This window comes from Mixophyes fleayi, chromosome 4, assembly GCF_038048845.1.
Source record: "Mixophyes fleayi isolate aMixFle1 chromosome 4, aMixFle1.hap1, whole genome shotgun sequence".
Lineage (NCBI taxonomy): Eukaryota > Metazoa > Chordata > Amphibia > Anura > Limnodynastidae > Mixophyes > Mixophyes fleayi.
In genome coordinates, this window is record NC_134405.1 from 11491512 (window position 1) to 11563600 (window position 72089).

The 72089-nt window shown below is 38.3% G+C and overlaps 4 protein-coding genes across 4 annotated transcripts; all 4 read right to left on the reverse strand.

Annotated features, from left to right (window-relative positions):
• Positions 1–8498: 8498 nt before the first annotated feature.
• LOC142150392 (olfactory receptor 5B12-like) lies at positions 8499–9437 on the reverse strand. Its single transcript, XM_075205587.1, has one exon. It carries the CDS (start codon positions 9435–9437, stop codon positions 8499–8501), a length of 939 nt encoding a protein of 312 aa, XP_075061688.1.
• Positions 9438–20221: 10784 nt separating this feature from the next.
• LOC142150393 (olfactory receptor 5AP2-like) lies at positions 20222–21193 on the reverse strand. Its single transcript, XM_075205588.1, has one exon. It carries the CDS (start codon positions 21191–21193, stop codon positions 20222–20224), a length of 972 nt encoding a protein of 323 aa, XP_075061689.1.
• Positions 21194–39718: 18525 nt separating this feature from the next.
• On the reverse strand, positions 39719–51347 carry LOC142150394 (olfactory receptor 5AP2-like). The gene is made up of 2 exons (XM_075205589.1): positions 51311–51347; positions 39719–40662 (listed from the first exon to the last, which is right to left on the reverse strand). Exons 1-2 carry the CDS (start codon positions 51345–51347, stop codon positions 39719–39721), a joined length of 981 nt encoding a protein of 326 aa, XP_075061690.1.
• Positions 51348–56592: 5245 nt separating this feature from the next.
• Positions 56593–57549, reverse strand: LOC142150395 (olfactory receptor 5AP2-like). The gene has a single exon (XM_075205590.1). It carries the CDS (start codon positions 57547–57549, stop codon positions 56593–56595), a length of 957 nt encoding a protein of 318 aa, XP_075061691.1.
• Between the last annotated feature and the right edge of the window lie 14540 nt (positions 57550–72089).

A 72089-nucleotide genomic window follows, 5' to 3' on the forward strand; every position in this document is an offset into this window, starting at 1 on the left:
CTAAGTATGTTGAATTAAAAAGGATTTTTACTCTGATAATGAAATGAGTGGGGTGGTAAAAAATCAAAAGTTTCCAATTCACTTAATAAACGTTGAATGACCCAAGAGGCAAATACATAAAATATGTCTTGTTAGCAATTGGACAATATGAAGTTAAACTGATAATTGTAATTCAGACAGAGGGAAAAAAAGATCATATATAATAGAGGGGCGTACTAAGTAGATCAAATAAATCCAAATGGGAAAATTATTTAGGGAGGGCCCTGCTTTTGAGGGAGCCTAATATGTTGTATGCAGCTGAGTCGTGAAAGTGTGGCTCAAAGTGTAGGTTGGGAGCAAGAGTGTACCAGTGTATGTACTATAGGTTGGATTAGGGTGGTCTCTAAAAAAAAAGAATTACTATCTGGGGTAGAGTGTAACCAGACACAGTGGGGAATTCAATAGGTGGACATTGGAGGTAGGAATGAGAGGTGGATATCATAGTGGAGGTGAGGTACAGGTCAAAGGAATATTTAAAAGTACATTAAGGGCAGTCTTTTGAGATGAGGTTAGAGATGTATAAAGAGGTGGTGTTTTCGAGGTATTTGTAAGTGAGGGAGATTAATTTGAATTCAATTCTGAAGGACATGGAAGCATGTGTACATATCTGTTGAGTGATGTGATGGATGTGGAGCAGAGAGAGAGGAAAATCTGTCTTGTCACCATGTTTTGGTCTGACTAATTTGGAGACAGATAAGTGAAGCAAATGCCAAATTGGAAGAGAATGCAATGCGTGAGATGGGAAATTATGAGATTTTGTTTTTTTGCAGCTTGGCTAAGAAAATGTCATATTTTAGCAATAGTTTGAAGGTAGTGATGATAGGACTTCAAGACAGTCTAGATATGAGGAGTAAATCAGAGGGTGGAGTAAGGGTTACCCCAAGGCATCAGGCTTGAGAGACTAAGGAATTGGAGGTGTTTTTGAAAGTGGGGAAATGTGAGGAGAGGAGGTGACATTAGGAAGTGGGAAGACGATAAGCTTGGCTTTAGACCTGTTGAGTTTTAGTTTGTGTAGTATTTCTATGTTAAAATAGAGCAGAGATTTATTAACAGACAATTTAAACTAAATTGAAGAAATACATTTTTAAAGTGGAACTAAATGTTAAAATATTAACATATATACATTTTAAGTTGTTGTTAGGCTCATACCTAGAACTACTGGCCTTCCAAAGTTAATGTTATGATGTAGGCTTCAAGGGGAAATTCATCTTGACACAAAAATGTCATTGTTCTGTCATTAGAAATAATGTTTTATCATCTTATTAGTGTGATGCTCCATATAGTGAAGCTGCTAACAGGGCAGTACATATGTTCAGACCATGTCAGTGCCAGTCATTTAAAAGATAGAAAACATTGTGATCCCAAAACCTTAGTATGAAGCCATTCCTTTGAGTGTTCCATCCTATTTTAACCAGAAAAAATATTACCCTCTTAGAACATTACATGATGCGGAAATGCACTTATTTATCTGTCTGTGATAGCCATTTATAAGTAAGAAAATATTGTAAACCCCAAACCTTAATACCAAAAAATCCTTATAGAATGCCATCATATTATAACCAGAACAATGATGGTCTCTTAGAACATTTAATGATGCGTGAGTGCACCTATTTATCAACATTACAGATACATAGTTGCACACAAAAATTTAAATTAACCAAAATTCACAATATTTTAGTCTGAACCTTCATCTTTATTACCTGTGTATATAGACCCTTATAATCATATGTCTGTATTGAGTACCTTTATATTGAGTCTTCAGGAGCCACAGCAAATACACCTCCTAAGTCCTAAAATTCTCCTTTTTACTCTCAAGCCCAACCAGTTCTAAGCATAGTGCACTATAACTAAGACAATGTTGTCCCCCCGACCATGACCCTAATGCAGTGGTGTGTTTAAAGCTAGATTTTGCCTCTCATGCAGCCGCCATGTTTTCCAAAGTGCCGCACATTCTTTTTTTTTATTTTCTGCTGAAAGAAGTATTGGGCACATTTGAGACATATTTGAGATTGAATGTAACTAAAAATACTTTTACTGTGAGTGACCAGGACTAAGGAACTACAATAGGGTTCAATGGGATTCTTGTGACAAAGAGGAAGCATCAACAAAGTATCAGCTATTGGTACTCTGTTTAATGAAATGTCAAACAGTCTGTACAGGTGCAGTGATACTACAGTGACTGTACATGACGACTAACAGTCCCATTGCTCATTGGCGATTCTAGGTTACCAGGATATCTAAAGCACGAGCCTGCTATAGGATTAAACCCCCCATGCAGTTGTAAAAAACATAAATCAATAATACTGTAACACTATATATGTTGGTGCAAATAATGATTTTACTGTAATAAGGGAATTAAACTGTTTTACAAATGTTACATCCACAATTTTATTTTATTTTGTTTGAATCACATTTACTCTGGGACAATGCACTCATTAATAATTCCAAAATAACTCACTCTGATATCCTCTCGGTAACAATGTGTCAAACATTTTGGCATATGATAATCTCTCCTCATTTTGTACACCAAATACCATTGTGCTCTAAGAAACTGGGTGAATGGAATGTTCCTATTAACATATCGGGGCTGGTAGCCATGAAAACTGGGTTGAGTTTTACAATCCATAAATCTTTGGCATAATGTGGCTTCTACCTTGTCATTTTCTGATTGAAAGACCGACTGTTCTGGTGTGTGTATGTATACATGCCCCCGCAATGATGTCATCATGGCAGTGTGGTCACAAGACTCTGACTACATGGGAATATACTGGCTCTGATGTCATCATGCATCTGGACGTCACATGCACAGTCCAAAATCTGACTGCCACTTATACAGTGTAGGCACAATACACAATGAATGTAACACATACACTGAATGTAACACATGCACAATGAATGTAATACATACACAATGAATGTAACACATACACAATGAAGCTACTTGGCCAGTTGTGATGACATTATTACACCTGTTGGTGTCCATGTGTGTGTGATGACATCTGTACATACACATGGGCTCAAATAGCTCTGGGGGAGCGATTTTGGCTCTATAAGTCTATAACTGTATGGTATTTAAGTGGTACAAAGAACTGGAGTCTTCATGGTTTTAATAGTACAAGGATAACTGTGTAAAGGGTTCTGAATTAACGAGGCTATCTAGGAACTGTGTGTAGAAGTAGCAAGTGTATAAGAACATCATAAATGTACTACAGTTATTCTATTTTGCTCAACATAAAACAGTATGTCAAAAATGCACTCATTTCACATAAACTGTCTACGTTAAATTTATTTCTCACCTCAACAGAAAAATGTGATGACAGAATGTAAACAGTCGGGATCCCCAAAGGTGTATAGGAGTGTTCAGACTGTGTTCAATCTCATTAAATAAAGGGGGATAATTTCAGTTTTATATACTGACTGATATACATCTAATTTGACATCAGCAGCACAATACTGTAAAATTTCCCCATCTGTCATGTGCAAAAATTGGAAACCAATGTCTATAATATCAGGTGCGCCAAGGAAACCAATCGTTTAATTAATGAAAAGTGAAAGGGAGATGGATGGCTTAGACTAAAATACAATATAAATTTATTAATAATCAATATTTTTATTTTATGAAATATGCAGATCATATATAATACATAAAGATAACTGTATATATCAATCAGTAATAGATATTAAATAGCATCCCAATCAGCATGGATAATACTATGCATGTCTAGTATCAAACGACCAACACTAGAATACAGATCATTGAATTCTGCGGTAAAATGTAAAAGTTAATATAAAACATATATAAACAGAATATGTGGCCAGTACACTCTGTGGAAATATCTTCTTTGAAGAAGTCACAACAAATACCAGCAAACCGCGTCAGTGTATGGATTATTCTGCTGCATGCCGGTAACAACTGACCATACCTAAGTCAGAAGACCGGATTGTGTAAACATAGAGACATAATTAGGATCCTATTCATATGTGTCCACCAGAACACTATCATCTGTAACATCAGAGTGCACCAGACGGAGACTGATTATCCTTCTCCCAGGTTGGGTACGGTTTTCAATTGCAAAAAATCCGATACCCATGAGACCTACAACTAAAAAACGAATGTATTAAAAACCGATATAAATATTAATAGACTTACCTGAAAACCGACTTTGCAGACCACCGATGGAGCAGCATGATGACCGCAAGTGATTCCGAATGAAGAGCTGTCCGGCACTACCGTTTAGTGTCATCGCAACTTCTATTAATGTTAATTTAAAGCGGCAATGTCGGGACCCCACAGGTTAAGTGTTTAAACACCATAACCGACATTGCCGCTTTAAATTAGCATTAATAGAAGTCGCGATGACACTAAACTGTAGTGCCGGACAGCTCTTCATCCGAAATCACTTGCTGTCATCATGCTGCTCCATCGGTGGTCTGCACAGTCAGTTTTCAGGTAAATCTATTAACATTTATATTGATTTTTAATAAATTTGTTTTTTAGTTGTAGGTCTTGTAAGTGTCGTAATTGTGGTAATCATGTTAACGATTACCCCCGCTTCTCCCAGCTGTTTGAACTATATTACAAGCAGGGTGAGTTACTCTATGATTACTCCTTTATCCGTCTATTATTTTCAATACTCTTGTCGTTGGTAGTCTTGGTACATCGCAAGACAGTTCAGGACTCCAAGATATCTCCATCTATTACTGATTACTGATTTGAGATATACAGTTATCTTTTTATATTATAGGTCTGCATATTTTATAAAAAAAAATTATAATGATTATTAATAAATTTATATTGTATTTTAGACGAAGCTATCCATCTCCCTTTCACTTTTTATTAATTAAACGATTGGTTTCCTTGGCGCACCTGATCTTATAGATATTGGTTTAGTTTTAACAAGGGGTGGCATCCTTGGTTGGGATTGCGACAAGGGAAGATTCTTTCTGGGTTTAGAGCGCTCGGGATATGAATTCAATTTTTCACAAAAATTGGAAAACCTATAAAGGCAAATAGGGCAGCACAACAAGCACAAGGTCTTTTTATGGATAGTCGGGTTGGTTTTTATTCAGATAAAGACATGTTGAAACTTACCTATGTGTTAAGGCAGATACTGTTATAGGGCCTGATTGATTAAGAAAAGTTAAGTAAAAAAAATGGAGTAAGTAGTGTCCTGAACAAAACCATGTTACAATGCAAGGGGTGCAAATTAATTTACTATTTTGCACATAAGTTAAATACTGGCTGTTTTTTCATGTAGCACACAGATACTTGATAGCTTATTTGTACACTGAAATTTAAAGTTGATATTTGTGTGCTACATGAAGAAACAGCCAGTATTTAACTTATGTGCAAAATAGAAAACTCATTTGCACCCCTTGCATTGTAACATGGTTTTGTCCAGGAGACTACTTACTCAATTTTTTTTACTTAACTTTCCTTAATGAATCAGGCGTATAGTCAGTAAAATTTTCCAAAAGTATCTATTCCTCTTCTGACTATCAAATCTTAGGGTCCCGACTTTAAATTTTGCATTCCACAGAATATCATTCTGCCCTACATTTGTCATTTCTGCAATACACATTTTGCAGACGTCATAGAACTGTCAAAATCGCGATGTATCACAATAGCCACAGGAAATTTGCCTGCGTGACCTGCGGAGAGTGTACCCAAAGTTATCCTGCAAATTAGCTCTTATGTCACTCATTTTCAGAACTGTGGACATGGGAACACATTTTCACACCCAACAACATATCTAAATAAAGAATTCTTATGTTTATTTAGCACAAATCACTAACAGAGCTATAGCAATTGTCTTTTATGAAAGGGTCAAATCATATTTGTAACATAACACATGCGGACTACAAAACAATACACAAAATTATACAGCAATCATTATAGCAAACCATGATATATGCACCCCAAGCTCAAACTTTTGATAGATAGACTCCACTTCTATTGTTGCTAGCACGGCAGTGGTCCTGCTTCAGTCTCACCCCACTTTCATCAAGCACACAGAACATAAAGACCCACAGTGAACAAGGAAGAACAAGGAAGATTGCTGATCTTTTGTTGCAACCACTGATTCTTGGTCATCCAGATTACACTCTTACTACTCTTTTTACTGAATCAGAGTGTCCCTTCTGGTTTCTGGTCACAGCCTCTGCATTCTATATCTTATGTTCATCTATCTCATACCTCTCTAATGACATGTCTTATGCTATATTATTTTGCTGTTTTTGCTGTAATTGCTAGTCCGTGACCATCCATGTTTGTGTTATTATGCTTATTGTATTCATGCATATTCAGATATTTCATCTCTGTTCCATGATTGTCCAGTACTACGGAATCTATAATTCCCCATAAATGAAAAATGATGATGAAGACAGATGTTTACGCAGAAGCCATGAGTTCCCACACTCATGGCTTCTGGGTACAGAGAGGGAGCTAACACAGCAGGCAAACCTTTGTTTGGCAACCTTTTTATTTAAACAAGAGAGGTCACAACCCAGAGACATTACATTTAAATACATAATTAAACAAAGACCTGTTTCTGTGGGATCTTTCCACTATCTTCACACACACAGGCACACAGCTAATCAAAGCCACCCCAATGATATGATGTACATTCATACAGAAATTTGGTGAACAATATAACACAATCCTTTTGCCTAGGGTGAGTCAATGGACTAATCTGCATGTGTACCCAAGTTAGAAAAGCCATGCACTTTCATGTTACAGCTTAAAATGACAGTATATACAATTTTAAGCATAATCTAATAAATATATAGTCTAAAAACATGACTGGGACATCAGGGAATTCAAAGGGCTAGAAAAGTACATGGTTCTATAGTCCACACTTTGTAACAAATGAGGTGCAGGCTGGTTGAGGGGAAATTCAAATTTCCTGAAATGTACAGTACAATGACATAGACTTTGAGATAATCATAAATGATGCTTGTCAGGAAATTTTACAATTGTAGAACTTGTAAAGTCAGGTAGCAGGTGTATATATGAGTTTGGTATCAAATGTATCACTTTTAAAAGAATATCCCCAATTACTAAGAAGAAATGCAAAGCATTGCTATTATTTTTCTTCAGATTTGTGGTTGAAATAAAGCACTTACTAAGGCTGTTAATATAGAAATGATATAATATTGCAGGCAAGCACTTCAAAACTGACATATTTTTAAACATGCTCCAGCAAAAGAAAACAATTTCTTATTCATTCACAGTTAACAATTGTTTGAAGTAATAATATATCTTGTTTACTCCACTGCATAGCTGGAAAATTCTGACTTGGAGGACTCTGCAGAAGATTATACTTACTGGAGAAAAAGAGAGAGATAAGCACGTTTCTCTACTGCAATAAGCACCGTCCAAACCCAACTTATTTTATTATGTTACAGGTACACAGCCACTTTTTGTGATGGTCTTTTAACCATGAAGAGGGGGCTCAAAGTGCAATTTTGCAATTTAACATGTGTCTTTTTGTGATGCTTGTGTAGATTTTTGTAGTTTTCAGCCCGTGCTATATATATATATATACATATAGAAATAATATATATAAATATATATATATATATGTCAACACTTCTCCACTATACATCCCTGACCTTGTTTCGAGGTACATACCCACCTGGCTCCTCTGCTCTGCCTCTGACCTCCTCCATATTACCCCCTCCCATGCGCGCCTCCAAGACTTCTGCTGTGCTACCCCCAATCTTCAGAACTCCCTACCCCACCTCACACATCTCTCCCTGACCTAAAATCCTTCAAATGCTCACTTAAAACTCATCTTTTCAAGCTCAACTATCCTACCACCTCCTGACCATCATATTCATCACCTCCTCTTCCTCGCCTGCCATCTCCATTTCATCCATGTTGGTCCTACTGTCTCTCACCTCCCCTCTAGAATATAAGCTCTGACGGACAGGGTCCTCTATACCTACTTTCTCATGTCTCTCTCCTGTCTGACTCCCTCGTATGTCTTGTCTTGTATTTTGCTGTACTATGTGTGAGTCCCCATAGCATTACTCACACTCATCTGTGCTACATATGTGTATTGCCCCATCAATGTGTGATTTGCTTACTGTATCTGGTGTTAGCCACGAAAATATGTTTAAATACAAATCCTACAATATGTACATCTTTAAATGTTGCATCCAGATGCTTTCGGAGCACAATAGTGACAGTCATCATCATCAACAAATAAACTTACACCAGGCATATGGGACTTAAAGTTACATCTCCTAAAAAAACATATCTTAAGGATATGTTAGTTAAAATTGGACACATGGCAAAGGGTTAAATCAGAAGCAAACTGTTTTTGCATGAAGTTGAGCATTCAAGGCAAAATATGTCTTTTTGTTAAGCAATTAAATGTTAATTCCATATCAAGTAATTAAGAGAACCCCAAATCTCACCAACTCTCACCCTAACTCTAACAATTGATAGAACTCTATGTGCATCTGGGGGGTTTGTACACTGCATCCATGACGGCCCTTTTCACTTCTTGGTTTCTCAGGCTGTAAATAAGAGGATTCAGCATTGGTGTTATTACTGTGTAGAAGACAGAGACGACCTTATCTCGTTTCTCAAACACACTGGTAGGAGGTCGTAGATAAATGAAGAAAACAGTCCCATATAATATGGAGACTGAGATGAGATGTGAAGAACATGTACTGAACACTTTCTGCCTGCCCTTAGCTGATTTCATTTGTAAAATGGAAGAAACAATGAGTGTGTATGAAATCAAGATTGTTACCAATGAACCTATACCACAAGAACATATGATGAAAACAGTTACTGAGTCACAGGTGAAGGTATCAGAACAGGACAATCTGAGCAGTGGAGGCAAGTCACAACAGAAGTGGTCTATAAGGTTTGACCTGCAAAATTGGAGACTGAATGCACAACTGGTCTGTGCTAATGACTGCATGAAGCCAACAGAGAATGAGAGGACAACCAGACACACACATTTCTTCTTAGTCATTATGGACACATAGTGGAGAGGATGGCAGATAGCAACATACCGGTCATATGACATGTTCGAGAGAAGAAGAGCCTCAGTAGCTGCCATGGCAGCTATGAAGAAGAACTGAAGGGCACAGCCATTAAATGTGATGATCTTCCTCATGGTAATAAGGTCAGATAACATTTTAGGAGTTACAGCTGAGGAATAGAGAAGGTCCACCAGAGAGAGGTAACTCAGGAAGAAGTACATCGGAGTGTGGAGGTTGGAGCTGTTATGGACAACAGCCATCATGCCGATGTTTCCCACTATGGTCACTATATAAACATGTAAGAAGAATATAAAGAGGAACGGGGCAATTTTTCCATTGTCAGTAAGTCCAGAAAACTTAAACACTGTCAATTGTGTCATGTTTATGCTGTCCATTGAGTTCTCTTTACAGTGGTGAAATAAATATTGATCACAAATATCACAACAGAAGTGGTCTAAATGAGTTAAACCACAGAACTGGAGACTGAATACACACCTGGTCTGCACAGATGACTACAAGCAGCCAATAGAGAAAGTAAGAACAACCAGATGTGAATCAGCTTATATAGCATATCGGCCGTATAACAACCTCAGGATTAGTCATTAATACCTTTAATGTATCCTTTCCTTTAACTTGCAATGGATACAATTTTATCGAGAGACCAGTTCAATATAACATCCAAGGTCAATGAAAGTTTTTGTCTGTAAAAATCATAAGGAAGCCAAACAGATGAAGAAACATTTTTTTTTGCAGGAAGGTATCTATAATCAAATTCATAAAAGTTGTTAGACAATTGAAAACCCTTTTAAATTAGTGGGAAAATAATAATAATAATATTATTAATAATAATAATAATAATAATAATAATAATAATAATAATAATAATAATAATTCTTGGAGAAAAAAACAAGCCCATATATTGGATAATTAAATTTACAGTTTAGAAAATAAAAACAAAAATCTAATTGATATGGAGTCAGTGTTGGCATTCATACCTATGGGTCAATTTTAAGAAATGTTTCTAAATGTGTTCTGTACTAAGAGATATACATCAGATTCTTACCTATCTGACATGTAATTGTCTGACATCCTAAATCCATATAAGTTCTCATCAATGTAAATTAAGCACCTTTTTTATATTAAACCCAGTGACCCAGGAGTATAAGTCTCTTCGGTCCCAGAGCACTTATCTTTATTCAGTGTAGATTACAAGAAATCCAATTAGTTCACTTAATTGGTGGATTGATACTACTCTGCAATTAGAGTTAGACTCTTCATAATAATTTAATTAATGCTGTTTTTTAAACAGTACCTGTGTTGTGGATAATGTAAAAAATGAATGGTCTGAATGACCTAAAATCATCTGTGTAAGGGAGAGTGATAGGCTTGAGGGTTGAGGGATTAGAATATTCATTTCTAATACCTTCATTTTTAGTATTTAAGGAAATCAGAATTGAGGGTTTTTCTTTTTAATTGAAAATATCCAATTACATATTCCAAGGCTCATGTAACACTAGATGCGAACATCATTTTTGCAGAAAATATTTTGTTGCTTCACATGCACACAAAATATACATAAGTGCAAATCCCTATGTAATCTCAGGTGCATCTTACACTACACACCCTGGCCAGAGTCATTAAGGAAAGTAAAGCAAAAATTGAGTAACTTTGAACCTTGGCAAAACTATGTTGCAATGCAAGGGGTGCAAATGAGTTTATTATTTTGCACATAAGGAAAATCCTGGCTGCTTTTTCATCTAGCACACAAATACTTGATAGCTTTATATTAACACTGACATATAAAGTTGATCTAGGACATGCCCCACCCCAATTATAAATCTGTTCCCATATTTTAAATTTATCTCCCCCTCCAATGCAACATGGTTTTGCCAAGGTGAAAAGTTACTCATTTTTTTTGCTTTACTTTCCTTAATGAATCAGGTGCTCTATGTTTAGAGAGGGAGACGGTGAGAGAAGGGACATGCGAGCACAGGCCTAATACAACTAAAGGACATCTTTATAAAATTACAATTGAGTCTGACCTGGACAGAGACGAATATGCGTTTGTCTGCAAAATATGCATTAATGAAGATGACGATGACATCACGCGTAAGCGTTCAATATAGACATGGATGTATCTTCTTATATACGTCCGGCTCGGAATTATATGCAAAATGCACATTTATTTGTTCTGGAAATACACTGTAATCTTCTCAAATTTCTCTATATTTACGAAGGCAAGAATATTCATGATTTGAAAGAACCCACTGTTAAAAGTCAACTTCATGATTAATCAGTTATTGTAGAGGAGCAATATAATTAAAAATACCAAACCAAATTTCCATGAAAACCCCTGTTCTAGTGTGTTCAAAGGAGAGCCCCATCCTGGTAGCCATAAGACACCCAATTCTGGTGAATAATATACACACCTATACCGCTTGCTGTGTAGTATACAATGATGAATCCAATTCTGTTTACTAGTATGCACAAGATAGCAATGTTTACTGATTTTTATATCCAACTGTTGCAAATGTGGTTACTAATATACACAATATAGGCCATTCTGCTGACTAACATACAGTATACATTGGAGCCCCTTTACACAGGTGTTGACCGGTTTACACAGCAAAGCTCATTCTGGTGACTACTACACTACTGTAGACGACATTTTGGTAACCAGTGTACACTGCATCAGTCCACCCTGTTGTCTGGGGAACTTAGCAAAGTCTCATTGTGGTGACAAGTATACACAGCAGTGCCTTATTGTGGTGACTAGTTCACACAGTAGAGCTCATTCCTCTGACTTATATGAGCAAATCACAATCTTCCAAGCATTAGATGGATTTAATCACACAATGACATAAATACTCTGAATTTGTAGGACACATCAATATGTGGAACAATAAAAGACTCCTTTCCTTCAAATGAAACCAGTGTTTCTGATGGAATGTGCCTAGTGACTTTATACTTACCTGCTGACGTACCCCACTTTCATTCTAGTTTTAAGTGTTTATCATAAACTATGTGAATGATGTATATTTGATGAGCTGATGACTTACTGCAGCAGAACTTTATGGACTTCTCTAAAACACTGAAAACCAGAGGACAGAGGAGTGTACAGTTAGAAACTACAGACAGGGAATCCTTTTGTAGACTGTGGGCCTGATTAATTAAGGAACGTGAGTTCTATTGTGTGCCGTATTTTGTGTGAAATTGCTCATAATGCTCATATACATGCTCATAAATGGACTTTATGCCACTGAATGCAAGTCAAGCAATTTAAGTTGAAACGCCTATGACACTAGCAACTTTTGTGGATTTGAAGACCAGAACAGGGGAAGGAAGGGGTGTATGCATGTAGGCAACGTACAGTAAGGGTGTGCCGAAGTCAAGCACATGCACATTTGTCCAATTCAAGATACAAATTTGTATTTTTTTAAATGTATTTTTTATTAATGATTATAGTATTAAAATGTGCTAAGGTATTTATTATGTTTTTTTCCATTCAGTCTGACTGGACTTTATATTGCACATATGCATTGTGTGTATCCTGCAGTATGTTTTGTCTTTCTGCATACGGCAAGTGCCATATAGTCAGATCATGCTGCTATAAGATCAGGTTAGCGGTACCATCTCCTCGGGTAGACGGCTGCACATTACACGCAATCAGCCTAATAGGTCACATCAGTCCAGTCAAAGTAGCCTCAGCTAGTTTTTTTCACTTGCTTAAAAATAAACAAAACCTAAACAAGATCCTTGCCTGTCTGGCTTCTAACTAATACACAGGCACTCCCTCTCTAAAGTGCGGGACCTAGTGTCCCACACATATGCAAACCACAAAACTTACTGATTAAAAATTGTGGTATCTCTCAAGAGCCATCTGACCTCATCCCTAGGTATTGAGAGATTGATTGATCTGCCTTGCAACCTTTTACCAGCACCAGACACGTGTAATTCCTGATTAATTGTAATATGGAAGACAAGGAATGGGTGTTATGAATGAAACCCACCCTTCTCTCTCTATTCATACCCCAGGGACCCTTGTAGCAGCTGTTCAGAATCAGAAACTAGGAGTTTATAACACTGCAATAACAACTTTACAATTTGTGATGCTAATTGAACTTTATTAGAAGAATGCATAGTAATAAGGAGGCTTCTTTCCTGGAAAAATATTTAAATTAGGTCTCTTCAAAAGGAAAAGAGACTTCAGGGAAATGTCATACATGTGGCAGTCTTGTGAGTCAATAATTCAGGCTGTATAATCCTAATGAGCAGAATCATAATGCACGGGTCAGCCGTGTAAATTAACTTTTTATAAGTTCCTCTTCCTTTTGGGATATATTTTTTCCCAGGTAGCATTTTGTGTTGACTTGGACCAACAGTACAGTGATGAGTCAGGCTGGTGTAGGTTGGTCTGCTAGTGGATGTTCTGTCTCAGCAGCAGCCTGTGCCATGCTATGTAAATTCAACGGATGGCAAATTGACTCACAGGCTACCATGTAAATTAGATTTTCCAGAAGGTTCTTTTTGTAGACAGTGGCAAGATGTGTGCATATTGCCCCCCTGTGCTTGCCAGCTTACCAATAGGTGTGGGGATGTGACCAAACAAGCTTGATATCACCTTAACCAGCCTGTCCCTCGTTTCTCACAAAATGTGGAGCACAACAACATGTACTTTTCATAGCTCTGTTAATGTTCCTCAGCCAGAGTACAAATTCAGTGACTAATTATATTGTATTGAAGCCATGCCTATATAGAATCCTTTTAATTCTATTCTACACATTGTAAAAATGTGCTGTTGTTTTTGCAGTAACGCTATTATATATTGTTCTTATATTGAAGTCAGGTGGGTTATGGGTAAGGATCAGGTGGGGTATAGTTGAAGGATACTGGTGAGGGGGCTGTAGCTACATTCATTCTCCCTCTCCTTTCTCTACAGGAAGTTATGATCAGCTGGAAGCTAGTTCTGGCTGAAAAAAAATGCAAGGAATTAATCCTGGGTGTCATTTAATCATATGTCCCCATTGTCTCAGAGCATCCCACGATGTATGTTTTAAGATTATTAGATAGAGTTATTTTGAGCTTCTGCGTTTCTGTGACAGGATGGACCGCCTATGCCACCCTGTCTGGTGTCTGCTCCGTCTCTACTGTATTTGCCTGCCCGGAGTTTTTGAAGTACTGGTACTTTGTGTTTATTGTTCTGTACTGTTTTACCCTGTATAGTCTACTGTTTGTACTGTGTATGGCGCTGCAGAAACCTTGTGGCGCCCTACAAATGAACCATAATAATAATTGTGACAGGATGGACCGCCTATGCCACCCTGTCTGTTGTTGCTGGGAATCGGCTGAGCTTACTTTGCCACCGTTCCCTTTCATTATTTCGGAAACGCTCCTCCTGCCGCAGTGGGAGGGGCCTGCTGCCACCACTGAGCTCCTTCTATGGCACTTAGAACCACATTCCTTCTGGGTCACTGACGCTGCTATGGTGTCTCCTCGCTGGTGTACCTGGACTGGTCCTCCTGACCTCTTACTATGGATCAGGGATGCTGTGGATGGATCCCCCCTGGCCTATCACACTGACCAGAGCTGCAGGTAGCAGGCAGGCGATGGTACTGGAAAAGCTTGGGTCCAAACCGCAGACAGAGCCGGAGAACGGATTAGATTGTATGGTCTAATCTGCAGGTCACAGGATTATAGTAATATTGAAGATGTTTTCAAGCAGTTCTTTGAAGCAGGGTGATGTTTTATTGCTCAAGTGTCCTGACAAGGACATTCCCACTGATTTAAGGTATCAGTGGTCAGGTCAGATGAAGTCAGAAGAATGATACATTTCAGTGTACAAGTCAGAGCATTTATACCTTTCAGACACATGCTATTTTTAGCATCAGGATATACTCTATTTATACAAACATAAATTTACATACATTGCAAAGCCACTAGTATTTATACTTAGCTTTAAAATTCTTAAAACCCTTGCTGTGATATCCTGCATGTTTGAGATGCAGGAAATGTGGCAGCACATTTTAAATTAAAACCTTCCTGTCTCCAAGTTAAACCTCACACATCAAAAGATGTAATTAACACGTGGCCTTTCATCAGACCGTTCGGAATTCATATTCATACAGAACAATAAAGGGACTAACAACAAGACAGTTTACCAAGCCACAATACACCAAAGGCGTGGTAAACACAGACTCATTGTGTCAGATATATGCATCAGAAATAGGCATTTCCTATAGCAAGGTTAGACAAGAGACGAATTTCTCCCCTGGTCTCAGAAATAACGATTACCTATCCCACCATATAAACAATATCAAAAAATAAGTGCAAATGCAATTACATAAATAAGTGCCCTGCGCTATTCGCTTTAAATAAATTTTTACCAAAAGTTATTTAACAGTGATCCAGTTACAGTTTCTTTGTATATACTTGAAAGCTACTGCATGTATTTTTAAAAAAAATGTTTTCATATGCATAATATTAGCTGTTACTTTTCCCCTTTAATTATAGTACTGATAATCAACATAGGATTATAATGGTATATACATTAATTAGCCACAAACATTAAAACCACCTGATTAATATGGTGCAGGTCCCCCTCGAGCAAACAAAACAAACCTGACAAACAAGACCTCTGTCCTGAGGTATCTGGCACAAAGACGTTAGCAGCAGATCCTTTAAATCCTGTAAGTTGCGAAGTGGAGCCTCCATGTCTCTGACTTGTTTCTCAAAGCACATCCCACCAATGTTTGATGGGATTGAGATCTGCGGAATTTAGAGGCCAAGCCAAAACCTTGGATTTTTTATGTCATATTCCTCAAACCATCATCATCAACATCATAATTTATTTATATAGCGCTAACATATTCCGTAGCGCTTTACAGTTGGGGACAAACATAGTAAACTGATAACGATTCCTGAACAACTTTTGCAGTGTGGCAGGGCGCATTATCCTGCTGAAAGAGATAGCTGGCATCAGGGAATAACATTGCCATGAAGGGGTGTACTTGGTTTGCAACAATGTTTAGGTAGGTGGTATGTGTCACATGAATGCAAGGACCCAAGGTTATTTAGCAAATCATTGCCCAGAGCATCACGCTGCCTTTACCGGCTTGCCTTCTTCCCATTGTGCATCATGTTGCCATCTCTTACCCAGCAATGCAGCGCACACGCACCCGGCTGTCCACATGATGTAAAGAAAACATGATTTATCAGAGCCAGTCACCTTCTTCCATTGCTCCATGGTCCTGTTCTGGTGCTCACCTGCCCATTGTAGGTGCTTTCGGCAGTGGACAGTGGTCGGTATGGGCACTCTAACCTGTCTGCAGCTATGCAGCCCCATATGCAGCAAGCTGCGATGCACTGTTGGTTCTGACACCTTTCTATCATAACCAGCATTACATTTTACAGCAATTTGTTTACAATCAGGCCCGGCGCTCCCATTAGGCAAGGTTAGGCATTTGCCTAGGGCGCCGGGATCTGGAGGGCGCCTGGAGGGCGCCACAGAATACTAAAAGATTTTAAAACTGTGCGGCGACCGCTGACCATACCTGTCACGGCCGCCGCACAGCATCAGATGGACGGGAAGGGGGGGAAGAGGCTATTTTGTCACCACCGCCGCCTCTCTGCTCCGTCTCCTCCCCTCCACTTACTAGTGTCAGTGAGTGGAGGGGAGGAGACGGAGCAGAGAGGTGGCGGTGGTGAGACAAGGTAAGGAAAGGAGGGAGGAGGGAGGAGGGAGGAGGGCGGCGATTTTTACGGGGGGGGCGCCGCTTTTTTAAAAATGCCCAGGGCGCCGTGGACCCTAGCACCGGCCCTGTTTACAATAGCTCTTCTATGGGATTTGACCAGACGGGCACTCTTTCACTCCCCTCAGATCCTTAAGATTGTCCATTCTTTCTGCTTCCAACACATCAACCTCTAGAACTGACTGTTCACTTACTGCCTAATATATCCCACCCCTTGACAAGTGCTGTTGTAACGAGATAATCAATATTTTTCACTTCACTCTTCAGTGGATTTAATGTTGTGGCAGATCGGTGTATACAAGCAGCTAAATATTATCTATGCATTTAGGGAAATGCAAAATCTCTATGTACAACTAAATATGTGTAAGTTGGATAAATCAGGGAGTTTGCACATTGTTAAATGTATGGAAGTGGCAAATATTTTTCTGGTTTAAAAATTATGGCAGAATCAAACTATAGACATTTTTACATCAAAGTTAAAATGAAATACATTCTCATATGTGGATCAGTTGTAAAAATTTAAATGTATTGCAAAATAAAACAGTTCTATAAAATCTCACTATTGGGGATCCGCATGGTAAAATAAATAACAATTCAACATAAAGGAAATGTCATAAAAATGATTTGTCTATAAAATAAAGACTGATTGCAGCTTGTAATTGAGCTCTAATATGAATTACAATTAGGCATAAACTTAGTCCCCACCAATTATATTAAAGATCTTCACTGACGACAGACTCAGTGTCCCAGAAAATGAGAAACAAAACATGCTTGGTTAGCATGTTGTGAACAATAAAAATTAATACACATCCTCATTCTTTTTGCCAGGCTAGTCGGCCCTCTGGTGCTCTAGGTATACTGGAACAAAGATTCCATAGTCATTCAATTCATAGTAAAAGCTCCAGTATACAAACAAAATCAGTTCCTATTACCTTTTACTATATGGAGCAATACACTGTTAAGACCCGCAAAATCTATCTATCTATCTATCTATCTATCTATCTTGAACACTTCTCTGCGTGGCTCCCTCACTTCTTATCCTCTGACATCCTAATCATCATGGATAATTTCAACATCCCTATTGCTACTCCACATTCCAATGCTGTTTCCAAACTACTCTTTCTAACATCCTCACTTGAACTCTCCCAGTGGATTGAATTCCCTACTCATCAGGATGGCCACTGTATTGATCTTTTTTTCTCTAGAGTATGCCCAGGTTCTGATTTCATTAACACTCCTTTCACGTAAAGCAGAACGTCACTGGCGTAAATCTTGTACCTCTAATGATTTAGTCACATAAACTGATATCTACCACTCCTATAGAAATTCTCTGGACACTTTAAAACAAACATAATTCCAGTCTCTTATCTATGCTCAGGCTTCTAACCCCAAACGCCTTTTTAACACATTTAAATCTCTTCTCAATCTTCCCACCCCAAACCCTCCGACTACCATCAGTGCCCAGGATCTTGCTTCCTATTTTAAGGACAAAATAGATAAGATTAGACTTGACATGGTATCATCTCCCTCAACAAGCAATCATCTCAATTTCTTTGTGGCACCTTCTGACACTCTCTCTTCATTTGATCCCACAAATGAAGAGGAAGTATCTACTCACTTCCCATCTTCCTACTCTACCTCCTGTCCTCTTGATCCCATTCCCTCACAAATTTGTAGGTCCCTGTCTCCTATGCTTGTTCCACGTCTAACTAACATCTGTAATCTACTGGTATTTTTCCATCACTATTCAAGCATGCAGTGATTACTTCTATTTTAAAAAAACTAAATTCTGACCCAAACTCTCTCTAAAATTACCGCCCCATCTCTCAACTCCCATGCCCCTCCAAGCTTCTCGAGACAATAGCCTACATTTGCTTCACACACTTTCATACTGCAAACAACTTACTGGATTCTCTACAGTCAGGCTTTTGCTCTCAACACTCCACAGAGACTGCGCTGACCAAGGTTGTCAATGATTTGATCACAGCAAAAAGTGAAGGCCATTACTCTCTTCTAAATCTCCTGGATCTATCTGCTGCATTTGACACAGTTGACCACTCTCTCCTCATACAAATGCTACTATCCCTAGGTCTTGAAAGCACTGTCCTATCCTGGTTCTCATCCTACCTATCTAATCACTCTTTTAGTGTAACAAAATTGCACATACATACATCTCCTCACTTGTCTCAAAATATCTTCCCACTCAACACCACCGTTCTGTACAAGATCTTCATCTCTCTTCCACTCTCATCACATCCTCCCATTCCCGATTACATGACTTTTTCCGGGCTGCACCCACTTTGTGGAATTCCCTTCCTCGCACAGTAAGACTTTCCACTAGTCTTCAAACCTACAAGCGTTCTCTGAAAACCCACCTCTTCAGACAAGCTTATAATATTCCTCAACCAGCATCTTAATCTCCCTAGATTACACTATTACCACCCTCTACACAGCTAACACAGACAACAGCTCTCTGACCAACATTGCTGTGTGACTGATCACACAGCCCACTGAATACTTTTTACCTTTGCATTCTAGCTGGTCCAATGTGCTTTATGATATAGCACATGCCCCTTTGTTTCAAACTCCAATTGTCCCATAGATTGTAAGCTTCCGATCAGTTCTCCTTTACCTCTCTCTCTGTATGTATTGCCTAGTATTGTCTTATAAATGTTTGTTCCCAATTGTAAAGAGCTACAGAATCTCCTGTCGCTATATAAATAAATATTGATAATGATGATGATGATGATCTATCTAATCTATCATTATTATTTATTTTAAATGATAGAACAATGCCATATTCATTAAGAAACTATATTTCTTCTCCTAGACGATTCCAAAATCAACTTTATTGGGATCAAAACGAGATCTCTTTGTTATCAAATATTATGTAACAGAAAAGATGGCATTAAGGCACAAGAAATAATTTGCAAAGCCGATAGTCGATGTATTAAGCGTTAACGTATACTTTTTAGTATTTTAATGTTTGGTTCCACTTTAAAAAATGTTTCCTAATTGATTTCATCTTTATATATCCCAATTGAAAATAAGATATATTGTATTACAGATCCTTGCGTTTTCACTGCTTCATAGCTGAAATACAACACTTACTAATTCTGTTTTACATACATGCTTCTATGTAGCATCCGCCTTTTGCCAAGTGTATTTGAAAACAAACTAGTTAGGATTTTTACCATCAGTCATATCATAGAATTATTAATTAGAGTCTCTTTAATTTTAAATATTTAGATTCCTCAATAGGTGATATAAACAATAATATTATGTATACTCATAGACACAGGTAGAAACTACTGACCTCAAGGAAAAAATACAGTTAATTAACTAGTAAAACTATTAATAATAATAAAGTAAAATTTATTGTCCAGAATTAAGTGTTAATTGGGCTATATATATATTGGGTTTAACATGGTTTAATGTACTCTAGCCCTAATAAATGACAGTATTATAACTACATCAGTAACATTGTGCATTACTTGTATAATGGCTCTTTTCACCTCTTGGTTCCTCAGGCTGTATATAAGTGGATTCAGCATTGGTGTCACTACTGAATAGACAACAGCAGCTATCTTGTCTTGTTTCTCAAAGACATTGGAAGGAGAACGTATGTAAGTGAAGAAAACGGACACATAGAACATGGTGACACACATGAGATGGGACGAGCATGTACTGAAGGCTTTCTGTCTGCTCTTAGCAGATTTCATCAGCAGAATGGAAGAAATTATTAAAGTGTATGAGATCAGGATAGTAGTCAATGTACATATGCAACAAGAACCTATGATGAACACAGTTACCATGTCACAGGTTAAAGTATCAGAGCAGGACAGTTTGACAAGTGGAGGCATGTCACAATAGAAGTGGTCTATAAGGTTTGAACCGCAGAACTGGAGAGTAAATATACAGCTGGTCTGCATGGATGACTGTATGAAGCCAATTGAGAAAGCCAAGACAACCAGATGGCAACAATTTTTCTTGGTCATGATTGAGACATAATGGAGAGGGTGACATATAGCAACATATCGGTCATACGACATGTTTGAGAGAAGAAAAATCTCAGTACATGCCAGAGCAGAAAAGAAGTAGAACTGAAGGGCACATCCATCAAAAGAGATGGTCTTCGTTATGGAGATAAAGTCAGACAACATTTTAGGAGTAATAACTGAGGAGTAGAGAAGGTCCACCAGAGAGAGGTAACTCAGGAAGAAGTACATCGGAGTGTGGAGGTTGGATGTGTTATGGACAACAGCCATCATGCCGATGTTTCCCACTACCGTCACCATGTAAACATGTAAGAATAATATGAAGAGGAACGGGGCAAGTTCTTCATTGTCAGTAAGTCCAGAAAACACAAACACTGTCACTTGTGTCTTGTTTATGACGTCCATTGAGATCTCTCTGTAGTGCTGAAAAAAATATTGATTTAAAATACCAAAAAATGTTCAATGTTAAAAAGAGTTGCAAAATTAGCAATGCAGCAAAAATAAAGAAATGGACAATACAATCTGCAATATGTGATTGTGAACAGGGGCGTGAACTTCACCACAGTGTGTCATTAAAATATATATATAATCATTTTACATTATGTTTTTAATAATATGTTCTTAGATTAAATGGAGTAAGTTACATTACATAGTCATGATGTATTACATAAATGTTTTGCATCAACATTCAAATACTTTTCATCTCACATGTCATCTATAACTAAGGAGACTTTAAAGATAACATCTAGCTATGGCTTACCTAATGTGCAAAATCTAATGAGAGTCCAGTTCTCATGAGAAACCCTTGCAATAAAAGTTATGGACTTAGCTATGAGATATTCACAGGACAGGGGGAAGACACAGTCTTAGAAGTATAATTACTAAACTGCGGGTTTGGAGAAGTGGAGGTGTTGCCCAAAAGCAACCAATCAGAATCTAGCTATCATTTTCTAGAATGTATTAGATAAATAGAAGCCAGAATCTGACTGGCTGATATGGGCAACGCCTCCAGTTTTCTGTTTTAGAAGGTTTAATAAATCTACCCCTTGCTATATTATGTTAAGAGCAATCTTATGTAGTCCCTAGTTTGCCTCCTGGGGATGAACTCTGATTGGTAAGGGTAGATGAATGTGGGCAGAAATGTAGCCAAGACTGTACCTGATTCTATCAAGATCGCTGACTTTATACCATGTAAGAGCTTTGATCCTCCTTGGTTGATGGGGTCATTTAATTGCTCCAAAGCAAATTCTCTCATCCTTTTTTCATGCTTTGTGCAATAATATTTTTAGCAAGCATACATAAAGTGTGTTCAATTATACTATATACCCTTTATGTGTCTCACTTTGTTCAATGTACCCAATAGTCAATACCCAATGATTCATTTTAATGTATTAAAGTTATCACTTGATTAATTAGCTATACATTATTTTTAACAGATCTATATCCAGTTCAAATGCGATGATCTGTGAGGCAATAATGATACATCATAATCATTTATTTATAAAGCGCCACTAATTCTGCAGCGCTGTACAGAGAACTCATTCACATCCGTCCCTGCCCCATTGGAGCTTACAGTCTAAATTCGATAATATAGACACACACTCACACAGACTAGGGTCAATTTTGATAGCAACCAATTAACCTACCAGTATGTTTTTGGAGTGTGGGAGGAAACCGGAGCACCTGGAGGAAACCCACGCAAACACAGAGAGAACATACAAACTCCACACAGATAAGGCCATGGTCGGGAATCAAACTCATGACCCCAGTGCTGTGAGGCAGATGTGCTAACCACTAGGCCACTCTACTGCCCATCATTATAGAATCATTATAGAATCATTATAGAATCATTATAGCCCTCTCTATAGATCTTCCAAGTATGGCTTTGTTGCACTAGTGAAATAACTTGTGTGATAAACAAATCTCAGGAGACAGTTTCTTCAAACTCTAAGGGATGTATTTACTAAACTGAGGGTTTGAAAAAGTGGAGATGTTGCCTATAGCAAACAATCAGATTCTAGCTGTCATTTTGTAGAATGTACTAAATAAATGAGAACTAGAATCCCGCAGTTTTGTAAATATACTCCTAAATCCCCATCACTAGAGACTCAGTGTGAATATTATTATTTGACAAACTTGTCCTTTATTCAGTAACAACAGATCCTCCAGATGTTTTTTTTTATATTACTCTTTAGCACAAATAATTTGGTTGACAAAAACAAAGATTGGACGACGATTTTTGGGTCTTCCTCACAAAGGCACCTCTTTGTTTGACTGAATGTTGTATTAGAAGGAACATTTATAAAGTATTTATTATCACTTTCATTGAAACTTGAAGTCCACCAATTTGACTTTGAGCAGTAGGTGTGTTAGTAAGCCCCTAGGTTTATGTCTCAGTCAATAAGTGTCTGAAAACATTTGGTTGCTATAGGTAACATCTCCATTTTTCCAAACCCGCCATTTAGTAAATCTAACCCATGGGATCTGATTTATTAAGGAATGCAAAATGAGTTTAAAAAACAAAAAACGCACATAATTCGGGCGTATGCACGTCCGTATTCAACTAGAAATGGATCTGAAGAAACGTCTCTTGTTGAATGCGAGTGTAGGTGCGCTCTGCAGATGCGGCACTTGTCGCATTGAGACAAATCACAGCGCAAGATACAAACAATATACAATATATGTGGAATATAAATTACCAAAAGTAAGCTCAGAAAAAAAAATATTCAATGATTGTCACCTGTTAAAAATATAGTCATTAAGGAAAAGACATTGAAAATCTTTTATTTTATTATTTTTTATTTTACATGAAATGCATTTATTGGGATGTTCTCTGTGCATACTGTATTTAAAATATTTTTTTTCAGTTGCTCATAGCTGCAATCACAGCGCGCATGTGCAGTACGAAAAATAAGCAAAATATGTCAGGTAACTGGACTTATGTTCCTTAATGATTCAGGACCATGGAGTTAAAAAGTCTACAGAGCACTTTCCCTTTTATAGAATATAACAATATGTGTTTTATTTAGAGTAGTCTGCTAGCATTTAATTTTTGGATCAGAAAATATATTAGTTTCTTCATCATCAATTATATTTAAAGTGCTATAAAACAGGATTTGTTCATTAAAGAATCTTACTTAATCCAGATTCTGCGTTTTAGAAAAACAATTATTTTCAGTGATTTTTTTTATTAGACTGAGATTTGATTTTATGTGATCTTTATTTTACATTACTTGATTTTCTTCTCTTTAAACTGTTTTTAAATATGTTTAAAGAGCTTTACTATTCATAACATGTGGTATGTGTTCTTTTTTCTTTTTCAATGAGTTATATGAAAAAAAGGAAATACATTACACAATATTTTAGGAGGAAAATGGAGAAGTTGCAATGTATTAAGAAGAGGTTCCACAGGTGATAGCTGGCAGGACTTGGGGATGGAATTTGTCCAATTTTCTTATAATGGACAGAACAATGACTCCCAACGTGCATGAAGGACAACAGAGAAGGAGAACAGTCATGGGCACCAGGCACGTGGTTGGTTCTGAGCTATAGGCATCTATACAAAACATAAAGAGCTGCAACTGCCAATGTTATAAATGGACTTTAGTGAATCATTGGATCTTTCTGTGTTTACATTATAGCATCATGTACCAGACATGGAATGTTATTTTTATTGCTATTATTATGGTAAATTTCAAAGGAGCCACAGTGCTCCACAGCGCCGTACAGTAGGGAAAACAGTGCAAACATAAAACAGGGACATACAAGGTAGACAAAATAAATGCAGACATGAAAACAAAGGGTATGAAGGACCCTGCTCATTAGAGAGCTTATACAGCTGAAAAAAGAGGAGCGAGTGTGGTTCAGAATGAAGATTGGGACAGTTGTGAGGGTGCATTAGTGTGAGTAGTGTTATCGGGGATAAGGTCAGCACTGAAAATGAGATGGGTTTTCAAAGAGCAACTAAAGATTTGAAGGCTGAGGGAAAGTCTGATTGAGCGTGGTAGGGAAATCCATAAGTGGGGAGCAGCACAGGAGAAGTCTTGTAGACGGGAATGAAAGGTGCTTACAGGAGACGAGACAAGGCGATGGTCAGAGGTAGATCTAAGAGGGCGGGAGGGAGAGTATTTTGATATGAGATTTGAGATGTATGTATGTAGGTATGTATAATAAATATAAAAGATGTATAATTGTGTGAATATTATTTGTGAAAAGTTTGCATAGTATTGTACATGTTTACAATGTATGTGCAAGGATTAAGCCAACTAATAGACAATATGCTAATATGTTTATCTGTTATAATCTATAGTGAAATTATTTAATAAGATTTTAATTAGCAAGAAGTATTTCATTGTAAACCGGCACCTCTTATGATAATGGAGCAGTTTATAATCCTTTGTAAAACTTTTCTGGGCTTGCATTCTGATTTTGAACTGTGAGCTCTGTATTTGCAGATAATAAAAGCATTTTGATAAGACTTTATCTAGTTTATAATTAATTATTCTATAATTCTGTGTTCTCAAAAGTCCAAAGCTCAGCACATATGTTTCTGTCGCATTCAGGCTATGTCAGTGACACTAATAAAGGAGGACATTTCTGAAAATTATTCTGTAACTCAAATGAGATTTTAAAAAAGTTATTTAATATAATAATAATAATACTATTAATAATAATAATAATAATAATAATAATAATAAAACCCATTTAAGAATGGTCAGGAGTGCAGAGCTTGGGTCTCAGGACTGGGGTCCTGGCCCTAGTAATGCCGATGTATTCCAGTCTCCAGTTTCTTGTCTTTTATGTATAAAATAATAAATAATGTAATACCTGTGGAAAGAGATATACATCGCTCTGTCTGCATATAATTGTCTGACATCCGGGATCCACACTTCTCATTACTATGACTGATGATCCTTCTTTATATTAAACTCAGTGACCCAGGAGTACAGTAAGCTTCTGTCCCAGGGAACATATGACTAATTATAATAAATTAGAATCAAATCAATAAATGTTCCTGTATTTGGTGGATTTATTTATCCCTGAATTAATTAATACTGTTTAAATTGTATTTATTTTATTACTTAACTTATGTCATGGATTGTGTAGGCTTGTGTCAGCATTGTTATTTATTATCATTGTTCAAACGTGCAAATCTACACTAAAGTCATAGTAACCAATCAGCAGCACAATAATGTCACATTATCCCCATCTGTCATACACAAAATATTGGAAAACCTGCAAAGGCAAATACAGCAGCATAACAAATACCTTGGGGTCTTTTCATGAATAGCCAGGATGACTTTTATTCAGATAAAGACATGTTGAAACTTACCCATGTGCTAAAGCAGATACTTTCACAGTCAGTAAAAATTTGGCAGAAGACTCTGACTCTCTTGCAGCCATGCCCATGTAAGCGGGGATTACCCCATTTTCCCGGACTGATCATGCGGAATTATATATCGTTCTCAACCTATTGCAAAAAATGCCATACTCCTCGGTGGCGCTTGAATGACTCTCTGCTGCTGAATGTCACTGACTTTTCTGACATCAAATCGTCAATCTCTGATTAATTTAATGAGAACTCGTCTCAGGAGGTTGCCTCGGGTGTCATATGGGAGGCCCATAAAGCCAACATTCGTGGCCAACTTATCAGCGCAGCCTCACAAGCTAAATAGACAGCAGTCCTAGAGGTCTCCTTCCTAGAGCAATGTATTTTCACTCACTTGACGCAGCAAAAGTAACACCAGGACCCATCCTTATTATCACAGATTGATTCCCTGATGTATAGCTGAACACCCTTCTATCACATAGGGCAGCCCCCTCTTGCAAAAACTTCAACAACACTTTTATGACAAGGCAGACAAGATGGACTCTTTGCTTCTTTGGAAGCTTCGTCAAAAATGTGCCGAGGGACAGACACCAAAAAAGGACTAACGGCATCATCTATGACCTCCTTGATATTGTGAATCATTTCAGAGAATTCTATGCTTCCCTATATAATCTTCCTGACCCTCCATACCAGGGAGATCTTCTGTCGGATACCCTGGAGTCGTATCTATCTAGCACCCCTCTCTCCACACTCACTCTGCTCCAGTGCTCATGCCTAAATGCAGATATTACTCCAGCAGAAGTGGCAGCGGCCATAAAAACCCTCCTCAACCCCTGGCCCGGATGCGTTCACGGCCCAATATTATAAAATAATTGCCACAATCCTCAACACACATCTGAAGGCCTTCTTTAATCAGATTCTAGAGGGGGCATCCTTTGACTCAGCCACTAACATGGCCAGCATGGCTGTCATTCTGAAGCCCGGGAGACACCATATGTAATGCTCAGGCTACAGACCCATTTCCCTACTTAATGTAGACTTGAAAATTTATGCTGATTCTAGACACAAAGCTCAATCCACTAATTTTCACCCTCATCCACCCCGACCAAATCGGATTTATACCAGGTAGACAGGCCCCTGACCACACTAGGAGGACCATCGACCTGATCCACTCTATTCATGGTAGCACAAGTCCCTCTTTGATAATGTCCCTGGATGCTGAAAAAGCGATTGATCGCATCTCTTGGCCATTCATGCGTGGAGTGCTTGGGTTGATGGGCTTCACTGGCACATTTTTGACAGGCATTATGGCACTCTATTGACCCCCCTCTGCTACGGTCTCAGCGAATGGCCTAACCTCCCGACTGTTTAACATTACTAATGGCATCTGTCAAGAATGCCCCCTCTCCCCACTAATCTTTGCCCTCATAAGTGAACCACTTGCTGCCAGGATTCAGGCCAACAAAGCTATCTTGGGCATCAAGGTTGGCATCACTGAAAATAAAATAGCTCTATATGCGGACGATGTCCTACTAAGCATATCTTGCCCAACTTCCTTCTTTCTGACCCTCTTCTCTGAGATCAACACTTATGGGCGTTTCTCAGCATACAAATTCAATGCGGACAAAATAGAGACTCTAGATTTCAAGAATCCCCATACTGAGAAATTATTTCTAAAACACAGTTTCCCATTTACTTGGCTGCTACAGAAGTTCAAATACCTGGGGGTCTATCATACTAACAATTATCATCAGCTGGTCAACTTCCCCCACACCATATCTCAAATAAAACTAGACATTGCCTCTTTGTTTATTCAATTAATTACCTGGATAGGCCATAATAATGCCTTTAAAATGCTTTTATATCTCTTCCAAAGCTCCCCATCTGTATAACTCCATATTTCTTAAAATTTTCAGCATGAAACATCCAAATTGTTTTGAGTGGATAGACAGCTCCAGGTTCTCCTAAGATCTTCTCGGGGGAATGGTATGGGCATTCCAAATTTTAAACAATATTACCTCTTGTGGAATGGTCCTACATCATCTAGGGTATGGGTTTTCCTTGAGGCTGAGGATCTGGATCTGCTTACTCCTACTTCCCTTCTCTGGCTCCCAAGGGCTCATCGTCAGAAGAGGGTTCTGGTTCACCCCACAGTTTTGCACTCCCTCGCTATCTGGGTTTCTGCTTCCAGACTGTTTGGCCTTTCTCCACACCCAACCCCAGTAGTCTGTCTCTTTAATTCCCCTGAATTCCCACCAGGCTTGCTACCAGCTGCCTTTTCTCCCTGGCATACTCAAGATGTAAAATACCTAAACAATCTCTCCCATAGCATCACGTTCCCTCAATTCTCCAACATACAAGACCCATCCGGACTTTCTACCAATATCTACAGATACTTAACCTACATACAATGGTTAAATCTTGCTTGACCTCCTGTCCTCTCACCACCATTGAGGTGCTGTGCCTACATCGAGCATCCATGCCTGATCTTATCTCCACCATCTATTCTGAATGGACCACACCGAACACCCGCCCCTTGTGATGCCCATGAGATTGCCTGGGATTGAGACATGGGTGACTCTCTCAACAATGATGACTGGACGGAAATTTGGGAAAATGCTGCCTCTGGGTATATCTGTGTCCGTATAAAGAAAACTGTTCTGCTGGTGCTATGTCCTACTCGTATTTGTAAAATGCTGCCTGACTCTTCTGATAGATACTGGCATGCATGCTCTGGTGTGGGCATGTTTCTTCATATATGGTGGGTCTGCCCAAAACTGACCCCTTTTGGCTGGATATTAAACCCTTGTTAGAATCTATAATTCAAATTTCCTTCCCGCTGGATCCAAAATTCTTTGTCCTAACTTTGGGTTTCCCTTCGGCTGCCAGATGCCAGAATAAATTTGCCCACCACATTATTTTAGCAGTCAAGTTGCTGCTGACTGGAAAAAAACTGCTCCCCCATCCCTTACCACACCAGACTTTCGCACATCCACCGCATGGAACTCATGACCAGCATCATCAATATTCTCTTCCAAGTCTTTTAATAAAGTTTGGGACCCATGTATGTCATACTTCCAATACTGCCCCCCCTTTTCCTGAAGCACTTATCAATCCTGCTCACTATCATCCCTTTCCCCCTCCCTTCCTCTCTCCTAAAGACAGATCCTGCCACTGCGCCCTTTCTCTTTCTTTCTCCTTTCTACCTGCTTCCCTTCTCCTTTCTTTCTTAGACCTTTTCTTCTCTCTACCCTCATCTCCTCCACCTTTTTCTAGTTCCTTACTTAGTCTTTTCTTTCCCTTAATGTCTGCATAGCTACAAAAATCTTCCGGTCTCTCATGATTGATGCATCTGTTTGACCTGACTACTTTATATCCAGTTTCCACTCTTTTAGACTTATTTAAATTTTTGAACATTTGTGTGATATACCTCTTCACTACACCATGATGTAATATTGTCAGGCTTCTATTTAAAGACCGTTTAATAAAAATACATAAAAAAAAAATGCCAAAAGTCTCGATAGCTCTTCTGGCTATCCACTCCTAGGGTTCTAACTTTGAATAACATTCTGCATTACATTTGCAAATTCTGCATTACACATTTTGCAGACGTCATAGAACTGGCAAAATGTATCACAATACCCTCAGGAAATTTGCTTGTGTGACCTACAGAGAGTGTACCCAGAGTTAGCTAGCAAATTAGTGCCTTACTGGGCTGCCTTGCAATCTGTCACTTAATTTCTGTACCGTGGACTTGGGAATATAATTTCACACCCAAAAATATATATGAATAAAGAAATCTTATGTTTATTTAGCACAAATCCCTAATAGAGCTATAGCACTTGTCTTTTATGAAAGGGTCAAATCATTTTTGTAACATAACACATGGGGACCAAAAAAACAATACACAAAACTATACAGTTCTCATTAAAGCAAATCATGAGATATGCAGCCCAAGCTCAATCCTTTACTAGAAAGACTCCTCTTCCAAGTTGCTAGCACGGCAGTGGTCCTGCTCCAGTCTCACCCCACTTTCATGAAACACATAGATTAGCAAGACCCACAGTGAATGAGGATGAAGAAAGAAGATTGCTGATCCCCTGTCCTTTGCTGTAACCACTGATTCTTTGTCATCCAGATTACACTCTCGCTACTCTTTCTACTGAATCAGAGTCTCCCTTCTGGTTTCTGGTCACAGCCTCTGTATTCTATGTCTTATGTTCATCTATCTCGTACATCTATAATGTCATGTCTTATGCTATATTATTTTGCTCTTTGTCTACTCACACTCATAGAATTTGTATCTCTGTCCGTGCTAGCTGTAATTATTAATCCATGCCCATCCATGTTTGTGTTATTATGCTTATTGTATTCTTGCATATTCAGATATTTTATCTCTGGTCAATGATTGTCCAGTACTACGGCATGCCCTTTAATGACAAGTGCAGCCATAAGCTAAATGTCCCTAAATGCAGATGACATGGTTAACAAATGGTACTTACCCTGTCTGGGTTCACTCCTCTCCAGTGGCCAGCCTATGGGATCTTGCTGGGAGTGTTACTTCCTAGAGAGCATATATTCCAAGGCAAGGTATACTGGATGCTCCTTGCCCAACTGTAAATCCCACTGCGCCCTCCCATAGTATGTTGTTAAGTCATTATTAACCTTTTGCTTTGCGGAACAGGTATCTGGCAGAAAAGCATTTTGTGAGTCGGCAACCGGTCATACGGTGCTATCGCTGATTGGCTGAAGGGCACTACCCTCTTTGAAGCACCTTGGCTCTTGGTCCTTTAAACAGGACTCCTTAGCCGGCCTTGAACGGATGGGATATCGTGAGCCCAGAGGGGGGGAGTCACAGTGACGCCAGATTTAGCACTGGACAATCGGATTTGTCCTGGGACCAGTGGTTAATACCTGATGGCCATACACTGTTTGGTAATTTTGACGTAGGTTGGGCCACCTCACGATTTTGCCATCTCCACCATCTATTTGAATTCAAATTAAATTTTAATAAATAGTGACCTACATTTGGCCAAATTTAACAGTTGCCTTGTGTCGTTATTTTAATGATAAGTTTAGTGGTTAAAGCTTTAAGAAGGGGTAATAGTAACAGCAGTAAGACCTCTGCAGTCTGCAGTTTAATGAAAAATGATGATGAAGACAATCTGTTTAAGCTGGCTCTGGTTCCCACACTTAAGGCTTCTGGGTACAGAGAGGGAGCTAACACTGCAGGCAAACCTTTGGCAAACTTTTTAGCTTATTTAAACAGGAGAGGTCACATCCCAGAGACATTACATTTACAAACATAATGCAGTCATCTGTAAGTAAATAAAGACCTGTACCTGTGGGACTTTTCCACTATCTTCACACACAGAGACACACAGCTAATCAAAGCCAATCCCCCCTGATATGATGTACATTCATAGAGAAATCTGGTGAACAATGTAATTCAATCCTTCTGCCTAGGCTGAGTCAATGGATTAATCTGTATGTGTAAGCAAGTTAGCAAAGCCATACACTTTCATGTTACAGTATATACAAGTTTAAGCATAATCCAATAAATATATGGTCTTAAAACATGACTGGGACATCAGGGACTTCCAAGGGCTAGTAAAGTACATGGTTCTATAGTCCACACTTTGTGACAAATGAGGTGCAGACTGGTTGAGTTGAAATTCACCCCTCGTTTCATCACACTGATGATTAACCTAGCTCTGGTAACCAACCTGAATCAAACTCTTCCACTCTTTTTGGAGATCCAGAGCTCTACACTTAATAGCACTTCCTATTGGTGATTGCCCGGCCTCTGTGCTCACATTCCCAACACCAGTAGAAGCCAAAGCTGGTGCTTACCGCATATGTGGAGCAGACTGCAGCTTTAAATGTCTTTGCAGGGTTGGTTTTTCCTCAGGGTGACTGCAGCTTTTTTCATAGACATACATGGAGACATAGTTTAAACACATTATACTTAACATAGGAGGAAAACATGAGTGATTTTCAGTAGAAGAAGAACGGGTTCTTGTGGATTATATGAACATTTGTATAAGTTGTAACACATACGTTTTCAGTGAGATATTGGGTGTAGCTAGTTTTCTGAATTTTCCCCAAATCAATCCAGTGATATTGTCTAGTCAGGAATCCAAGTGAATCTCATGTGCGAGTGACCTGATAGTCTATTGTCATTTAAAATTACTATTGTTACTTATTAGAATTGCAGATACACACCCTGTAATATCTGTTGAAATGTTAAGTGAAAAATATTTTTTTGAATTATTTTAATGGGTTTTTCTGATATAGATATATATATATATATATATATATATATATATATATATATATATATATATGTATGCAGGATTAGCTCCTTTTATTATAGTATAAGTATTATTTTACGATGTGTGTTACACCCTTAGATCTGTTGAATTAGCGTGATGTGTAATGTTCTAAATTATTGAAACTGTACAAATATACCAAGAGTTCCTGGTTGCAGTTTAGAAAGAATGAAAAGAAAAGGGCCAGGTTTTAATGCTGTCATTTATATCAAAAGATATAGTCTGCAAAAAGGGATTACTATGTTGTAGGTGATACTTAAGGTTTAGGGTTCTAAAATCATATCCAAACCTACTTCTTTACCTTATTTACTGGAATAAAATGTGTGGGGTTTTTTACCTTTATTTTGTACCATCTGAATTCTGCAAAAATCAGGATAATTATTTTTAGAGCGTGGGATTTTCACCCGTCTCGCTAACAGTTGAATACCCCCCTAATCTATCACATCCTCTATTGATAGTACCAATCTGTTCAATCACTTTTATTCCTATATTTTTCAAATTACCATTCGGACACAAATTAACATGTTGGCATAAAGTATGTGTGTTTAACCACTGAAGTCTATTTTGTCTATTTTCAAGAAACCGTAAATAAAGTGACCTTATCGTACATCCCACGTACTGATTCCTGCATTCCACAGTTAATAAGATACACCACATAGTTGATCCGACAGTCCAAACACTTCTCCTTGATTTTTCTTTATCTTTATGAACCAAAAGGATTCTGCAATCCAGAGAATCCACCTCCTTAATCGCATTATTCAATAAGGGCCTTGGGTAACCCTGTCCTATAAATTATTAATAAAGTATTCTCATCTGCCTTCTAAAGTCATCACTCTCCGAACAATTTCTCCGCACCGCAAGAAATTAACCCTTTGGAATATTGTTTTTCCACTTCTCTGCATGACCACTTTCAAAATGTAAATATTTAAATCAATCTATATCCTTTGTATAAATCTGAGTGACAATTTTATCATCTCTCACAGAAAATGCAACGTGCAAATAATTAATTTGTGCCTGACTGTGATTACCAGTGAATTTAATACAAAAATCATTATAATTTAAGTGAGACAGAAGCAAAGAAATGGAATCCTCACCCCCATAACAAACATAAAATAATATTTCTATAAACCTGCTACAGAGATTCCCAAATGTACATCAAAAAGGCCTATATAGAGGTCATATAGAAAAGGAGAGCGCAAAGCATCAAGTATATTATACAAATAAACAATTTATTAAATACATGTGTAATAATTATAGATAAGACACATTAAATGAACCATTCATCTGGAATAAATCCCAGAATTGATATTCAATGGATTAAGATAAGGTGATAAACAGATGCTAAATTCTCAGAATTTTATGAATAAAACAATTTCACCGGAGTTATGGCCAAAACATATAATATGGTACCATATATTAAAATGCAGGAAAAAAACACACTGCAGTTGCAAATGTCCGTATCACAGGCTGAAGATAATAATGGGTGGTATTTTAATCCATAGTAGGCTCGATCGATAAGTGTAGAAAGTGTCCACTGTATAGGTGTCCAGATTAAACACACACCATTAGGTACAATTAGCACCATTGAAAAACAAGCAGGTATTTATCTTCTTTTTTGAGCCCGTAGATTTCAAACCAGTCACAAACAGTCCTGATAAAGTGCTTTACGTGTAGTGCAGGTGATTTCCTAAAACGGACTGTGTTTTTCGGCAATCCAAATGAACCCCGGGGTTAAAAACTGGCCAACACCTGGTATGTATATTCAATATATTTCAATATATTTGCGTTACTTCCCGACGTAAGTGCCCTTTCTTAACATGGTTTTGTCCACATGTCACCACCACCACCATGGCATTCCGGAAGGAGTCAAGAGTTTGAGCCCTCAACTCGTAAATTTAGCCTTCACTACCCCTCCCACAGGGGGAAGGGGGGATGATGGAAGTTAACTGACTTCACTATTATAATTTTTTTGTCAAATAATGTCAGTATACCAAATTTCAGGTCAATTGGATGAGCCCTTTCTGAGAAAATAGTTTTTTCCACACACACACACACACACACTAACACACGCCGCTAGGCTTATATATATTAGATACTTATGGTGATTGTGTGAGATCATCTCTTGTTTGTTCCACTCGAGGAGGGAAGTTCCATTTATTACTTATGAACAATTTTCAGATATATATTGTCAGTGCTGCATTTTTTGTTCTTGGTTATACCCTGTACTGTGTAGTATACTGTGAAGAATCAGATTCTGTTTACTAGTATACACAAAGTTTAGTGATTTTTATATCCAACTGTTGCGTTTGTGGCTAGTATACACAATATAGGCCATTCTGGTGACAAATATACAATATAGATTGGAGCCCATTTACACAGGTGTTGACCAGTTTACACAGCAGAGTTCATTCTGGTGACTACTATACTTTGTAAATGTCATTCTGGTGACTACTTTACTCTGTAAATGTCATTTTGGTGACTAGTGTACACAGCATCAGCCGACCCTGATGACTTAGCAAAGTCCTATTGATAAGTATACGCAGCAGAGACCTATTGTGGTGACTAGTACACACACAGTATAACCCATTTTGCTGACTTATAGGCACATATCACAAATTCCCAAGTGATATAGGGACTTATTCACACAATGACATAAACACTCTGAATTTGTAGGACAAATCAATCTGTGGAAAAATAAAAGGCTAGTTTTGAATGTTTACTATAAACTATGTGAATAATGTATATTTGATTAGCTGCTGACCTATTGCAGCAGTTCTGTACGGACTTCCTCGATACACTGACAACCAGGGTAATATTTTTCCCAGGTAGCATTGCAAGTTGACTAGACCAACAGCTCACTGATGAGGCAGGCCGATATGGGTCTGTCTACAAATGGATGTTCAAGGCTTCTTCCTGCCTCATCGTGTTTTAATCAATGCTTTTTTCCGCGATTCAGAGCAGGCACAGTTGGCAGGAAGAGCACTGCGGGCAGAGGCTGATGAATACGGCGCTATCACTGATTGGCCTCAGGTCACTTTCCCCTTCGAGGTAAAGTGACTCTTGGTCTTTTTTGTGTGAAGGATCTCTTAGCCTGCTTAGAAGCAGACTATTATGAGTCGAGAGGGGGTGTGGTCACCTGCTGCCAGATTTTGCGCTGGCCAAGTAGTTAGGGAGTAGCCTGGTTTGTTATGTGGATACAAGGCCAGTTTGCCATGTTCATCATCATCATCAACATTTATTTATATATAGCGCCACTAATTCCGCAGCGCTGTACAGAGAACTCACTCACATCAGTCCCTGCCCCATTGGGGCTTACAGTCTAAATTCCCTAACACACACACACACAGACTAGGGTCAATTTGATAGCAGCCAATTAATCTACTACTATGTTTTTCGAGTGTGGGAGGAAACTGGAGCACCTGGAGGAACCCCACGCAAACACAGGGAGAACATACAAACTCCTCACAGATAATGCCATAGTTAGGGATTGAACTCATGACCCCAGTGCTGTAAGGCAGAAGTGCTAACCAATAAGCCACCGTGCTGCCCAGTTTGCCATGTTCACACTTGGTTTCTGTTATCAGTCGTTAGCTGTCCCACAGTGCAGTTTCTCTGCCACCAATGTCATTTAAATAAACTGTGACCTAATTTTGCCATGTGTTCAGTCTCTGTGTCGTTATTTTAGTTATGTTAAGTATGTAAGTTAAGTTAAGACATGGTATAGGTAAGGTTTGAAATTAGACAACCAAGTTATGATGGTTAATACATTAGGCACTATCAGCTAGAGGGGTCGGTCCATAATCAGCCAATCAGAAGCAGCTAGCTAGAGCCCTCCAGCACATATGCATATACACCAGATATACCTTCTAGATATGTCTACAGCATTTCCAAATATGAGTCTGTACTGTACCTTACTTTAGTCTGCCTACACTCCCTTGACCCTTACCTTTACCATTCTGTAGGAAAACATAGGTGTTAGAGTAGATACAATCTGCATACTGACATGTGCGTAAGTTTATTTAAAATAAGTAAAAAATGTAATTATAGTAATGATTATTGACATAGGATAATAAGGGTATATATACACAGCTGTAAGATAAAGAAGCACCAAAATATTATCTGTGCATTTCGGGAAATATAAAATCTCTTTGTACAACTACTCTATGAGTGATTGGACATATTGGGATATTTGTTTGTTCTTAAATGTAGGGCCATATCATTTTCTGGTTTAAAAAATATGGTAGAATAAAAATATAGAAATTTTAACATCAAACTTAAAATTAAATAAATTATCATGCGTGAATCAAATTGAAATGTATTATTAAATAAAACAGTTCTATAAAATCTCACTATTGTGATCTTCATATGAATTGTAGTACGAAAAAACATGAATAAAACATGATTACTGATGGTAAAATCAATAGCAATTAAAAATAAAGAAAACATATTATTAATAATTATTTGGCTCTAAAATAAAAAACTGAATGCAGATTGTAATTGAGCACTATTATAAAGACCTCGCAAATAGATATAGACATATTTACTAAACTGCGGGTTCGAAAAAGTGGAGGTGTTGCCCATAGCAACCAATCAGATTCTAGCTTTTATTTATTTAGTACATTTTACAAAATGACAGCTAGAATTGGTTGCTATAGGCAACATCTCCAATTTATGAAACCCTTAGTTTAGTAAATCTATCCCCTATTTTCCATCAACTATATAAGACGACTGCTAGAAACAGTTCACTGACCACAACACATCCAGTCGCTGCTCACAATATTTAAGCAAAGTTTCCAGAGAATCTGACCAAGATACACTTGGTTTATACATTATAAGAAATGAAGATAAATAACTAACGATCCAAATTTTTTTTAAGGGAATTGTCATCCTTTCAGTGCTATAAGAACAAAGATTTCACAATTATTCAATACATAGTAAAAGTATCCTCCAGTACACAAGTAAAATCACCTACCTACCCCCTCTGTATGCGGAGCAACACACTGTTAAGACAAACAAAATATATATTGTTTTATAAATGACATTGTCATTTTCATTAAAACACTTGTCATAGACTATAGTGAAATCATCTTTGTTGGGATCATAATTAAAGCTCTTTGTTAGCAAATATAGAAATCACAGAAAATATGGGATTAGGGAAAATGGATCATTTGCAAAGCTGATAGTCTATGTATGAAACTTTAACATATGCATTTTAATATTTGAATGTTTGGTTCCACTTTAAAGTTTGGTTCCCAATTAATTTCAAATTCATATCTTCCAATTAAAAATAAGATAAATTGTATTGCTTGTACTTGCTTTTAAAGTTTCTACCGCTTCATAGCTGAAATACAACACATACTAATACTATTTTTACATATCTCCTACTCTGCAGCATCCACCTTTTGTTTTTGCATTATTGATTGGGCGAAGAGTCTCTTTAATTTAAATATTTAGATTTCTCAGTAAATGATATAAACAATACTATTTTGTATACTCAGTTATACAGGTAGAAACTACTGACATCAAGGAGAAAGTAAAGTGAGTTAATCATGGCAATTGTAAATAATAGTACAGTAAAATTTATTAGCTAGAACTAGGTGTTAATTTGGATCTCTCTATATATAAAAGAAGAAATTTGTTTGTTTATCTGATTGTTTGCTTGTTTGTTTGTAGGCGAATATCTTCCACACCCCTGCACCGATTCGGATGAAACCAACACGAGGTGGTCCAGTTGGATCCCGGGCAGATATTAAAGGGTTTAGGGTCTCGGTCGGATCTTTCGTTGGTGTACACTGGCCAGAAATTTGACCCACGGAGCCTGTTCTGAGCCTTCCACTGGATGGATTTGGATGAAAATTTCAACAGACTTTTAACATTGGATACAAGAAGACATGCTAGGGGGTGTATGTCTCAGTCGTACCTCCCGTTGGTGTATGCTGGCCAGAACTTTGACCTGGGGAGCCTGTTCTGGGCCCTCCACTGGGATTTGGTTTGTTTGCATTCTGACACCCCTGCACCGATTGGGATGAAACCCAATCGGCGCAGTTAGATCTGCCCATTTGGAATCTGGACAGGATGTAATGGGGTTAGGTACCTTCTGCTAGTTGTTCGATCGGCAGAATTTTGATCTGGGGAGACTGTTCTGAGCCTTCCACTGGATGGATTTGGACAAAAACTTCAAAGACAGGTTACATTGGATCCCAGAAGACATTTTAGGGGATTAAGGTCCTGGTTGGACCTCCCGTTGGTGTACGCAAGTCAGAACTTTGACCCAGGGAGCTTGTTCTGGCCCTTCCACTATATGGATTTGGTTTCTTTGACTGTCCGGTTATGCATTCAGACACGCCTGTTCTGACTGGTATGAAAACAGTGCAAGGTGGTCCATTTGGATCCTGGCCAGGTTTTTGGACCTCCAATTGGTGTACGCTGGGCAGAACTTTAACTCGGGAGCCTGTTTTGAGCATCCCACTAGAAGGATTTGGACAAAAACTTCACAAACTTGTAGCACTGGATCCCAGAAGACTTACTAGGGGTTTTAGGTCCCGGTCGGACCTCCTGTTGGTATACACTGGCCAGAACTTTGACACGGGGAATCTGTTCTGGGCCTTCCACTGGATGGATTTAGATAACATTTAATATAAAAACAAAAATGATACTGGGCAGCCACCTAATGGGAGTGTTGGACGATCTTCTAAGTTGCTAATTATTTAAAAAATGTTAACACTTACATCCAACTCATTGTTAACTTAATAACTTGAAGGTTCAAAAATGGAAATGCTGGGTACCTCAGCTAGTATATATATATATATATATATATATATATATATATATATATCAGTAAGTTATACACATTAGTCACCTACACACATCATTCAGTTACACACATCTGTGGGCAGCACAGTGGCTCAGTGGTTAGCACTTATACCTCATAGCGCTGGGGTCATGAGTTTGATTCCTGATCATAGCCTTATCTGTTTGGAGTTTGTATGTTCTCCCCGTGTTTACGTGGGTTTCTTCTGGGTGCTCCGGTTTGCTCCCACACTGCAAAACATACTAGTAGGTTAAAAGGCTGCTATTAAATTGCCCTTAGACTCTCTCAGTCTGTGTGTATGTTAAGGTATTTAGATTGTAAGCTCCAATGGGGCAGGGACTGATTTGAGGGAGTTCTCGGTACAGCGCTGCAGAATTAGTGGCTCTATAGAATTAAATAGATGATGATGATGATAAATATATTAGTTAAACATGGTTTATTGACTCCCGTCTCTATCCCTAATGAATGACATTATTAAATCTACATCTAACAGTAACATTGTACATTGCTTCTTTCATGACTCTTTTCACCTCTTGGTTCCTCAGACTGTATATAAGTGGATTCAGCATTGGTGTCAATACTGAGTAGAAAACAGCAGCTATTTTGTCTTGTTTTTCTAAGACATTGGAGGGAGAGCGTAGATAAGTAAAGAAAACAGACACATAGAAGATGGTGACACACATGAGATGAGAAGAGTATGTACTGAAGGCTTTCTGTCTACCCTCAGCAGATTTCATCCTTAAAATGGAAGAAATGATGAAAGTATATGAGATCAGGATAGTAGTCAATGAACCTAAGCCACTAGAACCTATGAAGATAACAGTTATTATGGCACAGGGGAAACTATCTGAGCAGGACAGCTTGATCAGTGGAGGTATGTCACAATAGAAGTGGTCTATAAGGTTTGAACCACAGAACTTGAGAGTAAATATACAGCTGGTCTGCATGGGTGACTGTAGGAAGCCAATTGTGAAAGCCAAGACAACCAGATACCAACATTTTTTCTTGGTCATTATAGAGACATAATGGAGAGGATGACATATAGCAACATATCGGTCATACGACATGTTTGAGAGAAGAAAAACCTCAGTACATGCCAGAGAAGCAAAGAAGAAGAACTGAAGGGCACATCCATCAAATGAGATGGTCTTCCTCATGGAGAAAAGGTCGGACAACATTTTAGGAGTAATAACTGATGAGTAGAGAAGGTCCACCAGAGAGAGGTAACTCAGGAAGAAGTACATCGGAGTGTGGAGGTTGGATGTGTTATGGACAACAGTCATCATACCGATGTTTCCCACTATTGTCACCAAGTAAACATGTAAGAAGAATATGAAGAGGAAAACACAAACACTGTCACTTGTGTTTTGTTTATGACGTCCATTGAGCTCTCTCTGTAGTGCTGAAATAAATATTGATTTAAAATATCAAATATTTTCGATGTTAAAGAAAGTTGCAAAATTTGCAATGCAGTAAAAAGAAAGAAATGCACAATACTATCTGCAATATGTGATTGTGTATAGGGGCATGAACTTCACCACAGTGTGTCATCAATATATATATATATATATATATATATATATATATATAAAATTAATTTACCTTGTCTTTAATAATACGTTCTTCGATTAAACAGAATAAGCTACAATACATAGTCATGTTGTATTACTTTAATCTATTGCATCAACATTCAAATACTTTTCATCTCACAAGTCATCTACAACTAGAGAGACTTTACAGCTACCATCTAGCTATGGCTTACCTAAGGTGCAAAATCTAATGAGCATCGGGTCATTTTGGGTAACCGTTGCAAGGAAGTTATGGGCTTTTGCAATGAGATTTTCACCGATGGTGTCCCCAAGACTAGCTTTAGTAGGCAGCAGATGTCACAGGGCAGACTAAGGAACAACTGGAAGAAGACACAGCAGGCACAGGTCAGGCACAGGTTATTGGTCACAACAGATAACACAGGTGCAGGCTCAAAATTCAAGCCAAGGCAAAATAAAAAATGCAGCCAACCTCTACAATAAAATGTATGTGCTAATGCATTTTGGGCTGCACGTCCACTCTCCACTCTCAGAATATGCCTTTCAACGTAGAGGTTCTCTCAAGAGACATGTTGTGAAAACGTCTGACTGTCACATCAAGGTGCCATCGTCTTATAACTGCCCTGACATTAAATTAGAATTTTTTAATTTTTCTCCTAAAATACAGTTTAGTTTAATAATTTATTTTGTTTTTCTGTTAGTTATAAGAGTGAGGGGATATTGAGACTGTGCTTTAATACACGTGGATTTTATATGTGTTTAAAGCTTTCATTTAAATTTTGCAATGACGTAAAAATGCTTTTTTCCCTTGAAGTGTAACTGGAAGGTAAAAATGACATCTTTATAGAACACGATTCAATCTCTGCCAGCTCTGAGTTGGTGCAAAGTTCAAGTTCTTATATAGAAATTATAGCTGTGTCCCCTTCCACACAGCAAGAAATGTCAGTAAAATACAACCTCTCCTCTCTTTATATTATGTAGGAAACCTTGTCCCACAAGCTAAAATAAAGTATTTGTATTTCTGTGCTAACCTAGGCATAGCGATACACATTTTGTTAGGAATTCCCTCACTCCACCCAACTTCTCCTTTCGACCAGTTTAAATTCCTCTGCAAACACTGCCATTTGGTAGAATGTCATCTCCTTGTTTTTCTTTGTCTCTTTGCATGTTTATATCGGCTCTCAGGTGAGAATAAAGGACCTTCAAAGATTTGACAAATGATAAATTATTCTACATTCAATTCCAGGAACTTCCACCCCGCCATGTCAAATAATTGTTCAATATCCAGAACTGGTACATATAACGTACGGTTTATAAGGGTAGATATATCAAATCTGCTTAAAAGGAAAGGTGGAGGTGTTGCCTATAGCAGCCAATCAGATTCTAGCTATCATCTTCTAGAATGTATTAGATAAATAATAGCCAAAATCTGACTGGCTGCTACGGGCAACACCTCTACTTTAATAAATCTACCCCTTGGGCCTATATTATGCTAATAGCAATTTTATATAGTCCATAGCTTACCTCCTGGGGATGAACTCTGACTGGTAAAGGTAGATTAATGTGAGCAGTAATGTAGCCAAAACTTTACCTGATTCTATCAAGATTGTTGGCTTTCTACCATTTAAGAACTTTGATCCTCCTGCGCGTGGGGTCATTTAATTGCTCCAAAGCAATTTCTCATATCTTTTTTTCATGCTTTGTGATGATATTTTGAACAAGTGTACATACAATTGTGTTAATTTATTATAAATATTCATTTATGTGTCTCACTTTGTTCAATGTACCCAATAGTCAGTACCCAATTATGTAATTTAATGTATTAAAGTTATCACTTCTGTTTAATTTGCGATACATTATTTTTAACAGAACTATGTCAAGTCCAAATGAGAAGATCTGCGAGGCAGTAGCGATACATCATTATTGAGGAATACCTGTTATACATTAAAATTTGGTGACATGTCATTCAGTTTTCTATAGATATTCACCTCTATAGATCTTCCAAGAAGGACTTTGTTGCACCATTGAAATAAGTTGTGTGATAAATAAATCTCAGGAGATTGTTTCTACAAAATCTAATTCCCCATCACTAGAGACCCAGTGACAATCTTATTACTGGACAAACTTGTCCTTTATTCAGTAGCAACAGCCTCCAGATGGTTTTTAATATTACTCTTTAACACAAAGTATTTGGTTGACAAATACAATGATTGGACCAAGATTTTTGGGCCTTCATCAGAAAGGCACCTGTTTGTTTGACTGAATGTTCTATTAGAAGGAACATTTATAAAGTATTTATTATCACTTTCATTGACACTTGAAGTCCACCAAATTGACTTTTAGCAGTAGGTGTGTAAGTAGGTTTATGCCTCAGTCAATAATTGTCTGCAAACATTTGGCAGTAGGGAACACAGATATAAAACTTGTCTCACTTTCATGTTTTTCTCCTTGATGTTATTAATATCTGAAAATACCTGAAAATGAATATATGAAAGTTTGAAGACAGAGTGAGAATTTGAACTTCCAAAATTCTCTATAAAACTTATAACCATTCTAATTAAATGACATATTCATTTTCATCATCAGCTTTTTATATAGCATCACTAATTCCGCAACGCTGTACAGAGAACTCACATCAGTCCGTTCCCCATTGGAGCTTATAGTCTAAACTCCCTAACATTCGAACACACATAGACCGAGAGAGGCTAAGGTCAATTTTGATAGCAGCCAATTAACCTACTAGTATGTTTTAGGAGTGTGGGAAGAAATTCACACAACACGGGGAGAACATACAAACTCCTCACAGATATAGCCATGCTCGGGAATTGAACTCATGACCCTAGTGCTGTGAGGCAGAAGTGCTAACCACTAAGTCACTGTGCTTAGAGCTTAGATCAATATACCAATTAACTTGATGGTATTCAGACTTTACAAAATGTTTGAAAATATAAAGTCTAGATTGAGCAGAAAAAAATATCATAGATGGCAAAATAAATTTCAGGGAGATAGAAGAGATTATTATAATGGGAAGCTCTTCAAATGGGAAAAGGAAATCCTACGACAAAATATGATACATACAGAACATCGATAAATCACTTCATTACATTGCTTTCGTTTTAGAATACTCATGATGTGAAAGTGGAACTAAAAGATTAATAAAAGAAAATGCTCAATTAGCTCATCTTTTTAAAGGTTTTTTTTACATATCCACCTCGTAATCTTGGGAGAGAACACAGGAGGCATTACAGGAGAAAACATATTCTGAATCGAAATTAAGGGTTATAAATTAGCAGATACAATTTTTACTGAAGCAAAATTGAGACAAAAAAACCAATTTCTTTCTCTTATTCTTTACTCCCACTCAAGATTTCTAGAGGGAAAAACCGATGTGGGCAGCACAGTGGTGTAGTGGTTAGCACTTCTGCCTTACAGCACTGGGGTCATGGGTTCAATTCCCGACCATGACCTTATATGTGAGGAGTTTGTATATTCGCCTCGTGTTTGCGTAGGTTTCCTCCGGGTGCTCCGGTTTCCTCCCACACTCCAAAAACATACTGGTACGTTAATTGGCTGCTAACAAATTGACCATAGTCTGTGTGTATGTGTGTGTATATTAGGGAATATAGACTGTAAGCCTCAATGGGGCGGGGACAGATGTGAGTGAGTTCTCTGTACAGCGCTGTGGAATTAGTGGCGCTATATAAATAAATGGTGATGATGATGATGATGTGTTCTCATGAAAATTACTAGTTATCTACTAGTTAATTACTAGATATCTAAATATCGCTCCATGTTAAAAAAAAAAAAACATGTCTTTACTCTTCAACCTTAGAAGAACTCTCAGCAGAAAGTTTCATTGATGATTCAGCTATCAACTATTGATGATGAATCATCACTATGAACATCTGCAAAAAACATCAGGAGTTGTAGCTGCGAATGTTATAAATGAACTTTAGTGAATCATTGTATCTTTCTGTGTTTACATTATAGCATCATGTACCAGACATGGGATATAGTGATATTTGCCACATGATGCAATGTGTCACCTTCACAGACAATGTCATAGGCAAACCGAAAGGGGGTTTCCTAGTGCCTAGAAACCCCCCTCCAAGCCTGGGGAACTGTATAATTGAGGTGGCTGGACCCTGCTCACATGGCTCTGCTTGAAAAGGGAGAGCTGCGTGAACTTAACAGTAGTGCACGCAGCATTGCCCATGTATATCATGGGGATAGGAAGAGTTGGAGAGCAGCCAAGCACTGTATAATATTATAGCCACGCCCCCATGCATGCTTGTCACGCCCACTGGTGTCGTGGTGTGGAAACCCCTCTCTACAAATCCTGCATTTGCCCCTGAATGTAACATTAGATTTCAGTAGGGATAAGATTGTTTATATAACACAAAATGGAAGTTTTGTTGCTTATGTCAGAAAAATAATTTGTCTTTCAAAGTGTTTAATCATTGCAAGATTTAGTTTAGTGTGGTGTCTCTGCCTTAACAGCCTTGAAATTTAGACTGTCCCACAAGGTTATGAGATTCTTATTAGTAGAGTTGTTTCTTAGTAACACTTTAGACAAAAGATGTATAATTGTGTGAATTTTATTGGTAAAGAGTTTGCGCTGTATTTTACATGGTTACAATGTATGTATAAGGATTAATCCAATTAATAGACAATATGCTAATATGTTTATCTGTTATAGCCTATAGCGAAATTATATAATAAGATATTAGTGTTTCATTGTCAGTTAACACCTGTTATGATAATGGAGAAGTTTAGAATTTATTATTCTTTGTAAAACTTTTTCTGGGCTTACACGACTTTGAACTGCGAGCTCTGTATTTACAGATAATAAAAGCATCTCGATAAGACTTTATCTATTTTTAATAAATTATTCTATAATTTTGTGTTCTCAAAAGTCCCACATCCAAGCTCAGCACATTCGCTTCTGTCATATATGGGCTATGTCAGTGACACTAACAAAAGAGTTAATTTCTGAAAATTGTTCAGTAACTCAAATGTAGTAATATAATAATTCCCGTAATAATAGTAAAATCCATTTAAAAATGACCAGGACAACCAAGCTTGGGTCTCAGGCCTGGGGTCCTGGTCCTAGTAATGCCCCTGTATTTCAGTCACCAGTTTCTTGTATTTGTATAAAATGATAAATAAATTGATACCTGTGGTAAGAGATGTATATTGGTCTCTGATCTGTCTGCATATAAATGTCTGACATACGGGATCCACAGGGCTTCTCACTGCTGAGGCTGATAATTCTTCTTTATATTAAACTCAGTGACCCAGGAGTACAATAAGCTTCTGCCCCAGAGCACATATCACTAATTATAGTAAATTGGAATCAAACCAATAAATGTTCCTGTATTTGGTGGAATTATTTATCCCTGAATTAACCAATACTGCTAAAATTCTATTTATTTTATTACTTTACTTATGTTATGGATTGTGTATACTTGTGTCAACATTGGTATTAATTAAGATTGTGCAAATCTACACTACAACCATAGTAAACAATCAGACATTTTCTTTCATGGTCCAACTTGCACCAGTCAGATAAATTCTAGTAAAGTTAAATTATAGAAGTGCAAAAGCATCTAATTATCTACCAAGGAAATTTACAAGTGTATTTCTGTTTTTTTTAACTGCCCCTGATCAATCGGCACCTGCAAACAGTAATAACATCACATCAAGTCCGGTCTATTAACTCAGTAGGACCAATAAATTAAGTCCATCCTTCTAATAATGTAGGACTACTACATCAAGTCTAGGCTAATAATTCTCTAGGACCACTACAGTAGGTTCAGCTTACTAACCTTGTAGGGGCAATAAATCAAGTCCATCCTACTAACTCGGTAGAACACTACATCAAGCCCAAACCGACAATCTATGTAGGACCACTGCATCAACCATGTAGGGTCTCTACATCAATTCCAGCCTAATAATACTGTAGAACCACGACATCAAGTCCAGCCTAATAATACTGTAGGACTACTAAATCAAGTCCAGCCTAATAATACTGTAGGACTACTACATCAAGTCCAGTCTAATAAACCTTTGGGACCACTACATCAAGTCCAGCCTAATAATACTGTAGGACCACTGCATCAAGTCCAGTCTAATAACCCTGTAGGACCACTGCATCAAGTCCAGTCTAATAACTCTGTAGGACCTCTGCATCAGGTCCAGCCTAATAGTACTGTAGGACCACTGCATCAAGTCCAGTCTAATAATACTGTAGGACCACTGCATCAAGTCCGGTCTAATAATACTGTAGGATCACTACATCAGGTCCAGTCTAAAAATACTGTAGGATCACTACATCAAGTCCTGTCTAATAACCCTGTAGGACCAATACATCTGGTCCAGCCTAATCACACTGTTGGACTACTGCATCAAGTCCAGTCTAATAACCCTGTAGGACCACTATGTCAGGTCCAGCTTACTAACCCTCTAGGGCCAATAAATTAAGTCCATACTACTAACTCGTAGAACACTACTTCAAGCCCAACCTACTAACTTTATAGGACCACTACATCAAGTCCAGTCTAATAACCCTATAGGACTACTACATCAGGTCCAGCCTAATAATACTGTTGAACCACCACCAGCATTAGTTACAATGTTTCCATTGTCACCTAAAGTACAGTTTGTATAGCCTAATTTATTGCTTAAATTATTCATGTACAAAACTGGAGTTTTCTTTACTACATGTGGTACTTTTGTGTGTTTGACTGTTTTTATTATGTTGCTTGTAATGTATTTAAATATGCTAATTTCCTTATAAACTGCATCTAGAAGGTACACAAGACATATCATTGAAAATATAGAACAACTTCTAGCCAGCAAATCCTAAATATCCGTACTTACTTAAATCCTTTTTTGCATAGAGAAAATTGCTGTGTTGCCCCCTTTCATAGCATCAAATGACACACTAAGTATATTTTCTTCACCCCTTAGATCTTATGTAAATAATATTGTGCCACAAGTTATGCATGTTTGCATGCTGCAGAATAAGTAAGCACCATTATCCCGCAGTCTGCAGTCAGCAGGGAATGCCCCCAATATGTTTTAAAACCCATCCACTTTTATCCACATCACATGAAAGGTTCATTGATAGAAAGTTTTTATTTATTTATTTATGTACCTGATTCTGTGTACCCTCCCTTAGGATGTAAGCTTGTATAAGCAGGGCCCTCTTCCCTCCTGTCTCCATACCTGTTCTTCCGCTTCGTCTCTACTGTATCTACAAAAGTGGAAGCTGCTCAAATCAATTTATAGGCCATAACAGGTGCTGAAAGGGTGGGGTTATCCTGCAAGGAACATACACACAACATTTTTTCCCCCAGCACACTGCTATAGCCAGCAACAGATCTGCCATTTCTACTGTAGATAAAAATGCAAAAGTCTTTGTTGCACACATTTGCAAATGTATGTTTAAGCCATCCTGCCACGCCAAGGCGCTTTTGCATATAGGATGGTCCTACTCTAAACAATGAGAGTCCCTATATTTGGGCCATACATATGTGTTTTTAAATTGAGAGCTAACTTACCAAAGAGGTACCCCAGAAGCCTCCAAATAGCAATCCAATGTCAGCACTCCCCCTCAGCTACTGACACCAACATGCCTCTCAGACAAATACAAAAGTGGAAGCTGCTCAAATCAATTTATAGGCCATAACAGGTGCTGAAAGGGTGGGGTTATCCTGCAAGGAACATACACACAACATTTTTTCCCCCAGCACACTGCTATAGCCAGCAACAGATCTGCCATTTCTACTGTAGATAAAAATGCAAAAGTCTTTGTTGCACACATTTGCAAATGTATGTTTAAGCCATCCTGCCACGCCAAGGCGCTTTTGCATATAGGATGGTCCTACTCTAAACAATGAGAGTCCCTATATTTGGGCCATACATATGTGTTTTTAAATTGAGAGCTAACTTACCAAAGAGGTACCCCAGAAGCCTCCAAATAGCAATCCAATGTCAGCACTCCCCCTCAGCTACTGACACCAACATGCCTCTCAGACAAATACAAAAGTGGAAGCTGCTCAAATCAATTTATAGGCCATAACAGGTGCTGAAAGGGTGGGGTTATCCTGCAAGGAACATACACACAACATTTTTTCCCCCAGCACACTGCTATAGCCAGCAACAGATCTGCCATTTCTACTGTAGATAAAAATGCAAAAGTCTTTGTTGCACACATTTGCAAATGTATGTTTAAGCCATCCTGCCACGCCAAGGCGCTTTTGCATATAGGATGGTCCTACTCTAAACAATGAGAGTCCCTATATTTGGGCCATACATATGTGTTTTTAAATTGAGAGCTAACTTACCAAAGAGGTACCCCAGAAGCCTCCAAATAGCAATCCAATGTCAGCACTCCCCCTCAGCTACTGACACCAACATGCCTCTCAGACAAATACAAAAGTGGAAGCTGCTCAAATCAATTTATAGGCCATAACAGGTGCTGAAAGGGTGGGGTTATCCTGCAAGGAACATACACACAACATTTTTTCCCCCAGCACACTGCTATAGCCAGCAACAGATCTGCCATTTCTACTGTAGATAAAAATGCAAAAGTCTTTGTTGCACACATTTGCAAATGTATGTTTAAGCCATCCTGCCACGCCAAGGCGCTTTTGCATATAGGATGGTCCTACTCTAAACAATGAGAGTCCCTATATTTGGGCCATACATATGTGTTTTTAAATTGAGAGCTAACTTACCAAAGAGGTACCCCAGAAGCCTCCAAATAGCAATCCAATGTCAGCACTCCCCCTCAGCTACTGACACCAACATGCCTCTCAGACAAATACAAAAGTGGAAGCTGCTCAAATCAATTTATAGGCCATAACAGGTGCTGAAAGGGTGAGGTTATCCTGCAAGGAACATACACACAACATTTTTTCCCCCAGCACACTGCTATAGCCAGCAACAGATCTGCCATTTCTACTGTAGATAAAAATGCAAAAGTCTTTGTTGCACACATTTGCAAATGTATGTTTAAGCCATCCTGCCACGCCAAGGCGCTTTTGCATATAGGATGGTCCTACTCTAAACAATGAGAGTCCCTATATTTGGTCTCTACTGTATCTGCCTGCCCGGAGTTTCTTAAGTACTGGTACTTTGTGTTTAATGTTCTGTACTGTTTTACACTGTATAGTCTACTGTTTGTACCATGTACGGCGCTGCGGAAACCTTGTGGCGCCTTACAAATAAACGATAATAATAATAATAATAATAAATAATAATTTGAGAATCTTAAAATAAATGGTAAAAATATATTGTTTCAATATTAGTTGTGGAAATATTAGCCCTAAAACAGTTATGTGAGAACCCACTTATATAATCAATCAAGCTGATATGGGTAGCTGGTCAATGATTATAAAACAAAGAATAAATGTTTATGATGATTAGAAGATGTGATTTATAAATCTTAAAAAGTCTTAAAAACTATCTAACTGAAGGCTTCAATTAGATATTATATGTAATTTTAAATTAAGATTTCTTTAATTATATTTTCACGGAGTAATATAATTTGTTTGCAATCTATTATTTCAATGATTGTTTAAGGCTTTAATCCCAAAATTCCCTTTTAAATGACATGAATGATTTAAAAAATATTTGTCAGGGTTTTATTTTGATTTCCAAGGATTTTCCATAACTATATACTGTTCATGTACACTGAGATTATTTGAATGACATTAATTTTTTTTCTATATAACAATCAAAATTTATTATGTGTCAAATATCCATATAGTGATTATATTTACTGATGCGTTAGATACACAGATGATATATGGTGAATCTATTTTTAAAATTTTTTACACAACAATGATCTCTATCCCAAAATTCAGCTATGTATTTAATGCAGCCAATACTTATTTTCATGATTTCAATATTTTTGTTGATTAAAACAGGGGTGAACTGTGTACTACAACTACTTTTACAGGTATAATCACCAATATAAACACCCAAAGTAAGCGATGGAATACCAGGTCCGCCACAAAGCACTCATGCACGGTATATACAATAGAAATATATATGGTTCCTTCTTCCGTACTGTGCTTGCAGTGAATGTTGGGTGTGATATCACGCCCAACATTCACTGCAAGCACTGCATGGAGGCATGCAGAACAGAGAGACTAAGCGCGGACAAAAGAAGAGAAGGGGATCGGATTTAAGGTAAGTTAAGGGGGCCCTATATATATATATATATATATATATATATTATATGATACGTATATATTATGGGCCCCCGGGCACTGCATTGCCCGGGGGCCCATAATGTAGAAATATAGAATCACATTAAAACAATTTTAATATATATATATTTTCTTGATGATTTGAACATCGTGTAGGTGCACCTACTTTGTCATATGTTCTAATTGGCACTGATATTTCCAATATGTGGTTATATTGTGTTTACCATTTTAATGTGGATTTTAGAATGTTTTAATAAATATATCTTTCTATTGTATATACCGTGCATGAGTGCTTTGTGGCGGACCTGGTATTCCATCGCTTACTTTGGGTGTTTATACTTATACTTTTTTGGGGTGCATTTCCCCAGCAATGGTACCTCGTCTGAGCAGTCATTTTTATTGCCGGAATAAGTTTCTATATTTGTTGATAATCACCAATATGTCCATCTAACAGTCAGCATATATCAGTATATATATATATATATATATTATATATATATATAATTATTTAATATTATGATTCAATGGAATCATAATTTTTTTTATTAACTTCAAAATGTTGCCTTTTGCATTGACCCAAAAGCTGTCTGATGGCAAAATGCACCACAACCAGAGAATCTTCATCCAGACAATTTTTACTATGAAAGTGTATCCAAAATTGTTTTAATGTGATTCTATATTTCTACATTATGGGCCCCCGGGCAATGCAGTGCCCGGGGGCCCATAATATATACGTATCATATAATATATATATATATATATATATATATATAGGGCCCCCTTAACTTACCTTAAATCCGATCCCCTTCTCTTCTTTTGTCCGCGCTTAGTCTCTCTGTTCTGCATGCCTCCATGCAGTGCTTGCAGTGAATGTTGGGCGTGATATCACACCCAACATTCACTGCAAGCACAGTACGGAAGAAGGTACCAGGGATGGAGCCGGATCGCCAGCTGACGTGACTGCAAGGTAAGTATTATTTTTTTTGCAGGAATTTGTTTTCCAGCGCTGCCTCTGATGGTCCCCCTTGCCCGCAGGCCCCCGGGGACCTGCCCATTGTCCCCCAATGAAAGGGATGGCCCTGGCTTTATGGAGGTGAAAATTGTTCCCCTGCATTATGGGTGTTTCAGAAATTATAAATGGAACACCAGTAGCAATCATTCCAGATGTAAAAGTAATCTTCTACCTACATCTATCAGTAGGATGTGCACAGAGAATTTGACCTTTCTACATATGTAAAGCACAAGCGGGTACTTTTTATAGTTGAAGAATTGCCTATAGAAAGCATCTCCCATCGGTCACTAACTGTTAATCATAAAATGGCAATGATACAATTATACTTTTATACAAATACAATATACCAAAATTTGGATTTTTCATTATTGGCACCAAGTATACATTGTGACTGTGCTCCCATCAGTAACTCTGCAGTAACTTTCTTGTAAACTTCTCACTTTGGGATATAACCCCTGTTTACTACAACTCCTACATGCTCTATAGAACTTTGTGAAAGAAATGCTACTCTGAACATGCTGGGTCAGCTATCAAGGCTAACGAAGAATATTGTTCATGTATGGAGTGGGTTGTAAATTACCATTCTTAATATAAACCAGTCCTTCAAGTAATTGGAGAAATTATCATATCATATCAACATGAATTTATTGTCAATGAAGAGCCACCGTCTAATGACGGTGCTTTCATTTCGCTAGACACAACACAGATATGCAGTGTTAAGGATAAGCTCTGACAACTGTCTTTTTGTTTTGTATACATATATGGGCATTTATATTGCCACACAGCCGGTACCATAAACAATATGGGATATACCGAGCGCTGGGCTTATTGCCAAGCAGCTGGTACCATATACAATATGGGATATACCGAGTGCGGGCTTATTGCCACACAGCCGGTACCATAAAACAATATGGGATATACCGAGCACGGGCTTATTGCCAAGCAGCTGGTACCATATACAATATGGGATATACCGAGTGCGGGCTTATTGCCAAGCAGCTGGTACCATATATAATTTGGGATATTACCGAGTGCGGGCTTATTGCCAAGCAGCTGGTACCATATACAATATGGGATATACCGAGTGCGGGCTTATTGCCAAGCAGCTGGTACCATATACAATATGGGATATACCGAGTGCGGGCTTATTGCCAAGCAGCTGGTACCATATACAATTATGGGATATACCGAGTGCGGGCTTATTGCCATGCAAACTGGTACCATATACAATATGGGATATACCGAGTGCGGGCTTATTGCCATGCAACTGGTACAATATATAATTTGGGATATACCAAACGCCGGCTTCTTGCAATGCAGCTGGTACCATATATAATGTGGGATATACCGAGCGCAGGCTTATTTTCTCTCTGGTCTTGTTACAAAATATTGCCTTATTGTCATAGCAGCGGTCCATCAAGCACTAACATCTGTCTTCTTGCACCATATAATGTTAGTGAATGATGTGGAAACAGATGGGAGGGAAATTACCTCATTTATAGGTTTCTATATCCCAGGGTGGTATCGCCGTGGTCACCCATGAAAATATCTAAAAAAAATCCTACTGAAACTTGAGCTAATGGCATGTTAAAATGATCTGTGGAATGTTGAGAATATATCCAAAAGGTGAACCATAGATTTACTAAAGGGTGGTTTGCTCAAACCACCGGTTTTTGTCTATTTTCCGGGCGGTTTTAAAATTACTGGATTTGCTAAAGCCCGAACCACCATTAAAACAGCCAGAATGACATTTTTCAAAACCAACACTTTACAAACCGCCATCCCGATTTTAACAATGGTGAACATATAGACCACCAGATTTTCTAAGCTGGGGCTCGCAGTGAATGCTAGGCGTGATGTCACCCCCAGCATTCACTGCAACCACAGCGCGGAAGACGGCAGAAGAGACTAAGCGGCGCGGAAAAAACAAGAGGATCGGAATTAAGATAAGTTAAGGGGGCCCCTATATATATAATCACGTTTTTTTTTACATACATATATATTTTTTTTACACACACACACCCACTATTTATATATATATAAAAAAAAATAAAATATATATATATATATATATATATATATATATTTTTTTTTTTTTAGGGGCCCGGTACACTGCATTGCCCGGGGGGCTTATAAAGTAGTTAAGGTGGCCCTGCAAACAGCCATCCAAATGGGAAAAATGAAAAAGGTGGTTGCGAGTGACGTAGATTGCTCAAAACTGCTGCTGTTTGAGCCACATCGGCTTTCATTTTAAATTGAGGCCTCAACCCGCCCTATAATAATGCGGCGGTTTGGACCACTAAACCGCCGGCGAGGGGTGTCGACTTCCAAACCGTCACCAAACTCGATTCTTAGTAAATCTAGCCCTTAGTGTCTTTTTTATTTGTCATTTTTGTCTCATTGCTGTTTTATTATATTTAGATGTAAGAAGCATGTATTTATCCCATGCATTCTAGAATTACTTTATTATATGAGACGCAGCTGGGAGACTTTTCCATGGATCTGCCACCCTTTAGGTAAAAAGAAAGATCTTTATTATGTTGCCTTTAAATCTTCCTCCAATTCCAATGAGTGTCCTTTATCCTAAAAATCTTGCAAATTATTTTATTGAGACATAATGTTTCAAATGCCTTGCTAAAATCTCAAAAAGCTATGTCCACTATTCGACCCTTATAATTACAGAGTAAACAAAAAAACACGCTGGAACTTGTAACGATAGATAGATAGATAGATAGATAGATAGATAGATAGAGAGATAGATATAAGATAGAAAGGTAGATAGATAGGAAATAGATAGTGATAGATACAGTAGATAGATAGATAGATAGAGAGATAGATAGATAGAGAGATAGATATAATATAGAAAGGTAGATAGATTGGAAATAGATAGTGATAGATACAGTATATAGATATATAGATAGATAGATAGATAGATAGATAGATAGATAGATAGATAGATAGATATAAGATAGAAAGGTAGATAGATAGGAAATAGATAGTGATAGATACAGTATATAGATAGATAGATAGATAGATAGATAGATAGATAGATAGATAGAGAGATAGATATAAGATAGAAAGGTAGATAGATAGGAAATAGATAGTGATAGATACAGTATATAGATATATAGATAGATAGATAGATAGATAGATAGATAGATAGATAGATAGAGAGATATATATAAGATAGAAAGGTAGATAGATAGGAAACAGATAGTGATAGATACAGTATATAGATAGATAGATAGATAGATATAAGATAGAAAGGTAGATAGATAGGAAATAGATAGTGATAGATACAGTATATAGATAGATATATAGATAGATAGATAGATAGATAGATAGAAAGATAGATAGATAGATAGATATAAGATAGAAAGGTAGATAGATAGGAAATAGATAGTGATAGATACAGTATATAGATAGATAGATAGATAGATAGATAGATAGATAGATAGATAGATAGATAGAGAGATAGATATAAGATAGAAAGGTAGATAGATAGGAAATAGATAGTGATAGATACAGTATATAGATATATAGATAGATAGATAGATAGATAGATAGATAGATAGATAGATAGAGAGATATATATAAGATAGAAAGGTAGATAGATAGGAAACAGATAGTGATAGATACAGTATATAGATAGATAGATAGATAGATAGATAGATAGATAGATAGATAGATAGATATCATTACGAAGAAGAATGTGAGCTTTAATTTCCTCTACACAGCAAGAAGTCAGTATAAAAAATACAATGGGTGGAGCTTATTTTATTGTCTATCATTGTAAACATATGTTGGTTAATGTTTATGATATGAAACTTGTGAGTCTTAAAAATTTACAGTGAATGCTTTCAAAAGATGATCATTATCACAATTGAAATGTTTACCAACACATGTTGAAGTTTAAAATTTGTGTTCATATTGATAATAATAAATAGCTTACAACACTTGTAATCTTAATAAAAATATGTCACAACAATCAATATAATATAAAAATATTTTATAATGCTAGATGGTTACAGTACGCACAAAAACAAGATTACTGTACACTATTAATTAAAAAAGAATAAAGGATTATAAAATTCACTTAACTAATATTCTAAGCTGTACAAGCAAATACATTCTTATAATAAAAAAAATAATAAAGTATGGATTCTTATCGTTCAAATAAGTATTCTATTATTTAAATACAGTAAAGAGGATGCGATTTATAATACAGATTATATCTAATGAACATAACAAGTGCATAGAAAATAAAAAAATCATATAATTGTATAGAATGAACTTACCTGGTGCTCTGGTTTCCTCCCAAACTCCAAAAACATACTAGTAGACTAATATGCTGCTTTTAATTGCCCTTAGTCTCTCTCAGTCTGTGTGTATGTTAAGGTATTTAGATTGTAAGCTTTAATGAGGCAGGGACTGATGTGGGGAGTTCTCTGTACAGCGCTGTAGAATTAGTAGTGCCATATAAACAAAATAGATGAGGATGATGATATATATATTAGTTTAACATGGTTTATTGACTCCCATTTCTATCTCTAATGAATGACATTAAATCTACATCTAACAGTAACATTGTACATTGCTTCTTTCATGACTCTTTTCACCTCTTGGTTCCTCAGGCTGTATATAAGTGGATTCAGCATTGGTGTCAATACTGAGTAGAAAACAGCAGCTATCTTGTCTTGTTTTTCTAAGACATTGGAAGGAGAGCGTAGATAAGTAAAGAAAACGGACACATAGAACATGGTGACACACAAGAGATGGGACGAGCATGTACTGAAGGCTTTCTGTCTGCCCTCAGCAGATTTCATCCGTAGAATGGAAGAAATTATGAAAGTATATGAGATCAGGATAGTAGTCAATGAACCTAAGCCACTAGAACCTATGAAGATAACAGTTATTATGGCACAGGGGAAACTATCAGAGCAGGACAGCTTGATAAGTGGAGGCATGTCACAATAGAAGTGGTCTATAAGGTTTGAACCACAGAACTGGAGTGTAAATATACAGCTGGTCTGCATGGATGACTGTATGAAACCTATTGTGAAAGCCAAGACAACCAGATACCAACATTTTTTCTTAGTCATTATAGAGACATAATGGAGGGGGTGACATATAGCAACAAATCGGTCATACGACATGTTTGAGAGAAGAAAAACCTCAGTACATGCCAGAGAAGCAAAGAAGAAGAACTGAAGGGCACATCCATCAAATGAGATGGTCTTCCTCATGGAGAAAAGGTCGGACAACATTTTAGGAGTAATAACTGATGAGTAGAGAAGGTCCACCAGAGAGAGGTAACTCAGGAAGAAGTACATCGGAGTGTGGAGGTTGGATGTGTTATGGACAACAGTCATCATACCGATGTTTCCCACTATGGTCACCAAGTAAACATGTAAGAAGAATATGAAGAGGAATTGAGCAAGTTCTCTGTTGTCAGTAAGTCCAGAAAACACAAACACTGTCACTTGTGTTTTGTTTATGACGTCCATTGAGATCTCTCTGTAGTGCTGAAATAAATATTGATTTAAAATTTCAAATATTTTCGATGTTAAAGAAAGTTTCAAAATTTGCAATGCAGTAAAAAGAAAGAAATGCACAATACTATCTGCAATATGTGATTGTGTATAGGGGCATGAACTTCACTACGGTGTGTCATCAATATATATATATATATATATATATATATATATATATATATATATATATATAATCAATTTACCTTGTTTTTAATAATACGTTCTTTGATTAAACAGAATAAGCTACAATACATAGTCATGTTGTATTACTTTAATCTATTGCATCAACATTCAAATACTTTTCATCTCACAAGTCATCTACAACTAGAGAGACTTTACAGCTACCATCTAGCTATGGCTTACCTAAGGTGCAAAATCTAATGAGCATCGGGTCATTTTGAGCAATCGTTGCAAGGAAGTTATGGGCTTTTGCAATGAGATTTTCACCGGTGGTGTCCCCAAGACCAGCTTTAGTAGGCAGCAGATGTCACAGGGCAGACTAAGGAACAACTGGAAGAAGACACAGCAGGCACAGGTCAGGCACAGGTTATTGGTCACAACAGATAACACAGGTGCAGGCTCAAAATTCAAGCCAAGGCAAAATAAAAAATGCAGCCAACCTCTACAATAAAATGTATGTGCTAATGCATTTTGGGCTGCACATCCACTCTCCACTCTCAGAACATGCCTTGCAACGTAGAGGTTCTCTCAAGAGAAATGCTGTGAAAATGTCTGACTGTCACATCAAGGTGCCATCGTCTTATAACTGCCCTGACATTAAATTAGAAATTTTACATTTTTCTCCTAAAATACAGTTTAGTTTAATAATTTATTTTGTTTTTCTGTTAGTTATAAGAGTGAGGGGATATTGAGACTGTGCTTTAATACACGTGGCTTTTATATGTGTTTAAAGTAGGGATGAGCGCGCTCGGATTTCTGAAATCCGAGCCCACCCGAACGTTGCGGATCCGAGTCGGCGCCAAATTCAAAAGTGAAACTGAGGCTCTGACTCATAATCCCGTTGTCGGATCTCGCGATACTCGGATCCTATAAATTCCCCGCTAGTCGCCGCCATCTTCACTCGGGCATTGATCAGGGTAGAGGGAGGGTGTGTTAGGTGGTCCTCTGTGCTGTTTAGTTCTGTGCTGTTTAGTTCTGTGCTGTTTAGTTCTGTGCTGTTTAGTTCTGTGCTGTGCTGTGCTGTGCTGTGCTGTGCTGTGCTGTGCTGTGCTGTGCTGTGTTCTGCAGTATCAGTCCAGTGGTGCTGTGTGCTGTGCTCTGTCCTTCTGAGGTCAGTGGTGCTGCTGGGTCCTGTGCTGTGTCCTGTTCAGTCCAGTGGTGCTGTGTCCTGTGCTCTGTGCTTCTAAGGGCATAGTTATTTCCCCAATATTCCCCTGTGTTTAAAAAAATAAAAAAAAGTTTTTTTTATAAAATACCAAAAACTACTTTAATATTTTTTAATTACCACAAAATTTTCACAACCAATCCTGCAGTATAAGCCCATTGGTACTGCAATATTACCAAGTTCACACATTCAGCAGTAAAAGTCCAGTGGTACTGCAATATTACAAAGTTTACACATTCTGCAGTATCAGTCCAGTGGTGCTGTGTCCTGTGCTCTGTCCTGCTGAGTTCCGTAGTGCTGCTGGGTCCTGTGCCGTGTCCTGTTCAGTCCAGTGGTGCTGTGTCCTGTGCTCTGTGCTTCTAAGGGCATAGTTATTTCCCCATTATTCCCAAGTTTGTAAAAAATAAAAAAAAAGTAAAAAAAAATAAAAAATTTAAAAAAAAAAAAAAAATATAATAATTATAACCAAATTTGCAAAACCAATCCAGCATTATAAGTCCATTGGTACTGCAATATTACCAAGTTCACACATTCAGCAGTAAAAGACCAGTGGTACTGCAATATTACAAAGTTTACACATTCTGCAGTATCAGTCCAGTGGTGCTGTGTCCTGTGCTCTGTCCTGCTGAGTTCCGTAGTGCTGCTGGGTCCTGTGCCGTGTCCTGTTCAGTCCAGTGGTGCTGTGTCCTGTGCTCTGTGCTTCTAAGGGCATAGTTATTTCCCCATTATTCCCAAGTTTGTAAAAAATAAAAAAAAAGTAAAAAAAAATAAAAAATTAAAAAAAAAAAAAAAATATATAATAATTATAACCAAATTTGCAAAACCAATCCAGCATTATAAGTCCATTGGTACTGCAATATTACCAAGTTCACACATTCTGCAGTATCTTGTGCTACATATAATGGAGACCAAAAATTTGGAGGATAAAGTAGGGAAAGATCAAGACCCACTTCCTCCTAATGCTGAAGCTGCTGCCACTAGTCATGACATAGACGATGAAATGCCATCAACGTCGTCTTCCAAGCCCGATGCCCAATCTCGTAGTACCGGGCATGTAAAATCCAAAAAGCCCAAGTTAAGAAAAAGTAGCAAAAAGAGAAACTTAAAATCATCTGAGGAGAAACGTAAAGTTGCCAATATGCCATTTACGACACGGAGTGGCAAGGAACGGCTTAGGCCCTGGCCCGTGTTCATGACTAGTGGTTCAGCTTCACCCACGGATCTTAGCCCTCCTCCTCCCCCCCCCCCCTACAAAAAATTGAAGAGAGTTATGCTGTCAGCAACAAAACAGCAAACAACTCTGCCTTCTAAAGAGAAATTATCACAAATCCCCAAGGCGAGTCCAAGGGTGTTGGTGGTTGTCAAGCCTGACCTTCCCATCACTGTACGGGAAGAGGTGGCTCGGGAGGAGGCTATTGATGATGTAGCTGGTGCTGTGGAGGAACTTGATGATGAGGATGGTGATGTGGTTATTGTAAATGAGGCACCAGGGGGGGAAACAGCTGATGTCCATGGGATGAAAAAGCCCATCGTCATGCCTGGTCAGAAGACCAAAAAATGCACCTCTTCGGTCTGGAGTTATTTTTATCCAAATCCAGACAACCAATGTATGGCAATATGTAGCTTATGTAAAGCTCAAATAAGCAGGGGTAAGGATCTTGCCCACCTAGGAACATCCTCCCTTATACGTCACCTGAATAACCTTCATAGTTCAGTGGTTAGTTCAGGAACTGGGGCTAGGACCCTCATCGGTACAGGGACACCTAAATCCCGTGGTCCAGTTGGATACACACCAGCAACACCCTCCTCGTCAACTTCCTCCACAATCTCCATCAGATTCAGTCCTGCAGCCCAAGTCAGCAGCCAGACTGAGTCCTCCTCAATACGGGATTCATCCGAGGAATCCTGCAGCGGTACGCCTACTACTGCCACTGCTGCTGTTGCTGCTGTTAGTCGGTCATCTTCCCAGAGGGGAAGTCGTAAGACCGCTAAGTCTTTCACCAAACAATTGACCGTCCAACAGTCGTTTGCCATGACCACCAAATACGATAGTAGTCACCCTATTGCAAAGCGTATAACTGCGGCTGTAACTGCAATGTTGGTGTTAGACGTGCGCCCGGTGTCCGCCATCAGTGGAGTGGGATTTAGAGGGTTGATGGAGGTATTGTGTCCCCGGTACCAAATCCCCTCGAGATTCCACTTCACTAGGCAGGCGATACCAAAAATGTACAGAGAAGTACGATCAAGTGTCCTCAGTGCTCTTAAAAATGCGGTTGTACCCATTGTCCACTTAACCACGGACATGTGGACAAGTGGTTCTGGGCAAACGAAGGACTATATGACTGTGACAGCCCACTGGGTAGATGCATCCCCTTCCGCAGCAACAGCAACAGCTGCATCAGTAGCAGCATCTACAAAATGGCTGCTCATGCAAAGGCAGGCAACATTGTGCATTACAGGCTTTAATAAGAGGCACAACGCTGACAACATATTAGAGAAAATGAGGGAAATTATCTCCCAGTGGCTTACCCCACTTAGACTCTCATGGGGATTTGTGGTGTCAGACAATGCCAGTAACATTGTGCGGGCATTAAATATGGGCAATTTCCAGCACGTCCCATGTTTTGCCCACACCATTAATTTGGTGGTGCAGCATTACCTCAAGAGTGACAGGGGTGTGCAGGAGATGCTTGCGGTGGCCCGCAAAATTGCTGGACACTTTCGGCATTCAGCCAGTGCCTACCGCAGACTAGAGGCACATCAAAAAAGCTTGAACCTGCCCTGCCATCACCTCAAACAAGAGGTTGTGACGCGCTGGAACTCCACCCTCTATATGCTGCAGAGGATGGAGGAGCAGCAAAAGGCCATTCAGGCCTACACAGCCACCTACGACATAGGCAAAGGAGTGGGGATGCGCCTGAGTCAAGCGCAGTGGAGACTGATTTCCGTGTTGTGCAAGGTTCTGCAGCCATTTGAACTTGCCACACGAGAAGTCAGTTCCGACACTGCCAGCTTGAGTCAGGTCATTCCCCTGATCAGGCTGTTGCAGAAGCAGCTGGAGAAAGTGAGGGAGGAGCTGGTAAGCCATTGCGATTACAGCAAGCATGTAGCTCTTGTGGATGTAGCCCTTCGTACGCTTTGCCAGGATCCGAGGGTGGTCACTCTTTTAAAGTCAGAGGAATACATTCTGGCCACCGTGCTCGATCCTCGGTTTAAAGCGTATGTTGTGTCTCTGTTTCCGGCGGACACAAATCTACAGCGGTGCAAAGACCTGCTGGTCAGGAGATTGTCCTCTGAAGAGGACCGTGACATGCCAACAGCTCCACCCTCATTTTCTTCCACATCTATGGCTGCGAGGAAAAAGCTCAGTTTTCCCAAAAGAGGCACTGGCGGGGATGCTGATAACATCTGGTCCGGACTGAAGGACCTGCCAACCATTGCAGACATGTCTACTCTCGCTGCATTGTATGCTGTCACAATAGAAAAAATTGTGGATGATTACTTTGCTGACACCATCCAAGTAGACATGTCAGTCAGTCCATATTGTTACTGGCAGGAAAAAAGGCAGTTTGGAAGCCCCTGTACAAACTGGCTCTATTTTACCTGAGTTGTCCCCCCTCCAGTGTGTACTCGGAAAGAGTTTTTAGTGCAGCGGGGAACCTGGTCAGTGAGCGGCGAAGGAGGTTGCTTCCTCACAACGTTGAAAAAATGATGTTTATAAAAATGAATAATCAATTCCTCAATGAAGTACAGCACTGCCCTCCAGATACTACAGAGGGACCTGTGGTTGTGGAGTCCAGCGGGGACGAATTGATAATGTGTGATGAGGAGGAAGTACACACTGTAGGGGGAGAGGAATCAGAGGTTGAGGATGAGGACGACATCTTGCCTCAGTAGAGCCTGTTTAGTCTGTACAGGGAGAGATGAATAGCTTTTTTGGTGTGGGGGCCCAAACAAACCAATCATTTCAGTCAAAGTTGTTTGGTAGGCCCTGTCGCTGAAATGATTGGTTTGTTAAAGTGTGCATGTCCTATTTCAACAGCAGACCTCTCAACTGCAGCTCATCCCTCCTCTGCGGGGATAATGTCTCCTGTGCTCTGACACGTCACTCTGTGTACTCTCAGCCTCAGGATCTGACACTACAGCTACCATGCCTCTTGTAGCAGCCCTCACTCCAGGGCCTCTTCCATGTGCAGTGTCCCCCTCTCTCTTGGGTTCACTATAGTGGCATGGAGTTCTCCCCCTCATCCAGGGCACACATTCCTTGCCCTGGCTCAGTCACCACGCTCAGACTTCCAGGCAATGCTGGGGGAGCCTGGGAGCTTCCACCCCAGGTCCCCAGCTACAACTCTCCTCTCCTGTGTCTTCTCTCTCTTTCTGACACTTTAAAGATCGTGCCTTTAAATGAAAAAGTCAGTCTTCATTGCACGACTATGTGCAAGTGCAACAGGGACATTTTTTTGGGTTTACAAAGTCAAACAATAACACTACGACCCTGTCTGTCTGGGGTCTGTCAATGACGAATTGTCTGGAGCATGTTTTGAGGAGGTATTGTGGCCCCGGTATCAAATTGGGTACCGGGGCCACCCCACTATGCAGTCCAGATACTTGTTTGGTGGAATTCCGACACGTGGAGGGTTTTTTAATTATATTGTGGCCTCGGTACCAAATTGTGTACCGGGGCCACCACACTACGCAGTCAAGATACTTGTTTGGTGGAATTCAGACCAGTTGAGGGTTTTATTATTATATTGTGTGGACCACTCTATCTATACCACACTACAACTCTATACCACTCTATTTCCTACTTTAATTCTATTTAATTCTATTTCCTACTTTAATTCTATTACTAATTAATTAACATAAAGAGGAACAAAAATAACCAATTTTACCAAAAGTATAATATGACTTAGACTTACAAACACTACACTTGAAAGATCGTGCCTTTAAATGAAAAAGTAAGTCTTCATTGCATGACTATGTGCAACAGGGACAGTTTTTTTACAAAGTCAACTAATAACACTTGGACCCTGTCTGTCTTTAACATACTTAATGGGATCTCAATGACGAATTGTCTGTAGCATGTTTGGAGGAGGTATTGTGGCCCCGGTATCAAGTTGGGTACCGGGGCCACCCCACTACGCAGTCCAGATACTTGTTTGGTGGAATTCTGACACGTGGAGGGTTTTTTAATTATATTGTGGCCTCGGTACCAAATTGTGTACCGGGGCCACCACACTACGCAGTCAAGATACTTGTTTGGTGGAATTCAGACCAGTTGAGGGTTTTATTATTATATTGTGTGGACCACTCTATCTATACCACACTACAACTCTATACCACTCTATTTCCTACTTTAATTCTATTTAATTCTATTTCCTACTTTAATTCTATTACTAATTAATTAACATAAAGAGGAACAAAAATAACCAATTTTACCAAAAGTATAATATGACTTAGACTTACAAACACTACACTTGAAAGATCGTGCCTTTAAATGAAAAAGTAAGTCTTCATTGCATGACTATGTGCAACAGGGACAGTTTTTTTACAAAGTCAACTAATAACACTTGGACCCTGTCTGTCTTTAACATACTTAATGGGATCTCAATGACGAATTGTCTGTAGCATGTTTGGAGGAGGTATTGTGGCCCCGGTATCAAGTTGGGTACCGGGGCCACCCCACTACGCAGTCCAGATACTTGTTTGGTGGAATTCTGACACGTGGAGGGTTTTTTAATTATATTGTGGCCTCGGTACCAAATTGTGTACCGGGGCCACCACACTACGCAGTCAAGATAGATAGATGCGTATCATAGATAAAGTACATTCAGTGGTGTGGGGCAAATTGAAAAATATTCAAAATGCACTGACATTATCAAAAACAAGAGGTTGTCACACGCTAAAACTCCAACATGTATATGATGGAGAGGATGGAGGAGCAGCCGTATGTGTAGTGTAATGCAGACCTGTTGAAGGTTTTTTATATATTTTATTGTGGTGCCCAGTGCCCACTCCTCTACGCAGTCCAGGTACATTTATTGGTGCGATTCATAAAAGTTCAGGGTTTTTAAGATATTGTGGTGACCCACTCCTCTACGCAGTCCAGGTACATTTATTGGTGCGATTCATAAAAGTTCAGGGTTTTTAATATATTGTGGTGACCCACTCCTCTACGCAGTCCAGGTACATTTATTGGTGCGATTCTTAAAAGTTCAGGGTTTTTAAGATATTGTGGTGACCCACTCCTCTACGCAGTCCAGGTACATTTATTGGTGCGATTCATAAAAGTTCAGGGTTTTTAATATATTGTGGTGACCCACTCCTCTACGCAGTCCAGGTACATTTATTGGTGCGAATCAAACAAGTTGATGGTTTTCTTATTATATATATTGTGGTGACCCACTCCTCTACGCAGTCCAGGTACATTTATTGGTGCGATTCATAAAAGTTCAGGGTTTTTAAGATATTGTGGTGACCCACTCCTCTACGCAGTCCAGGTACATTTATTGGTGCGAATCAAACAAGTTGATGGTTTTCTTATTATATATATTGTGGTGACCCACTCCTCTACGCAGTCCAGGTACATTTATTGGTGCGATTCTTAAAAGTTCAGGGTTTTTAAGATATTGTGGTGACCCACTCCTCTACGCAGTCCAGGTACATTTATTGGTGCGATTCATAAAAGTTCAGGGTTTTTAATATATTGTGGTGACCCACTCCTCTACGCAGTCCAGGTACATTTATTGGTGCGATTCATAAAAGTTCAGGGTTTTTAATATATTGTGGTGACCCACTCCTCTACGCAGTCCAGGTACATTTATTGGTGCGAATCAAACAAGTTGATGGTTTTCTTATTATATATATTGTGGTGACCCACTCCTCTACGCAGTCCAGGTACATTTATTGGTGCGATTCATAAAAGTTCAGGGTTTTTAATATATTGTGGTGACCCACTCCTCTACGCAGTCCAGGTACATTTATTGGTGCGAATCAAACAAGTTGATGGTTTTCTTATTATATATATTGTGGTGACCCACTCCTCTACGCAGTCCAGGTACATTTATTGGTGCGATTCATAAAAGTTCAGGGTTTTTAAGATATTGTGGTGACCCACTCCTCTACGCAGTCCAGGTACATTTATTGGTGCGAATCAAACAAGTTGATGGTTTTCTTATTATATATATTGTGGTGACCCACTCCTCTACGCAGTCCAGGTACATTTATTGGTGCGAATCATAAAAGTTCAGGGTTTTTAAGATATTGTGGTGACCCACTCCTCTACGCAGTCCAGAAAGATACCTTTTTGCAACGTTTTGGACTAATAACTATATTGTGAGGTGTTCAGAATACACTGTAAATTAGTGGAAATGCTTGTTATTGAATGTTATTGAGGTTAATAATAGCCTAGGAGTGAAAATAAGCCCAAAAACTTGATTTTTAAACTTTTTATGTTTTTTTCAAAAAAAATCCGAATCCAATACCTTAAATCCGAACCGTGACCTTTCGTCAAGTGTTTTGCGAGACAAATCCGAACCTCAAAAATAACGAAAATCCGGATCCAAAACACAAAACACGAGACCTCAAAAGTCGCCGGTGCACATCCCTAGTTTAAAGCTTTCATTTAAATTTTGCAATGACCTAAAAAAGCTCTTTTCCTTTGAAGTGTAACTGGAAGGTAAAAATGACATCTTTATGGAACACGATTCAATCTCTGCCAGCTCTGAGTTAGTGCAAAGTGCAAGTTCTTGTATAGAAATTATAGCAGTGTTCCCTTCCACACAGCAAGGAATGTCAGTAAAATACAACCTCTCGTTTCTTTATATTATGTAAGAAACCTTGTTCCACAAGCTAAAATAAAGTATTTGAATTGCACTGCTAACCTAGGCATAGCGATACACATTTTGTAAGAAATTCCCTCACTCCGGCCAACTTCTCCTAATGGCCAGTTCAAATTCCTCTGCTAACACCGTCATCTCATTGGTTCTCTTTGTCTCTTTACATGTTTATATGGGCTGTCAAGTGAGATTAAAGGACCTTCAAAGATTTGACAAATGATAATTTATTCTACATTCAATTCCAGGAACTTTCACCCCACCATGTCAAATAATTGTTCAATATCCAGAACTGGTACATATACCATATGGTATATAATGGTAGATATATCAAACCTGCTCAAAAGGAAAGGTGGAGGTGTAGCCTGTAGCAGCCAATCAGATTCTAGCTATCATCTTCTAGAATGTATTACATAAATAACAGCCAAAATCTGACTGGCTGCTACAGGCAACACCTCTACTTATTCTTTTTATAAGGTGTAATAAATCTACCCCTTGGTCCTATATTATGTTTAGAGCAATTTTATATAGTCCATAGCTTGCCTCCTGGGGATGAACTCTGACTGGTAAGGGTAGATGAATGTGGGCAGTAATGTAGCCAAAACTTTACCTGATTCTATCAAGATTGTTAGCTTTACAGCATTTAACAACTTTGATCCTCCTGCGTGAGGGGTCATTTAATTGCTCCAAAGCAATTTCTCACATTCTTTGTCATGCTTTGTGATGATATTTTGAACAAGTGTACATAAAAGTGTGTTCGTTTATTATAAATATTCATTTGTTTCTCACTTTGTTAAGTGTACTCAATAGTCAGTGCCTAATTATGACATGTAATGTATTAAAGTTATCAGTTCTGTTTAATTTGCGATACATTATTTTTAACAGAACTATGTCAAGTCCAAATGAGAAGATCTGCGAGGCAGTAGCGATATATCATTATTGAGGAATACCTGTTATACATTAAAATTTGGTGACATGTCATTCAGTTTTCTATAGATATTCACCTCTATAGATCTTCTAAGTAGGACTTTGGTGCACCAGTAAAATAACTTGTGTGATAAACGAATCTCAGGAGATAGTTTCTACAAAATCTAATTCCCCATCACTAGAGACTCAGTGACAATCTTATTACTGGACAAACTTGTCCTTTATTCAGTAGCAACACCCTCAGATGGTTTTTGATATTACTCTTTAACACAAAGTATTTGGTTGACAAATACAAAGATTGGACCAAGATTTTTTGGCTTTCATCAGAAAGGCACCTGTTTGTTTGACTGAATGTTCTATTAGAAGGAACATTTATAAAGTATTTATTATCACTTTCATTGAAACTTGAAGTCCACCAAATTGACTTTTAGCAGTAGGTGTGTAAGTAGGTTTATGCCTCAGTCAATAATTGTCTGCAAACATTTGGCAGTAGGGAACACAGATATAAAACTTGTCTCACTTTCATGTTTTTCTCCTTGATGTTATTAATATCTGAAAATACCTGAAAATTAATATATGAAAGTTTGAAGACAGAGTGAAAATTTGAACTTCCAAAATTCTCTATAAAACTTATAACCATTCTAATTAAATGACACATTCATTTTCATCATCAGCCTTTTTATATAGCACCACTAATTCCGCAGCGCTGTACAGAGAACTCACATCAGTCCGTGCCCCATTGGAGCTTATAGTCTAAACTCCCTAACATTCACACACACATAGACCGAGAGAAGCTAAGGTCAATTTTGATAGCAGCCAATTAACCTACTAGTATGTTTTAGGAGTGTGGGAAGAAATTCACACAACACGGGGAGAACATACAAACTCCTCACAGATAAGGCCATGCTCGGGAATTGAACTCATGACCCTAGTGCTGTGAGGCAGAAGTGCTAACCACTAAGTCACTGTGCTTAGAGCTTAGATCAATATAACTTGATGGTATTGAGGCTTTACAAAATGTTTAAAAATATAAACTAAGACTAGATTGAGCAGAAAAAATTATCATAGATGGCAAAATAAATTTCAGGGAGATAGAAGAGATTATTATAATGGGAAGCTCTTCAAATGGGAAAAGGAAATCCTACGAAAAAATATGATACATACAGAACATCGATAATTCACTTCATTACATTGCTTCCGTTTTAGAATACTCATGATGTGAAAGTGGAACTAAAAGATTAATAAAAGAAAATGCTCAATTAGCTCATCTTTCTAAAGGTTTTTTTTACATATCCACCTTGTAATCTTGGGAGAGAACACAGGAGGCATTACAGGAGAAAACATATTCTCAATCGAAATTAAGGGTTATAAATTAGCAGATACAATTTTTACTGAAGCAAAATTGAGACAAAAAAACCAATTTCTTTCTCTTATTCTTTTCTCCCACCCAAGATTTCTAGAGGGAAAAATCAATGTAGGCAGCACGGTGGTGTAGTGGTTAGCACTTCTGCCTTACAGCACTGGGGTCATGGGTTCAATTCCCGACCATGACCTTATATGTGAGGAGTTTGTATATTCGCCTCGTGTTTGCGTAGGTTTCCTCCGGGTGCTCCGGTTTCCTCCCACACTCCAAAAACATACTGGTACGTTAATTGGCTGCTAACAAATTGACCCTAGTCTGTGTGTATGTGTGTGTATATTAGGGAATATAGACTGTAAGCCTCAATGGGGCGGGGACAGATGTGAGTGAGTTCTCTGTACAGCGCTGTGGAATTAGTGGTGCTATATAAATAAATGGTGATGATGATGATGATGATGTGTTCTCATGAAGATTACTAGTATCTAAATATCACTCAATGTAAAAAAAAAACATGTCTTTACTCTTCAACCTTAGAAGAACTCTCAGCAGAAAGTTTTATTGATGATTCAGCTATCAACTATTGATGATGAATCATCACTATGAACATCTGCAAAAAACATCAGGAGTTGTAGCTGCGAATGTTATAAATGAACTTTAGTGAATCATTATATCTTTCTGTGTTTACATTATAGCATCATGTACCAGACATGGGATATAGTGATATTTGCCACATGATGCAATGTGTCACCTTCACAGACAATGTCATAGGCAAACCGAAAGGGGGTTTCCTAGTGCCTAGAAACCCCCCTCCAAGCCTGGGGAACTGTATAATTGAGGTGGCTGGACCCTGCTCCCGCTTCACATGGCTCTGCTTGAAAAGGGAGAGCTGCGTGAACTTAACAGTACTGCACGCAGCATTGCCCATGTATATCATGGGGATAGGAAGAGTTTAGAACATATGACAAAGTAGGTGCACCTACACGATGTTCAAATCATCAAGAAAATATATATTGGTATATAACCAGTCCAGCAACTTCTGCAACCACTTCTCTTATTGGTATGTAGCGCTTTATGGTCTATGCTGTATGGAGACAAAGTTCCCAATGATGATGGAGCCGCAGTGTGAAGCTATAAACAGTGTGTTATTGGAGGATATCTTGCATAGATGGTAACAGGATTCCAAATGGTATAGTAAAAGGTATATCAAAGTCTCTTACCAGATCCCTGGCATCATACCGCAGGACCAGTACCTTGTCAGTATATTCCGATTCCTGTATGAAATGAACCTCCTCCGGTTAGTAGATGTCAAAGATATACAGGAATCGGAATATACTGACAAGGTACTGGTCTTGCGGTATGATGCCAGGGATCTGGTAAGAGACTTTGATATACCTTTGACTATACCATTTGGAATCCTGTTACCATCTATGTAAGATATCCTCCAATAACACACTGTTTATAGCTTCACACTGCGGCTCCATGATCATTGGGAACTTTGTCTCCATGCAGCATAGACCATAAAGCGCTACATACCAATAAGAGAAGTGGTTGCAGAAGTTGCTGGACTGGTTATATACCAATATATACTTTCTTGATGATTTGAACATCGTGTAGGTGCACCTACTTTGTCATATGTTCTAATTGGCACTGATATTTCCAATATGTGGTTATATTGTGTTTACCATTTTAATGTGGATTTTAGAATGTTTTAATAAATATATCTTTCTATTGTATATACCGTGCATGAGTGCTTTGTGGCGGACCTGGTATTCCATCGCTTACTTTGGGTGTTTATACTTATACTTTTTTGGGGTGCATTTCCCCAGCAATGGTACCTCGTCTGAGCAGTCATTTTTATTGCCGGAATAAGTTTCTATATTTGTTGATAATCACCAATATGTCCATCTAACAGTCAGCATATATCAGTATATATATATATATATATATATATATATATATATATATATATATATATTTATTATATTATGATTCAATGGAATCATAATTTTTTTTATTAACTTCAAAATGTTGCCTTTTGCATTGACCAAAAAGCTGTCTGATGGCAAAATGCACCACAACCAGAGAATCTTCATCCAGACAATTTTTACTATGAAAGTGTATCCAAAATTGTTTTAATGTGATCCTATATTTCTACATTATGGGCCCCCGGGCAATGCAGTGCCCGGGGGCCCATAATATATATGTATCATATTATATATATATATATATATATATATATATATATATATAGGGCCCCCTTAACTTACCTTAAATCCGATCCCCTTCTCTTCTTTTGTCCGCGCTTAGTCTCTCTGTTCTGCATGCCTCCATGCAGTGCTTGCAGTGAATGTTGGGCGTGATATCACACCCAACATTCACTGCAAGCACAGTACGGAAGAAAGTACCAGGGATGGAGCCGGATCGCCAGCTGACGTGACTGCAAGGTAAGTATTATTTTTTTTGCAGGATTTGTTTTCCAGCGCTGCCTCTGATGGTCCCCCTTGCCCGCAGGGTCCCCGGGGACCTGCCCATTGTGCCCAATGAAAGGGATGGCCCTGGCTTTATGGAGGTGAAAATTGTTCCCCTGCATTATGGGTGTTTCAGAAATTATAAATGGAACACCAGTAGCAATCATTCCAGAAGTAAAAGTAATCTTCTACCTACATCTATCAGTAGGATGTGCACAGAGAATTTGACCTTTCTACATATGTAAAGCACAAGGGGGTACTTTTTATAGTTGAAAAATTGCCTATAGAAAGCATCTCCCATCGGTCACTAACTGTTAATCATAAAATGGCAATGATACAATTATACTTTTATACAAATACAATATACCAAAATTTGGATTTTTCATTATTGGCACCAAGTATACATTGTGACTGTGCTCCCATCAGTAACTCTGCAGTAACTTTCTTGTAAACTTCTCACTTTGGGATATAACCCCTGTTTACTACAACTCCTACATGCTCTATAGAACTTTGTGAAAGAAATGCTACTCTGAACATGCTGGGTCAGCTATCAAGGCTAACGAAGAATATTGTTCATG

Coding starts and splice junctions, on each gene's coding strand:
- LOC142150392 (XM_075205587.1), bottom strand. CDS start 9,437: ATGGACAGCATAAACATGACACAATTGACAGTGTTTAAGTTTTCTGGA.
- LOC142150393 (XM_075205588.1), bottom strand. CDS start 21,193: ATGGACGTCATAAACAAGACACAAGTGACAGTGTTTGTGTTTTCTGGA.
- LOC142150394 (XM_075205589.1), bottom strand. CDS start 51,347: ATGGAATACCAGGTCCGCCACAAAGCACTCATGCACG. Junction 40,663..51,310: donor CCACAAAGCACTCATGCACG/GTATATACAATA, acceptor TATTTATTTCAG/CACTACAGAGAGAGCTCAAT.
- LOC142150395 (XM_075205590.1), bottom strand. CDS start 57,549: ATGGACGTCATAAACAAAACACAAGTGACAGTGTTTGTGTTTTCTGGA.